The sequence below is a fragment of the Leptidea sinapis genome, chromosome 17 (genome assembly GCF_905404315.1).
Source record: "Leptidea sinapis chromosome 17, ilLepSina1.1, whole genome shotgun sequence".
In the NCBI taxonomy this organism is placed as follows: domain Eukaryota; kingdom Metazoa; phylum Arthropoda; class Insecta; order Lepidoptera; family Pieridae; genus Leptidea; species Leptidea sinapis.
In genome coordinates this window covers 13,737,604-13,807,631 of record NC_066281.1, presented here as the reverse complement: position 1 = coordinate 13,807,631, position 70,028 = coordinate 13,737,604, and the positions used below count along the sequence as shown (strand labels likewise).

Sequence of the window (70,028 nt, the reverse complement as noted above, 5' to 3'; positions counted from 1 at the left end):
TGACTGCCAGTGTAGGTTGTAATATAAAACCACTATCGGATTTGTTTTTTTTTCATTATACGCCGAACAAAAATATTTTTTTTTGTACTTGACAAAGATTTGAAAATTTTTTTGTTGGACATATCAATGGGTACGGAGGAAATTACTCCAGACAATTCAGTGGCACCAGCTGGGATGGACGCCTTAATATTTTGTTCCCTTAAAAATGTCGTGTTGTCTAGGAATGTATTAGCCAAATTGGGTCGTTCAAACACTACTCCTATCTTATATTTGTAGAGTTTCTTAAGATATTTAATGCCTTTAATGAAGCGCGATAAGTAGCTACTAAGAGTTAGCATGTCACGACTACCAAGTGGCTGTTCAGTGACACTCTCTATGAAGACTAAATTCATGACCGGCACCTGCGTCTTCCGGATATCGGCGACAATAGTCGGCCACCCTATATGGCAAATAAAAGTCCTCGTGGTCTTCCAAAACTGTACGCGAATCTGAGTATTCGCTACTTTATCTCGCTCCGGCTTGGTTTTTTTCCGCCTTTTCGACATCTAAATTAGCACAAACCTAAATCACTAAATATATACTTTTACTTATACTAAACAAATTAAATGATATAAGTATTTGTATATGACAAATATATACTTTTCAAAAATATGAGGATTATATACAATATAATAGAAATATTTAATTTTATAGTTAAAAAGACCGCCCTAAGCAATCAAGAGTTCCCGCGCTTTTTTTTCTGTCAATTGTCACTTAACACTGTCAGTTTATTTTGTTTTTTTTTTAGAGCATTGGTAACCAAATACAATAAAAGAAGAATATTTATTACTCTTGTTTCTTAATATTTTTATATTTTAAACAGTATAATTGAATTTTTTTTAGATTATTTTTGAATAAATTCTATGAATTTATTGTTTTATTGTAAAACTAACATTCACTGTTTTTTATCATTTATATTTTTTTTTACATTAAATAAACATCCTTTTTGTAAGTAGCGCATTTCTACATGCTAGCAATACAGATACTGTGCAATACACTATTGGTGCTGTGTTAATATTCTGAGATACAATCACAGATTTTTATTTCCAAAGCATTATCTTTCAAGTGTCAGTCAAAAGTGTTAAATTGAGAGTAGGTCTCTTTCACAACCGTAGATAGAAGATGAACTCTCTTCTATAAATTAAGCTTTTTGCTACACATACATTTTGTTGCTGACATAAATACCACGTTGAGATAAGACTAGTATTAGTAGTTAGGTAGTATAATATTCTATTCTATTCTTTCTAGTGGCTTCTGTGGAAGGGGCACCACAACTCGCCAATGTCACGTTTCAGTAGACCAACAAGCTTAGAGTGTGTCATTTGATCGGTGTAAACGAATTTATAAGTGATTATAGTAATGACCGGTGCCCAGAATCAAAACAGATTTATTTTCTTATTATACCTGAAACAAATATACATGCTGTTAGATTATAATGGACAAACACTGATAATATTACTTATATAAAACATTTATTGTGTTAGTTATAACTTAATATTATTCTGTTTAATATATTTACATAAAGTATTTACAAAAGGAGTGAAAACAAAGGTGAGGAGGCGTTTCATGGAGGTGGGGCGGGGGATTTCAGAAGGTATAAAGTTGTACAAGGAAGACTTCATTAAAGGGCAATTAAAGAATAAATGGTCTACATTTCCCTCATCAAGTCCACATTCACATAAAGAATGGTCTCTAATTCTTAATTTGGCTAGGAATACTGGAGTGCAAGAGTGGTTTAAGCGTAACCGGCAAACTGTTGATATTATTGATTTATTGGGGAATCTAAATTTCGAGAACCACGGTTTTAAAGGGATTACAGGTTGTATATCACCATAAAAGACGCCTTTAGCAGTTTTGGAAACCTGCCAGATGTTTGACCACCTCTCAAACATATTTATTTTCAAAGTGGAGCACAAGTCATGAGAGAAGATTTGAGAATGTTGTTGGGAACCTGTATGAGCAGCTGACCTGGCACAAGCATCAGCATTTTCATTGCCGATTATACCTGCATGGCCTGGTATCCATGCTAGAACTATGTTGATGTTGAGATCATAGCACTCTTTCAAGTTTTCTCTTATCTTAAGTATAATTGGAAACCTACTTTTTGAGCGAAATGGATTTGAGAGGATGGATTGAAGACAGCTTTTGGAGTCTGATAATATAATAGAATTGTTTAGGCCATGGGACTTAATAAATAAAATAGCTTCAAGTATAGCAATTGCTTCCCCTGTGAATACCGAAGTGACAGTTGGGCAGCTATAACTTAATACAATTCTTGTGGAGGGGATCCATACTGCAACACCAACTGGGCTCATGTGTATTTTAGAAGCATCAGTGAAAATCTTATGCCAATTTTGGAAATCTGAATGCATAACATGAGAAAATGTTTTGTTAGCTTCTATGGTGAACTTATTAATGCCCAGATCTAAAATTATTAAGGGTTGGAAGGTGAGTGCATTGAAAGGCATTGAGAATAGCGGTAATTTCGGAAGTTGAAAAAAGGGGTTAGGGAGTTGAGAGTACAATAGGTAACTATGGGCAAGACATGATCTCTTATCTTGAGAAATTTGGTTATTGTTGTATAGGCCAACTAATTGATCTAATTTATGCAGCAAAGGGTGATCCCGGAATTCCGCAAATTTAAAAAACAGTTTATTAGCGAGGAACTGTCGACGAAGCGAGAGGGGAGGTTCTACACACTCGACCTGCATAGCATTAATAGGACTAGATTTCATAGCTCCTAATATAATGCGCAAACATTTTGCCTGTAATTTGTCTAACTTATCTAAACCTGCCTTATTGCCTGGAACCAAAAGTAACGTGCCATAATCCATGTGGCTACGAATTATGGCATTGTATAGCAATCTTTGGGTGAAGGGGTGAGCCCCCCACCAAACGCCAGATAATGAGCGAAGGATATTAATATTTTTTTCACACTTTTGGGAGATGTAGTTAAAGTGCTTTACACCTGTCAATTTTTGATCCAACCATACACCCAAGAACTTAACATTATCGACAAAAGGAACTTCAATATTGTAAATTTTGACTTTGATTACAGGGAGACGTCTTTTGTTGGTGAATAAAACTACCCTACTTTTGGAAGGTGATAGTGTTAGCCCATGTTGCAAGAGGTATGATGAGAGATATTCTAGAGCATGACTCAAACGATTAGAAGAAGCCTGTATAGACTTATCAGAAGTATATAGAACAATATCATCTGCATATTGCAAGCTTTGGCAAAAGGGGGTAACTGTGCTAGAAATATCAGAGGTATACAGGTTGTATAGTAAAGGACTGAGAACAGAACCTTGAGGTAAACCTTTCCAAACTGTTTTAGGAGGTAGGTATGAGGATGGGCCTTTAATGGTAATTGTTCGCTCCATTAGCATATTGCATATGAATCGAGTTAACTTCGCTGGAATACTCAGCTGAATGAGTTTACTCCTGAGCAGAGGAAGAGACACGTTATCATATGCGGATTCTATATCTAGAAAAACTGCCAAAAGAGGTTCTTTTTGGAAAAGGGCTATTCTTATATCAGTGGTAAGGATACCCAAGCTATCTAATGAGCTCTTCCCCTTTCTGAATCCAAACTGGGAATCGGAAATGAGGTTATTGTATTCAACAAACCACTCAAGTCGATGTTTGATCATATGTTCACATATTTTTGCAAGAGCAGATGATAGGGCAATAGGTCTATAACTGGTGGCTTTAGATGGACTCTGACCTGGTTTGAGTATAGGAATGATCACTTGATTTTTCCAAGATGGAGGTATGGCACCGACATCAAATAGGTTATTGATAATCTTGAGATAATATTCTTGGGATCTGATTGAAGATTGTTTAAGGAAAGAATAGGGGATGCCATCGGCCCCGGGAGAAGTGTCAACTAAGCCATCCAATGCCAGAAGGAGTTCTGAAAAAGAGAAAGGGGAGTCTAAACTATGAGTTGATGAGAGAGGGATTGGAGGTGAAGGAAGATAGTCTTCATTAGGAACTGAAGGGGGTGACAACCTATCTGCAAAGGATTCAAGCCATACAGATGGATCTACACTTGAGTCATGCTCCGAAGGATTGTAAGAACCCCTAAATTTTTTAACTTGTTTCCATACAATTGTAGATGGAGTACAGGGAGATAAGCTCTGGCAAAAATTGATCCAACCTTGTTTTTTCTTTTTGGCAAATAAATTAGTGGCCTTGGCAGCAGCTTTTTTATAATTAATGAAGTTGGTCAAAGTCATGCTCCTATTATATGTTTCTTCGGCTAATTTTCTATCCTTAGCAGCCTTGGTGCAATCTGAATCCCACCAAGGAGTTGAAATTTTACTATTGGATGGTTTTTTTATGGGAAAATTTTGGTCAGCACAATATCATGGCCTCTGCTAATTTATTATAATTTTCAACAGCATTTGAATGGTTAGGATTGGGAAAGCTTAAAATTTTTTCATCAAGGCAAGTGGAAAATTGCTGCCAATTAGCATTTGTTAATCTGTATTTGAGAGAAGGGGAAAAAATTTGAGCAGGGATTACTTTATCAGGTAATGAAATGATAATAGGATAGTGATCACTGCCATTGGAATTTTGAAGGATGTTCCAAGAAATAAGAGAAGCAAGACAAGGAGAACATAGGGTCAGGTCAACTGCACTTTTTGGATTTTGAGAAGGAGCAACCCTGCGGGTTGGAGAGCCATCATTTATTATGCAGAGATTACATTCATCAAAAATATCAAGAAGGGAAAGAGAAAAATAATCAGTAGTGCTAGAGCCCCAAGACATGTGATGTGCATTAAAATCTCCCATTAGAATCATAGGAGAGGGAATAGACGAGATTAAATGGAGGATGTCTGCAATCATAGTTGAATGAGGTTGAGGGATGTATATAGAGACCATGGAGATGTTCAAAACTTTTGCAGCAACAATATTTATACCAGGATGTTGGTTTGGAAGGATTATTGGGGAAAAGGGAAGGGTGCGTCTTATAAATAAGGCACAGCCTGCACCAACACCATCTGCTCGATCATCCCTGAGGCATGCATAGCCCGGGACCCTGAAGTGTGATCCAGGGGCCAGCCATGTCTCAGATATGGCGATGGCAGAGGGAAGGTATTTATTTATAAGATGAATAAGGCTTGGTTTCCTAGGACGTAGGCTTCTGGTGTTCCATTGAAGGATGGTCACTGGGGCCATGATTGTTACAAAGGGATAAGATGTGAGATAGTTTATGGGCAACGTTGGACGGTATGTTAAGAGTGTTACTTGATATGAGACTTAGAATGAGTGAAAGTAGAACCTCCAGGAGGTTTTCATTCTGTACTGTAGAGGAGGGAATAGACTGATGCATTAATGCTGAGCCATTGGGGAACACTGAAGGTACCTCAGCAATAATGGCCTGATGAGCAGCTTTATCATAGGACTTGCTTAATGGGGCTCTAGAGTGTGGAAGAGAAGTAACAGTTTTCCTATATGAGGTAGTTGGAGCAGAAGGAATACTAGTCTGGCTCGTGTGGGTTGTAGGGGCATTATGGGATGAGGAAGGATTACTTAGAATTTCTGTGAATGGCCTTGTAGATTTTGGGCAACGCTTTGCTGCCTCTACATAAGAGATGTTCTCTTGTGACATTATTATTTTAATTGTTCTTTGCCTACCATGTTCAGGACAACCTCTATTGGTGGAAAAATATTGTCCAGAACAATTAATACAATTTGCATCTTTTTCTAGTATATTACATGAGTCACCAGAGTGGGATTGGGCACATTTATAACACCTTGAGTTGGATCTGCATGTAGTTTTAATGTGTCCAAATCTGCTGCAGTTCTGACATTGAATGGTGGGGAAGAGGTAAGTTTCTACTGGAAGGGAGTTATGGAATAGGAATATTCTGGTAGGGAGTGATTGTCCTTGGAAAGTAATAACTATAGTTTGGGTTGGGATCCAAGAAACTTTATTATCCTCAATAACTTTTCTATTGAGTCTGCGAGCTTTTAAAATCTTTCCACAACCTGTGGGAAGATCAACTGACTCGACAAACTCATTCATGGATAAGTCCACCGGAACCTGGCGGACAATACCCATCTTTAAAATATTATAATTAGGTATATTTGCTTCATATTTGTTTGCAGTTAAAAGTGGGTTATCTAAAAATTTGTTGGCATCTGAAGCTGATTTGAAGGTTACTGCTATTTTATTCCTACCAACTTTTTGAATACCATCCGGGCATATATTGGCAACTTTATGTCTGTGTAAAAGTTGACCAAATTTTATAGGTCTTATTGTTAAACCTGAAGAGGGATCTTCTTCAGTGCGGGAAACATGAATAATAAATGGACCTTTATCTAATGAGGTGTATTCTTTAATCCCCACAACTAAAGTTGGGTGATTATATATATTCTGTATGGATGCAGAAGCCATATCGGTATCAATAATTGTCTTTTTAGAGACTGCATTTGCGTTATGTGTTGCGCTGTCCTGTAAACGACGTTTCGATCCAGGTAATGGAATATCCGGAGGATCCGGAGGTTCTGGGGGGGTTATATCCATAATGGATAAGTTGGTAGTAAGTCTAAGTTAGTAAGCACGCAATTAGATATCTATGTTAAATTGTTTATAAATACTTACTAGTAAAAATACTCCACCACCAATAAGATAATAAAAACTGCTATACACAAGTTATTAATAGGCACTGTGAGAAAATGTAATTATAAACTGTAATAACACTCGACTCACGCGTGTTAGCTACCGAAATTTTCCAAAGACCGTAGTATAATATATTTTGAAGTGAAAACTTCTTTAGCATCGTTGTGATTTGAAAGTCGATGAAACGAAAAAGAGATAGACACATAAATTCATAAGATAACGTGGGAGAAAATGTGATAGTAAGCGTTATACAGTGTTTTGGTACCAGGCAATAATAGTTGAAAAAGACATATGACGCGAGTATACCTTAATATATACTGACGTCATGCTCATTACGTATTACTACATAGACACCAGGAGAACATAAATATGGTAGCCGTGATAATAAAGGTGATGGACCTGATCAAATATCATCTGTGTACCTAATCAACTGTGCTGAGACACGTGCTCTACCACTACAAGTATTATTTAATAATTCATTAAAAACGGGAGTATTTCCTAAAAAGTGGAAAATTGCCAAGCTGGTACCAGTATACAAAAGTGGCGATAAAAAAAGTGTTACGAATTACAGACCAATTTCCATACTTTCTTTGCTTGGTAAGGTATTTGAGGCCTTAATTTATTTACGACTTTATGGCTACTTGAAAAATACGTTTAGTGTTTACCAGCATGGCTTTATAAATGGAAGGTCGACTTGCACAAACTTGGTAAATTTTTCAGAATTATTAATAGACGCGGTTGATAAGAGGAAAAGAGTAGATGTTATCTACACTGATCTAACTAAAGCATTCGATCTAGTGCCAATTTCCATCTTACTCTTGAAGTTATCTGTATATGGCATTGCTGGATCAATTTTAAATTTGTTAAATTCATACCTTACTGACAGATGTTTTTACGTAGTGGCTAATGGATTTGAATCTGTAAAATACGAAATAACATCAGGAGTACCACAAGGATCGCATTTAGGTCCTCTCCTATTTAACATATTTATCAACGACCTTCCAAACTGCTTTAAACACTGCACACCATTTATGTTTGCTGATGACCTAAAAATTCTTAGGATAATCAATGGTCCCGATGACGTTAGCGCATTGCAGTCAGACCTAAATAGTTTATTTAGATGGTCCGAGCTTAATGGTGTGATACTGAATAAAAATAAATGCTTTCATATAACGTTTACAAAATGCAAAAATAATATTACAACTAAATACTATTTAGTTAATATGCCTCTCAGTACAGTAGATACTATTAAGGATTTGGGTGTTATATTTGATAGCAAACTTACGTTTATACCACTTATAGACTCTATTGTAAGCAGAGCCTCTAAAATGCTGGGATTTGTAGTTCGCAATGGCAAAGTTTTTAGGAACTGGCGCACGAAGATGATCCTATATAAAAGTCTCGTTGTGAGTATTTTGGAATACGGTAGTACCGTCTGGAGACCACACTACGCTTGCCATTGTCTCAGAATCGAAAGAATTCAGAAGCGTTTTCTTTATCACTTGGCTTTCTCAATTGGGAAATCTAGATCACTCGCAACATACTCTGAAAGATTTACATATTTTAATATACTAACTCTGAAACAACTTAGGGACATATTGGATTTACTTTTCTTATACAAAAGTATTAACAATATTTATGACAACTCCTTTCTGGTGTCTATGTTTAATTTTAGAGTGCCTAGATGCCCACGTAAACCTGTGAACTTATTTGAAAAACCATCTCGCAGAACTATTTTGGGGATCAATTCACCTGTGTCGCGATTATGCAAAATTATAAACGATTATAAATGCTTGGACCCATTCAGTGATTCATTGCCAAGATTTCGCGAAAATGTAAAAAAATGTATTGTAAATAAATAATTTATAAGTATTCTTGATTTGTTTAATACGTTTATCTTGGCTTATTTAGTAGATTTTGTTAATTTCTTAATTTCATTACATTATAGAATGGTTGTTTTATAACTTATATTTATTTTATGTAACTATTTCACACAATATAATTTAGCATGCGGTATTCACCTTAAAAGGTAATGCATTTAGTAATAAGACCCTTGTAAATTAGCATAATAATAATAATTATAAATGTATTATTGTAATTACCACTGGTGAATCTAAATAAATAAATAAAGAGGTTGAAATCATGTGTCATTCCAGAAACATGTATTAGGACGTCATATGCAATTTAGAGGTTCATGCTCAATGCACGTTGCTTTGCCCTAATATAAATTAAGTAATTTGTAATGTTTTCAAGTGATAACCCTCACTTCTGGGATTGATTACACAAATAAAACTGAAAACAAAATTTATGAACGACGCGGGATCCACGAACTCTCGCGTTCCGTGCGAGCGCTCTTGCCAACCGTTCGAGTGACGTATCGTTTATAAAATCTTGTATGCTTTGTTCAACGCAAAGGTTGTGGCTTAATATACAGGATCTACCTTATAGTTGGTAACCGATGATGATAATATAATTTAGTAATTATTTTGTCCAATTAAAGCATAGTTACATTTTATATCATACACAAGCGATCTCGCACTTTAAAGTCGATCAAGGTCCAGGGATTCTTCTTAGTTTCATTTTATTACTGAAATTATGAATGAAAGCACATATACTTTAGTTTTGTTTTAGAAAGAGCATATAAAGTTGTTTATATAACCATAAGCACTAATTATAAAAACCAATTGTTTTCATTTTCATTTATTCTAGATTATAACGATTTTTTCAAGTTTGTGTCGTAAATAATTATTCTATAGCATTCAGATATATTTACTGAAATTTTCCTAACTTAAAGCATTCTTTTGCTCCACGTAAAATAATCCGCAAAGATACACTTTCACGCCCCAAAATCTCTCGGTAATCAACGGAGTTGAAGCTTAGAGGATCGGATCGCGATCTATTTAGTTTAGTATTTACTTTACCTTTGCTAACGTTTGGTACGTAACTTCAAGAATATACTACTCTCTAACCAGCGCTCATTATAGTCTCTTTGGTACGTAGGTACATAATTGTTTTGAAGTACCTACCTACTACCTAGTACCGTGCTAGTACCTACCTACCTATTCAATGATGCGCAATTGTGCATATTTTGTTTATCTATTAGTCATTAGTTATAACTAAGTAATGGTATAACAATTTTAATGTATAGTGAATTTGATTATGGACGATTTAAGGTTGCTAAGCATCATTATCGTGTAAGACTTAGTGTTTGAGTTCGATGTTGTCGACTGTCGAGTGACGTGATTGTTTACGGCGGCAACGCCTCTTTAGACCCTAAGAAAGCTGAAAGACTTAAAATTAACAGTTAACTCGTGAGCGGTGAGACCGACACATAGTTTCTCGTGGCCGCGCATTCTCTTTCGGTTCTCACACATCTAAACTAGGTAAGCTCTTTTACTCTGACCTGGTTGACGTAAAAAAACCAGTCGTGTCGACATAGTTTAGCCAACATATTGTTGTGGTACAAGTAATGAATCATATGTGATACAACTGATTCGCTGATTTCTAAGTGGTGACAAAATAATATTTGAAAACTCAGGAATTTATCTTGTAAGTGAGACCTTTAAGAATAGCCACATTAAGTAATGTTCTCGACCGTTGCGTATCAGTTGTCGACTAAGTTTATGGAAATTAAAACGGTAGGTAATGTTTGATGTGCTTAGCAAGGAATTGGTTTAATATGCATGATCATTTTTACTTCTCTGCTAATACGACACAATTTTTAGAATTAGTTATGAGGCTATTGAAGCAGTACCTCTTTTTTTACCTATGACACATATTTTCTCTATACTTTATTGTTTTACTTTAATTGATAGTTAATATCCTTAAAACTTTGTTGTTAAACACATTATTTTGAGAATAATTAAACTAACTTAAAGTTAGTTGAAATTTATTTTAAACACACAGAAGTTAGACAATTGGTTTTGGTTTGAAGTTAACTTTCCAAGTTTTTTTACTGTAGGCAAGAACATATTTTGATTGATATGTAGCCATTGTTCATTATATCACATGTTGAACTATGGGAATTGATGATTATCACTCCATTCACTCTAGTGTTTCTGTGTTTGCTGAAACAAAAGTTTATTTTTAATCTATTCATATTATTCTCTTCTGCTATTCATATTGAAAAGAATGCTGGGAGAGTTTCTTCTGCCGCTTCTTCTTGCTCAGAGTGCTATTTGTTTCCGAAGCAGTGGTAGTGTTAGAAATGATGTTAAAAAGAATTCTAAACAAATTGATTTTGATTAATTTCTATTTATGTAAAACTATCAATGACTATAAATAACTACCAAAGATTTAGCCTTTTTTCACAGATTTTTCTATTCATAATGGATTAATTGTATTATATTTTAAAAATAACATTATGACTTAGTGACACATTGAAGTACACCTCCTTATATTTTATGTTAGAAATTAGTCTAAATTAATTTGAAAACATTGGGACAGTATAGTCTTTGTCTAAGTTGTTAGAATAAAATATATGAACATGCCGACAAAAGTATTATAAATTCATTAATATTATTTATATGTGTTTATTTCAACACATTCATAATTGTTTAGTTTTACAAATTCCTATCATATTCAAAATAGGATATTACTTATTGAAAGCCAAAAACTACCACTTTTTCAAAAAAGTATGACTTAGATCTAAGAAATTCAGTGGTTATTTATATCAAAACATGGTTTTATTGTAATATTGTACAATAAAGTTTATTATTTAATAGCCAGTCACTCCATTCCCACCATGTGATATCATTAAGAACATCATTTCTATTATATTTGTGTTAGTGTTAAAGGTACACACAAATATTTCTTAACAATTTTTTGAATTTCATAATACATTTGTTTATAATATTTTCTGGGATCTTATTGTAAAAGCATATACATCATTACATATACCCCACAAAAGACTTACTAACTCAACTTAGCACAGTAGTAGGCATAATAAGTTTGTGTGTGGTGAAGGCTGGTGTTAACATTATGTTTATGACAGTTGCTAGCAAATTCACTTAATATGTACATACATTATATTATCAAGAATATATTGAGAGGCAATAGTTAAGATGTTTATTTCTTTAAAATTTGCTCTCAATGATTCTTTAGGACCTAGATTTTAAATAGTATGAATAGTCTTCACTTAGAAGCAGCTATGTTACTGTCATTTGTTAGGCTAATATTAGCCTATCATATGTTTCTAATGCAAATGTGATTCATGATCTGTCAAATTCTAGGATCATAAGTAAATGATGCTGTTCATCATTTTAAGATAGTACACATTTATATCTGCACATTGCTAATCTGATCGAAACTGTAAAAAAGTTACCCTATATTTGTTAGTGTCGGACATTTATTTTTATAAGTAGAATGAAAAAAAAATGTATGGTCCCAATTTAAGTCTTTCTACTCCCTCGCAAAATGATTGACATAAAGAGACCTTTATAGATGTTAGATACCATCATTGCCTGATCTGGAATCTTAGCTCTGTTGGCCAGAATGTGGCTTCTCCCCAAGCATTCATCTTAATTTAGCTGTTTCATTGCCTTATGCAATTGGGACGCTAATGTAACAAAATTTTCGACATCTAACAATAGCAGGTAGTCTTTACTTCACCTACTGACCCTACTTTTGTGTAAGTTACAAGCATGAACATCTGTTGCCGCAAATCTCCAAAATGGAATGCTTGAAACTCTACTATGTATCTACATAAGTAGTTCTCACTGACATCATTTTCTGTTGAGATTGTCTTCTTAATTTAAATAACTTGCAGATAAATCTGAATCGTCTTCATCCTATTGTTGTGAGTTTTCTTGAGTGTCAATTCCGCCCCTATTTGTCTTCAAACAATTCAACACGTGTTTCGCCTCTACACAAGGCATCCACAGGAAATGTTGACTCGCCAAACTCTAGCACGAGACTCGAATGAATCGTCTTTTACAAATATTTACCCAGACACCTTTCTTGTCTTAAACATTTTTGATTAGTTATATTGGTAGAGACGGATTCCCACTTTCTGTAGAAAATTTGAGTACAATTTTTTTAAGTTGCCCATTCTCGGGAAAGACACTATTCGTCATATCTATTGCAACATTAATAAAATCGATAAGCGAGTAGGCTTATTAGACCTATTCTGCATGTGTAGCATTGGCTAGACACATGTTGAGTAACGAATTCTTTCATTGAATTGTTAGAGCATAAGTTTAAGTATGTTATTTATTATATAAGTATATCTATCACTATCGTTGACAGTATTAACTGAAGTGTTTGTAACTATTATAAACTAATATGTTGCTATCCGTGAGGACCTTTAATTGGCTTTTTGTCACTATTAGATTTTATTTAAAACTATTGTACACTGTTGGTCTTCCTATATGAAAAAAATAAAATAAAAAAATAAACAAATTGTATGAATCAGATATTGATTGGAATAGAGCTGTTAGATTCAGATCCATATTAGTATGTATAATGCACCAACACATCTCGTGATTGTCACAAAAAGATTATACAATCCAAAATAGGTTTCGGCGACAAAATATGACGACCCCTATAGCTCAGTGGTTAGTGACCCTTTCTACTGAGCTGTCCGTCCATATGTCACAGCCACTTTTTTCCAAAACTATAAGAACTATACTGTTGAAACTTGATAAGTAGATGTATTCTGTAAACTACATTCAGTTTCACACAAAAATAGAAAAATAACAAAAAATTTTGGGGGTTTTAGAACTGAAACTCAAAATTTTTTTTTCATCAAACCCATACGTGGAAGGTATCTATGGTTAGGTCCGGTAGTAAGGTAATGATATTGAGGTTTCTAATATCATATTTTTCTAAACTGAATAGTTTACGCGGAAGACACTTCGAAAGTGGTAAAATGTGTGGCCATCTCCCTGTAACTTCTAATAAAAGACAATGTTAGAACTAAAAAAATACATGATGTACATTACTACACAAACTTCCACCGATAATTGGTTTGAACGAGATCTAGTAAGTAGTTATTTTAATACGTCATAAATCGTAAACCGCAATTTTGCTGCTACGGAACTCTTCATAGACGAGTCCGACTCGCACTTGGCCGTTTATTCTTCTTAATTTTTATTCAAATCTTCATTTCTTTAAGTGCACGTTATTCCAAACCACAATCATGTCGAAATTTAGTTAAGAACACAAATCTGGTGAAGTGATTCATATTAACAGACTGACAAAAAATGGCAGCCCTACTGTCACCCTTTAAATGATATCATGACTTAGTAGCCCAACCCACATGTATGGAATACACTAATATTTATTAAACTTTAAACATTAATTCCTTAAAATGTGATGTTTGTGGCTTGAAACATTTTTCAGGAACTACATCCAATTGATTATGAATAAACTGTTCACCATTATTATGCTTATCAGACTAATTATAAATGCTGCTTACACCTGTAATGACATAACATCTTATTGTACTTATTATCTCGTGTACTTGCTAAAATATAATTGTATAATGAAGTGTTGTTGGTGTAACTATCGAAATAAATAAATAAAATAAAGATTCTAATAATCTAATATGTGGTTTTGTGCCAGCAAGAGATAATGTGACAAAGAAACGAAACCTCAAAAAATCTTCACGAATCTTTTATGAAGAAGTACAATATCAAGATTGCATATTGACACACTCTCATACACATATTGCCTCAAATTAGGCATAGCCTGTACTATGGGTACAAGACAACGATATATTTAATACAATATGCTTACTTACACATACATAAATACAAATAAACATCCATGACTCGGAAACAAACATTTCACATTCATCAAATAAATTGTTTGCACCTACCGGGATTCAAACCCGAGACCTCTAGCTCAGTAGGCAGGGTCACTAACCACTGGGCTATAGCGGTCGTCGTGGGTATATAATAACACCTCCATTTGCTTTAGATGAACTACTAGAACTACGATCTCTCCTGTATACAATATATTTATCTCCAAATAGCTCACTATCGTGCATTCTGTTATCTAGACAAGTTTCTGTTCCAACAACCATATCATAGTTTTATGTCAAGATCTGTTACTTTGGACTTGTCGTCGTCCTCTGAAGTTTTGATAGTAGATGTTGAATTTTGTATTTTAGTCTACGGATTATTATTGTAATTGACTGACAGTGGCGTGCATTGGTTTTCTAGCAAGGTAGGCACTGTATATCTAACTAGTCGTAGTTGAGCTTTGGAGTATAGCAATCTGTATATTGCTTATCGTCGGTATTTAGTATCTAGCGTAAGGAAAATTTTATGAGTAGGTGTTCAAAAGAACTTTGGTTATAAAATAGAGGAACATAATTAAACTAAACTAACTTTAACACTATATTTATTTAAGTTCATAACGAGGCAGGCACTGCCTAATTGCCTATATGATATGCACGCCCCTGTTGACTGATAACCGGATCACAATTTATTATCGAAATTATATAAGTGAATAATCTCAAATTTGTTTTACGCCATTCCGAGAGTCTTGTAAGTGATTTCTTCTTCCTTTCATAGCTTTTGTTAGCCATCATTTGTTTTTTGTTGATTCCCCTTAATACATTCATATAGTCAATACTAAAATTTCAGGATAAAACGATATCCTTTTACGTACCCCGGACGTGTGTGCAACATTTAATGGCGATTCGTTGAGTAGTCGTGAAAGCGTGACAAACAACTAAACAATGTCACATTCGCATTTGACTCGGAAACGATATTTAAATATCAAATGAATTATTAAATAGGTTGATGCACAGTTAATAGAATACAATACAAATAACTTTATTACCAACGAAAAAAACACACATTTACAATATGTATATATTTATTCAATCAAAACAAATCTTATATGAAACTATCATTACGGTTCCCCGTACCAAGAATACTGGCAGCATTTCCGCGTTGGATAGCTAGGCTGATCGGTTGACCGAAATAGCTGCCAGCACTTGGGTTGCCAGTAGCCCTATTGAGGCGAGAAGATAGTATTTTGTACATTCTCCGCGCCTCTGGGCCACACGGGCCAAGTGTCTCTACACCACACGGCACAAAGATGCATAGATGTACTCACTGAGACCGACGTATTTGCGACGCTTGCTGTCATTTTTATTTACAATATTAATTACAATTTTAAAATACTAAATGTAGTAAGAGTAACAAAAATTATTAAAATATAAAAATAAAAAGGAACTGTGCCGCACGTGATTCCCTGCTGTAAGGAGCTGACTCAGTACATTGATAAGTTAGTGCAGAAGACACCAACACAACACTGGTTTTCAGCAGCCCCATGATAATTAATTTGTGTATTAAAGGTAATGAATTAATGTTATATGTTGATTTTATCATATGTTCTTAATATATAGTGTTATAAAATATAAATAATTGTGCTAATATTTTTTTTAATTTGAACGTTTAAATTAAAAAAATTGTACGTAAATGTATATAGATATAATAGATGGCGTTAGCACCACTATTGTATATAACTGAGATATATTGGTAAACATTAACGGACTCACAAATAAACTTGGTATAAGTTATACCTAAGAATAATCCAAGAATATGCTATATATATCTTTTATAGTTCTACAGAAAAGTCTATGATAGCATGTCTATCTCATATCGATAACATACTATATCCATTTTATTACTGTAACAAATTTGCGATTATAAAGCGGTAATGTAAAAGATGTTTACACAAATACGATATCAATCCTTGTCATTTTATTACTTTTATATTACTATAAAATCATTCAAAAACACGTTTTTGTTTCATTTTTAACTCAACTTTGATTTCACATATCCGATGGCCCTAGACCACATTATTCCCGAATATCATCTATCATATTATATCTCATTTTTTCTATTGACGGAGTAAATCTTAATATATTAAAATAACGTGACATCGTGATTTCGTATAAAATGCTCCCTGTTGTTATAATGAAATTGTTTCACAGCAGAACGGTCAAACCGTGCGTCAATAAATTCTCTCATAGAAAATATGTCCATACAAAACAAATATTGAAAATAAAAATAATTAGGGTCAAATAAAAACTATCTCTCAAGTTGGACTAAACTGCACTCCATGAAGTAATCCCCATTTAAATCCGTTCATTAGTTTAGGAGTCAGTCGCGTACAAACAGCGTGTCACGTAATTTATATATATTAAGATATATAATTTTGATTTTTACCCCGCAGCGGCTTGCGAACGAGAGCGCCGCGACTGTTGAATAACCTGGGGTGTGACGTCATCGGCTAGTGAGCGCACGCCCGTGTTTTTAAAAACTTCGGCCGAACATACGCATTTTGATCGTAAATATCTCAGCCATTTTTTAAGATATGAAAAAAGTAAAAAGACAGTTTTTCTCGTAATTTTTTGTAGATTTATTTGCCATAAAGTAAAAAACGATTGTTATACCCATTGGATAATTTATAATATATAATTTGCATACCAATGCTAATTATTATAAACTGAATCTAAAATATTTTTTTGTACTGTTTCCTGAACTCTGTTAAATGCTGCCGGGGCACTGCTAATATCTGCGAGGCAGATTTAGTTTTATATTATTAGCACTGCGTTTCCCTAGCCATTAAAGTTTATTACACAAGTAAAGAGGTGTTTTATTATGTACGATACCGAAATATAACGTTGCTAAATGCATATGCTTCCGACCTTCTAGATTAAGAATATTGGCGTCTTTCAAGTATGGAGTAATGTGCGGCCTGTGCGGAATATTCCAACAGGATCGAGCGCATTTTGCACTCGTTGGATGGAACATTTTGTCTTGTACAGTAACCTTTGACAATACACCGCGTCAGAGTATTTAGGCTTTGATAGGACGAGTGCTCCACATAATCTAACTCGAAGTTCTGTACTTAGATATTTTCGAATGCGAATAGATTAGTTTAAGTCTATAAAAACAATTTGATAATACTAGGCTTGTATTCATTGCTATTTGGCGTTTGAGTATATTTGTTGCATCACTTTACATATTATATTGTAAATGAAATGATTTGTAAAACGATGAAAATGTAAATCTCGATTTAAAAAAGGGGCAACGAGTTTCTTGCTACTTGTAATTAGCATCAATATGAAAAAAAAAATTATTTGACATTCATAAGTATCATTTCCTTGACTTACATGATTTTTTTTTTATGGAATAGGAAGGCAAACGAGCGTACCTGGTGTTAAGTGATCACCGCCACCCATATTATCTTGCAACACCAGAGGAATCAAAAGAGCGTTGCCGGCCTTTAAGGAAGGTGTACGCGCTTTTTTTGAAGGTACCCAAGTCAAGAAACACCGCACAAGGAAGCTCATTCCACAGCTTTGTAGTACGAGGCAGAAAGCTTCTTGAAAACCGCACTGTGGAGGACCGCCACACATTCAGATGGTGGGGATGATATCCTAACTTGGGGCGTGTGACGTGTCGTGCGAAGGTGAAATTCGGCGGCAGGAATCAAGTTAAACAGTTCTTCTGAACACTCCCCGTGATAAATGCGGTAGAAGACACACAATGAAGCGACGTCTCTACGCAACGCCAAGTGATCCAGCCGTTCACAGAGCACTGAGTCCCCGACTCTTCGAGCTGCTCTACGTTGCACGCGGTCAAATGGATAGAGCAGATACTGGGGTGCACCAGACCAGAGATGACAGCAATACTCCATGTGTGGCCGGACCTGCGCTTTGTAGAGCGCTAGAATGTGGGCCGGCTTGAAGTATTGCCGTGCTCTATTGATGACGCACAGCTTCTTCGAAGCCAATTTGGCTTTGCCCTCCAGATGGCCACGGAATTGGCAATCGCTCGAGATTTCGAGACCCAGTATTCCGATACTAGGCGCGGCTTTAAGAGAAGTGTTCTCGAAGAGCGGTGATACGACAAATGGGGTTTTTTTAGTGGTAAACGCGCAAACTTGAGTCTTCTGGGGGTTTCGACAAGGTTCAATTTACCCCATTCCGCGACCTTCTCGAAAGAGGACTCGATAGAAGACACAAGTTTCTCCCGGCACTGGTCGACGATTTCCCGAGAGAGACCTGCATGGCCCGTGTATACGGCATCACCAGTGCTGTCGTCCGCATAGCAATGTATGTTGGAGGTGTCCACGTACGTGATCCAAGCCATTCGGCATTGTGCCCGTTGAAATCACCCAAGACTACGATTTCAGCGGAGGGGATCTGTGCAAGCACGTCGGCGCTCACGCTGCAGTTCATGTACGACGAGTTCGTGGAGGACATAGCGGCACTAGGCCGCTACTTCACGCCGGTATTCTGTGCGAGTGTGGTAATTAACCCGGACGAGTCTGGCCCGATTGTGTTGACGTCATAAGACGGCAGCGTGACTCTCCCACTTCTAAAAAGCCCTTAGTCGCCTCTTACGACACCCATAGGCCTGGGACTCCCCCTATTCTTTTTACGCCCCGGGGAAAGTACAGGGCAGCCCCGGGGAAAGTACAGGTTGATTAAATTGATTTTGATTTGATTTGATTTTATTTTGATTTATATTGTTGGCAGGTGGGCAGCGGGCGGCGGGCAGCCATGTCGCGGAAGGCGGGCGCGCAGGGCACGCTGCACAAGGTGATCATGGTGGGGTCGGGAGGGGTGGGCAAGTCGGCGCTCACGCTGCAGTTCATGTACGACGAGTTCGTGGAGGACTACGAGCCCACCAAGGCTGACAGCTACAGGAAGAAGGTGCGTATATATATACCAGTGGGAGGCTCCTTGGAACAGGGTGCCGGCTAGGTTATGGGTGCCACAACGGTGCCTATTTCTGTCTTGAAGCAGTAATGTGTAAACATTACTGTGTTTCGGTCTGGAGGATGCCGTAGCTAGTGCAATTACTATGCAAATGAGATTTAACCTCTAATGTCTCAAGATGACGAGCGCAAGAGTAGTGCCGCTCAGATTTTTTGGGGTTTTCAAGAATCCTGAGCGGCACTGCATTATAATGTGCAATGCGTATCACTTACCATCAGCATAATAATCCTGCTCGTCTCGTCCCTTATTTTCATAAAAAATACCTCGATCAAACTAGTATGTACCCGAATTAGGTCCAAGCACAAAACGAATAATTAATTATAGGAAGTATCAAGAAAATTATCGGGGCTGCCAAACTATGGAATGAGTTTGCGCAGTGTTTCCAGAACGATACGTCATATTGTGATTCCTCTGGTATTGTGGAGAATTACAAGTACGCTCGTTTGTCCTCTTCCATAAAAAAGCATTAAAATATTAAATTATAGACGGTTCCCAGGCGGGTATTAGACAAATATCGGTTTGTGTAGATTTAAGGAATGACGTTTTTAAATTGCATTTTTAGTAAAATCATATAAAGAGTATAGTCGTTTATTAATAATGTTATATCAAGATGAGGATTAATTATTAATATAAAAAATATGGCTAAAAATAAACTAAAAAAGAAAAGATTAACGACCGACAGTAAGGCTTTCGCCATGGTCGGTCGGCAGGCGATCTTCTGGTATTCCTAACACATAGATGGGTGGCGGCTATTTTCGATAGGCAAGGGAGAAGGCCTGGTAATAAGCCTGGATAATGCGAAGGCTTTTGAAGGCCTCGTGTATGGCACAAGGCGCTTATCTTAAAACTTCCATCATTTGGGCTCCCCGAGAGTTTATACAAGTGGAATTGAACAGTGGAACAGCTTCTGGAGCAGCATACAGGTCGTTGTCGACGGTTATTGCTCAAACCCGAAGCCCGTGACCGCTGCAGTGCCCCAAGGCTGTGTGCCACTTCCTACACTGTATCTCATTCATATCAGTGATACCTTGGAAACCTCTAACATACAATACTATGCAGACGACAGTACTGGTTCTGCCGTATACACGAGCCATGCAGGTCTCTCTTGGTAAATCGTCTACCATTGCCGGAAAAAACTTTTATCTTCTATCGAGTCCTCGCAGGAGGTCGCAGAATGGGGTAAAATAAACCTTGTATAATTTAACCCCCTGAAGACTAAGTTTACTAACACTCTTCGACAACAGCTCCCGTAAAGCCTCGCCTAGTATCGGAATACTGGGTCTCGAAATATCGAGCGATTGCTAATCCCGTGGTCATGTGGAGGGCAAAGCCAAATTGGCTTCGAAGAAGCTGGGCGTCATAAATATCGGCAATACTTCAAGCCGATCCAAATGCTAGCGCTCTACAAAGCGAAGGTCCTTCCACATATGGAGTATTGCTGTCATCTTTGGTCTGGCGTAGCCAGGATTAGCTTGAACCATTTGACCGCGTGCAACGCAGAGCAGCTCGAATTAGCGAGGATCCAGTGCTCTGTGAACGGCTCGATCACCTGGCGTAGCGTAGCGACGTGGCTTCATTGTGTGTCTTGGGAGTGCTCTGAAGAGCACTTTATTGTTGCACTTTATTCCTGCCGCTGAATTCGCACGACACGCCACAACTTCGGATATCATCCCCACCATATCAGTCTCGCGTGAACACTCGCTAAGCTTACACATACCGCCTGTTACCGTCCTTCCAACATACCGGCGGAATAACATATATTTTCAACCTTTGGTTCAAAATTTTGCAACTGCAATATGTCTGAGTGTGCAATTTGCAATGAAAAGTTTAATGATGGGGTACAGTGTTCTCTTTGCCATAACCTACTATGCTTTGGGTGTGCTAACATATCAGAAACCACATGGAGGCGCTATGGATCAGAAAAAAGATCGCAATGGAAATGTGCAACGTGTCGCGGGCTATCATCCACCACGCCGATGCCCACCGAACCTGCTTCTCTTGAAACTATCATGAAGGAGCTCCGTGATATGAAGCGCCAGCTGTCCAGCGTGCTTGCGTTGAGAGAAGATATACGAACCATCAAAAAGGAACTGTCCGATCTTAATGACACGTGTGTGTACACGAGCCAAATAGTAGACGACCTGAGTGGTAGAATAACGAGCTTTGAATCCAGAGTCAGTAGTGTTGAAAAATTACAGGATACGGTAATATGCCTTCAGAGTGAGTTGTCTAAGACGAAGCTCGCACTATCTTCGATGGAACAAAGATCGCGTCTTAATAATGTGGAAATCAAGGGTATCCCTATCAAAAAAGATGAAAATTTATTCACAATCCTAGACAAAGTCAGCACGAAGATCAATCATGTTGTGCCAAGGGCTCAAATCAACTATATATCTAGGGTTCCTATGCACAATTCAAAGGAAAAGCTGATAATCGTCAGCTTTTTAAACAGATATGTAAAAGAAGGCATTTATTACACCAGTACATAAGAAAGGGTCTCGATCTGAAATTACGAATTATAGACCAATTTCAAAACTTTGCATTATTGCTAAAGTCTTTGAGAGGGTCATATATAAGGAATTGTATGCTAACTTAAAAAACACCTTTAGTCCCTGAAAGGTAGATCTACTGTTTCTAATCTTTTACTTCTCAACAATTTTATTACTGACGCTATGGATAATGGTATGCAAGTCGATGTAATCTACACCGACTATAGTAAGGCGTTTGATAAAATCGACCACAATACATTAATATGTAAGCTATCTCAGTCGGGAATACGGGGTGACTTGTTACGGTGGTTCTCGTCATACATAGATAATCGTTCACAAGCTGTTGTACTAAATAACTACATTTCTAGTTGGGTTCCAGTTCCTAGTGGTGTTCCCCAGGGATCACTACTTGGTCCACTTCTTTTTATTATCTATGTAGGTGATATAGATTCCTGTTTTAAGTCTTCCAATTTACTTTCCTTCGCTGATGATATGAAAATATTCTCTTCAATAACATCAATCCTTGACATGATTGCCCTTCAAGAGGATCTCAACCGCCTAGAGGAGTATTGTCTTACTAATAAACTAGAACTTAATACATCAAAATGTTCAGTAGTCACATATACCCGTAAGATTAACATCCTACAAACAAATTACACATTAAGAGGTCAGGTGCTCTCTAGATGCAATGGTACGAGGGAACTCGGCGTTTACCATGACTCTAAGTTGCTATTCAATGATCACATTGATAAGATAGTTAACAAGGCTTCAAAGGCATTAGGTTTTATTAAGCGAATTTCAAAGAATTTTAATAATATTAAGACTATTAAGATACTATATTGTACTTTTGTTAGAAGTCATCTGGAATATGCTTCACAAATTTGGAATCCTACATATAGTACGTATGTTGACCGTCTAGAAAGTGTTCAGAGGCGATTTTTAAGATATCTTTGTTTTAGATTTAAGGTACCTTACGATTCTAATAGCTATGTTGATTTGTGTAAAAAGTTTCACTTCTTACCACTGAAAGAACGGCGAAATATAACTGACTTTTTATTTATGTTAAAAATTATAAGCAATCATGTCGGTTGCCCAGATCTGCTGCATAAAGTAAATTTTAATGTACCTCAAAAAACTCTTAGATATAGCCCTCCACTTTGTGTTCCTGCTAGTAGTTAGTAGTAAATATAGGCAAAACTCATATATGGTGCGAGCGTGTAGAACAGTGTATCAATGTGTGTATCAATGAAATGTCAATATCTAATAATCTACTAACATCATTGTTAGTAGATTATTAGATATTGACATATTTGCTACAAGCATTTCCAAGGCAAAGCAGTGCATAACCCTCAACTTTTTTAATTAAGTATTGTTTTTTGTTATCGGTTTAAAAGAATCTTTATTGTCATGAATTTGAGCCGAAAAATAGTGTTCACGTACATATTTTATATTACTTCTATTAGTGAAAACCTGTAATTGGCTATCTGTTACTATTTAAGTTTCTAAAAAAATTGTATTAGCTGTTGGTTTTCCTTAAATAAATAAATAAAAAAAAAAAATATGGATGTGCGCTCTTTTTTTTTTATAAAAAAACACCTCGTTAAAAACACTTATTCGTTTATTGAAATCAGGGCAACCTGTGCTTGCGGCCATTTTTAACTGTTAACCATGGTTTATCGTAAATATTAAAACTTCAATTTTATATTATAATTATAAAAAAAGCATATGACTACAAAGTATCAACAAAAATGTAACTGTTTTACATCTGGCCATCTTAAGGTTTTAGTATACACTCTAAAAGGCTTACTTTTTCAATTATTTACTTAATAGGTTTATAATTATTTCTAGTATTTCGCCGCTTTCTCTTAATAGTATTCACAATTAAGAAATATGATTGTTGTCTATTTAGTTGATGACAGCTATGGTAGGTTCATGACAAGTGATCAGTAGACATTCCAAGGTGGCGGGAGTCTTATGTCCCTGTTGCAACTGGCGTTCCCCAGGGTTCTCACCTCGGACAATTGCTGTTTATAACATGTTTATTAGTTTCATGTGTCGCCACGCAGGTCGTGCTGGATGGCGAGGAGGTTCAGATCGACATCTTGGACACAGCGGGCCAGGAGGACTACGCCGCCATCCGGGACAACTACTTCCGCTCTGGAGAGGGCTTCCTGTGCGTCTTCTCCATCACTGAGCCCGAGAGCTTCGACGCCACGCAAGACTTCCGGTATGCACTCTGTGGTGAGATCGTGTCGATGTGGCAAACGCCCGGGCCCCTAACCTCGTTACTTGTACTTGTACTTAATCGAGATCTGTCTCAAATCCTTTTGCACAAGCGAGCGGACGGGCTCCTTATGAATTCATTTCATGCCACTTATTGCACCGCGAGTACAACAATCTTAAACCGTAAATCGCGCGCACCATTTGCCATCCTTCCATCGTTGGTGCTGATGTCCACGGGCGGCCTCTTACTTTACTTTCCTCCGGGTGAGCCACTTGTGCGTTTCCCCCCAACTGATAGGATGATTATCACCGGGAACTCTGTTTCACGTTGTTAAAATAACGTTATATCGTTATACTTTTATAAATCTCTATTATAGTTCATAGCTGCAAATATTGATTTAAAGGAGTAATGAGTTAATTCAAATCAAAATAACTTTATTCGTTAAGCTCAAACTCAAACGTTACACGAGTAAATCGAAGAAATAAATGTAAATCAATAAATAAAAACAAGAGTATATATAGGTATAGTATATGCATCAAACCGCACACACTGTAAATATTATATTAAATAACTTTCATTAAAAAAAAAACAGACTTTCCTATAAGAGGATCATCCAGCTACCACTAGTAACGCTTGTTCACGAGTATGATGCATGGGCAAGCTATCGCCCCCCTCGACCATATTTTAGGGAAGGGCCCGCCCCACGACGCTGCTACTATAATTATATTATTTAAATAATAGTTTGTAATAAGCAGAGGCGTGCATTAGTTTTCTATAGATCTAACTAGTCGTATTTGTGCTTTAGTCCGACACTGTACCACATAAGTTGTATTAAACGCGTCTTGCTTCGTATATTATGCAATCTGTAGACTGCCTACCGTAGGCAGTAAATTAACTTTAACACTAGTGCTATATTTACCAGGCTCAGAGAAACGGGCTATATTATGGATACCACAACGGTGCCTTTTTCTACCGTGAAGCAGTAATGTGTAAACATTACTGTGTTTCCGTCTGAAGGGCGCCGTAGCTAGTGAAATTACTGGGCAAATGAGACTTAACATCTTATGTCTCAAGGTGACGAGCGTAATTGTAGTGCCACTCTGAATTGAAAGAGAAATGGATGTTTCATGAATCCTGAGCTGCACTGCATTGTAATGGGTAGGGCATATCAATTACATTCATTCAGTTCATTCAGCTGAACGTCCTGCTCGTCTCGTCCCTTATTTTCATAAAAAAATATTTAGGTTCATAACGATGTAAGCACTGCCTAATTGCTTATATGATATGCACTCCCTTGGTATTAAGATGGAGGTTGTGTTTCTCAGTGAGCAGATCCTGCGCGTGAAGAACGACGAGAACATTCCGTTCCTGCTGGTGGGGAACAAGTCGGACCTCGCGGACAAGCGGCGCGTGCCTCTGGACGCGTGTCGCGAGCGGGCCGCCGCCTGGCGCGTGCCCTACGTCGAGACCTCGGCTAAGACGCGCGACAATGTCGACAAGGTGACCTTTATCATCCCCACCATGTGCTATTCAAAGATTACTTAACATCCGGTGACCAGTACACTCAACTGAGAGATATACGATTAACCGTTGTGGGGCGAGTTGTTTGCTCGATTTGAATAAAACTGCAATGCAATCTATTTTTTAATCATAACTATCTAATATCTTTCTTAATAGTCCCTAAATTTATTAAAAACCAAAAAGCAGATATGTGTATATCGCCGCAACAGCTGACAGCATTAGAAACGTTGTACAAGGGCTATTGACCCTTCTTACCGATATTGGTACTGTTCATTGCATTACAATACTGGCTAAAAAGTCTACAAAAGTGGTTCGTTCTTCAAATCAAAGTTTCCATCACGAAAGCGTTTAAGCTAAAATCGCACGGTGCGTTGATTAAATAACTTTAACTTAATTTAATTAAATACCTTTTATAGGGCCCTCTGGTTTTGCAAGAGAATGTAGGTGGCGGGGATCACTTAACATCTGGTGACCCGTACTCTATTCCATAAAAAAACAACTACTTAGTCTGGCCACAAATACTGTTACAATTTAAAATAAACAAAATATTACATTTTAATTTGGAATCTGTCATTTTTATATGATGGTTCATTGAGTTCTCATTTTGGCGCGGATACATTGTTACAATATTTTGCGATATTAAAATGGAATGGGGTGATAGAGAACAAAATCGCTGTCATTGCATTACACAAAGTTAGGCTAGCTAAGTTTAAAATTGCATTTGGCTCCACAGAGCCAAATTTTTAAAGCTCTCCGCTTGGTATTAGTAAAATGTTTGTGTACCGGGCTATTAATAGGTACAATGAGACCTCTGTTTGTGACAGAAAAAGATCTGGCCGTCCACGTAGTGTTTGTACCATAAAGGTGGTCAAAGCAGCAAGGGAAAGAATTTGAATGGGAAGAAATCCTGTCCGAAAGCAAAAGATCTTATCTCGGTAGACGAAGATAGAGCCTAGAACCATGTCGCGTATTTTAAAAGATGACTTGGGACTTGCAGCCTATAAGAGACATACTGGTCATTTCTTAACTGACAATTTAAAAAAGAATAGGGTGGTAAAATCGAAACAACTACTGAAGCGGTACGTAAGGGTACGTACAGAAAAATTTTCATTACGGATGAGATTTTTTTACAGTTGAGCAACATTTTAACAAACAAAATGACCGTATCTCAAAGCTCTAAGGAAGCTTCCCAATTAGAAGAAAAGGTGCAACGTGTTCACTATCCGACTTAAGTGATGGTTTGGTGGGGTAGGTAGCTATGAAGGAATGACTGAGCCATACTTTTGTGACAAAGGTACCAAAACATCGGCACAAGTGTATCAAGATACCATTCTTAAGAAGTTAGTGAAGTCCCTTAACAACATCATGTTCAATAACCAAGAATGGTCCTTAAACAATCCGTACGATTGGCAGTGAAGAAGTTTCCCATTGAAAGAGTGCGTGCTTCTATAGATATCTGGCCTCAACGTTTAAAGGACTGTATTGCAGCCAATGGAGACCACTAAGCAACTGTTCTCTTTCAAACTTAGCTGGATTTTACTTTGTCGCCATATTGTAATTACTATTTCAAACTTATATATTATATTATATATTATCTTACTGCACGTTTCATACTAAACTAAATTTCAATTTTTACTGAGGCAGTCCCGCCTCTTATTACGTAGTATTAACATCTTCGTTTGCCGTTGTGCGTTAGACCTGGACTAGGTCTAAGAGTGACAGTTTCCAAATTTCAAATTATTGTTTTTTTATGTTGTAACTATTTATGGCCAGAATTTAACTGTGGCGGATGTTTAACACGAGGACGGGTTGTCGGCAGGTGTTCTTCGACCTGATGCGGGAGATCCGCTCGCGCAAGTCGGACGACAGCCGCGCGCTCAACGGCGACGTGCGTGCCAAGAAGCGCAGAAGGATTAAGTGCGCCATCTTGTAGACGCCGTGCGACGCGCCCTCGTCGCCGAATGAGGAAGGGAGAGAGACTGTGCACGTCCGCCGACCGCTCCTGGTGTTGTGTCCGTTGCAACTGCTTTCGATATTGTATAGTAGTTATATTATATAATCTGTATAATGTTAGCTATTGAGCTTTTTACTATTGTATCCTAGATTTTATAATGGTTAGGCCATGGAAGCTTCGGCTACACTGGCAACCCCTCGACCGGTCGCTCCTTGAACGACCTTGAACCTTGATATCGCTATCCAATGTGGCCGGCGTGCGTGCGGTGTTGCCGCTCCGTGCACGCTACATCTGAACCCTGAAGCGATGGTGCGTATATTCCAGACCAAACACAATTTATCGATATATTGTCGATATATATTGTTCACGAACTTCCCGCGGTGATCACACTCCTGCCAGTTGCCGCGGGCAGCTAGTGCTTGACATAATATGTACGTGACGGTGCGAGGGCCGCCCTTGGTTGCGAGTCACGTCGAGCGCCACATTCTGAATGTCTGTTGTAATATTATTGTAATTTATCAATATAGTTAATGTAATTGAGGGAAATAACTTTGTGGCAAAAATTTTATTTCCAAAAAAAAGTGTATTGCGAATGTAATTCAAGGTTTGTTTGTATGTCGTCCGCGTCGCCCCGGGCGAGATATACAGGAGCACGTGAATCTTTTACATAAAAATCAAAATTATTGAATAATTTATAAAAATTTAAATAAGTGAAATCTTAAAAATGTTGCGTTATTTCTGCTCAATTTTTAGAATTGAGCTTGAAAAACATTAGAAAGTATAATTTTATTTTCAGTTGATCTTTGAACAATTTTGATTCTTAAACAAAAAGCATAAAATAAGTATGTGTGTGTGTTGGGTGGCGCTCGGGCATGAGCGAGGCAGTATGTCGTGTCGTGTATATGTGTGTATAATGAATGTAATTTATTAATTTATGGTCAACGAGTACGCAATGTATATCGAACACGTTTTGAATGTTTATAATGAAACCAGATAATTACAACAAGCAACAATATAATTATTTGCAACAAAAACTACGTCTTTTATTTATTTTTTACACTTAGCCAACTAGAATGCGCCAGGACTTTTGTTCTCGGACCTCGCTCTGAGCCGGCCGATGGCGCGCCACACGGTTCGCCCCGCAATCACCAATTTAACAGAAAATTATGACAAATAACAAATTACAGGACGACAAATATTTAAATCTCATTCCTAATTCGTGGCAGTTGTGAAACCATCCGCGGGAACCATCTGCTTCCACCTTTTCAAACGATTTGGAATTCGAAATAAGGCAGCTTTATTCAGATCATGTCATAAATAAGTTGAACGGACCCATTCTAGAAATGGAGTCATAGTCAATTGAGGGCACAAACGTATATTACATTGCAGATTACTCCAATCTACTGACTAAACGGCTAACTTTCTGTATATAATTTCAGCTTCTTCCATTTTACCGCATACAAACAAAGAACGGCTCGAATCACCGACGATCAAGTCATCTCCGATCGGCTTGATTCTGTGGCATTGCGTAATATGGTTTCTCTCTGCATCTTCTACCGCATTTATAACGGCCAGTGCTCAGAGAAGTTGTTCGGGTTGATACCAGCGGCCGAATTCCACCAACGGAGACATTATGTCAAAACCCGCATCACGTTGACGTCTGGCATTGCAAACCCGCTCGTTTTGAAACAAATTTCTTGCCTCGTCCAGCCATTTTGTGGAATCAATTACCGGCTGCTGATTTCTCGAACCCATACGACTTAGGGATCTTCAAGAAAAGAGCATAGTCCAACCTTAAAGGCCTATCTTGGTCCATGGTTTTACGAACATCCATGGACAGCTGTCTCACCGCTCCCTGTCACGCGAGGCTCTTGCCCGTTGGGGGCACCACTTATATAAAAAAAATGTGTGCGTCTCGGGACGCCCAACAGAAGTGATAACTTAAAATAATCTAAGTCGAACTATTTAATATTGAAATTGTTTGAGACAAGTTTAGGTTATTGCTTAAATTTCATCTATATTGATATGATAATGTAAGGACAGGTTATTTATTAATAAAAAAAATTATTGATTATAAAAAATTATTTATCTTTTATTTACCATTCTTGATTGAATGTACATAACATTAGAATTGTGTGTATGTATGTTATTAGTATCATTTGTTAATCCTTTATTAGCTTATGGTAGCTATAATAGACAACGAAATTTTTACACTGTATGTCATAAAAAAACCTTACAAAGACGGCTTTGACAATTAATTATTGAATATTAACGAATATGGCTGTATGAGCTTGAACCCTTTGCCTGTCCTAATATTGGAAGAGTAAACCAAAAAATAAAAATTAACAAATGTAAACGTCAGAGAGACATTTCTTTTTGGGCCCACTGGATATGGTGATGTTTATTGATCGTATTATGCTAGTAAAATTGTAATTAATTTATAGGCCATATTTTGTTGTAAAATCTAACCGGGTTCATGAAATTATAATAAAAAGGCAAACGCTTGATACATTTCCTGTATACAGTTATGGTCACCATGGCAATAAAATACGTACAATGAAACATTTGTGACATTCATGTGAGAAAATAAAAATATTACTGTAAAATGTGGTGGTAACAGTGATTTTTCGGCTTTTGAAAAGTAACAAATATCTACTGGATCCATGAACCTCATTTGAATTATTATTTTGAGACTAAACTAATTAAGCATTAAGTACATAGACAACGTCTATATCTGTGAACATTTGTCATTTTGATTTTTATGTTGTCAAAACAGAATTCCGTATTTTTCGTTTATTTCGAGTTGCGTGAAAGTTTATTTTGCATTAGTATAATTATTTAGTTTATTTTATAGATTTTAATATCGCATTTACAGCATATTATACTCCAGAGAGTCGTTGTGTAAATTGTGCAGTACGTTCATCGTAATGTGCGAAAATATTAATTAGTGTCTGAAATACCTGGAGACTTGAACTGGGCCTCCGGAGAATACAAAATTTTGTTCAAAATAAGTACCTTCTTTGGGGTAGGATTGATTGTAATCAAGGCACACAAGTAGAAAAACTTATCTGGTTGACCCATCAATTTCTAATACTCGACCTGATTTTGCCGGTTACTGTTGCAATGGTTTGGTGGGTAGACATTCTGTTGGTTGCTGTGAACATGAAATGTCTTGTTGGGTGGTTTTTAGGTCAGGGCATCAAGATGAGACTGAGCCACCTGCATCATTTCTGGATGAGATTCTAATTATAAAAGATGATTTTAAAAATGATGATGACTAATAAATATTTATACTATATAAACAATGTGTTATTTCTTCCTATGATAAACAGTGTACAAAACCTTACCCCAATAGTATTTACTTATTTTTATTAAGACACGACTTTGAAATTACAATGATGGCTGTTAAGTATTTTTGGCAAGATTTCTGGTATAGTGGTTATGGTTATTGCCCTGACTGCTAAACTGAAGTATTGTGGTGTCGGTGTACACACGCCTGGGACTATTAATATACTAGTGTGATGAACATTTTTGTTCTGTGCATCATTGTAAACCATCTTTAATCAGCTGTATCCTTACTCTTCCTACAGGCTCTGTTTATTTTGATATCAGATAGTACTACTTAATTTTGGCCGTTTCTGTTTTATGTTAAGATATTACATGATTACAAGATTTATATATGATTTTAAGGTTATTTTGACGTTCACATTTTGTCGAATTTATCAGTATTCCGGTTAGACGATTTCTAACTAAATATACCATTGTAATCTAGAGATTATAAGGAATAAATCAATATATGTTTCATTACTATACATCACATTTCGTGGTGGGCCTATTCCTCGAACAAAAAAAAAAATGTCTCCTTTCGGAAAACTTTTACATATTACAAAAAAAATAAATAAACAAAGTCACTTGGGTATATATTTATATATATATATTTTTTTTAAATATTACTGAGCAATTTGAAACATTTTTTTTTCAAACCATTTCAATGTCGTTAAATTATAAGGGTTAAAATTATTTCAATTGATTTTTTCTGATGGAAGTAATGTAACAAAAGTCATAAAATTTCTGAAAACTTTATTATTTATTACAAAAGTAGTAAAAAAAACGAATAAATACCTAAACCTGGAGATATTAAAAAATATTACTGAGTAATTAGAAACAATTTTTTTAAAGCCATTAAATTTTTTATTTATATATTTCAAGGTATATCAACAGCTATTTACAAAATAAAAATACAATTAACAACTTAGAACTACTTACATATAATCACATTAATAGAGAACAGAAGTAGTAAGAAGGGAAATTATAAAGAGTAAACATGTAATATAATCTAATAATAAGCACACTTAATATTTACAGGTTAGTCAACCGATTCAAAAAATGATTTCATGATACATTGTTTTATTGCGTTAACAGTTGTATTTAAAATATCTGAATTAATTTTTTCACAGCTTAGTTTATTATAGGTGGAGCTAGCCCGAAATATATAACGATTGCTTCGGTAGTTAGGAGGTACATACAATAAATGACTGTGGTGTAGTGCAGTAAACGAAGCTCTCAATGAAATTATTTAGAGAAGTTCTGGACAATCAACCTTATTTCAAAATCGGCGAGCAGCTTTCCAGTTACCCGACCGGAACACGCAAGTTCTGGTCGTTGTCGAAAGCTGCTCTTGGTAACTTCAACCAGCCGTCCATGCCGCCGTTGCACATGAGGAATGACACCCTGGCCCATACGGCAAAAGAGAAAGCCAAGCTCCTGTGCGCTCTTTTCGCCTCCAACTCGACTCTTGACGACAACGGAAAAACACCGCCGACCATCCCGCGGTGTCAGAGCTCTATGCCTGAAGTACAGTTCAGACAGAAAACTGTTAGGCGAGCTCTGTTTTCGTTGGACGTCAGGAAGTCGAGCGGGCCGGATGGCATTTCTCCAATCGTGCTTAGAACGTGTGCCCCTGAGTTGACGCCGGTGCTAACGCGTTTATTCCGGCACTCTTATTCCAAAGGCGTAGTCCCTGACTCATGGAAGTCAGCCCTTGTCCATCCGATCCTAAAAAAGGAGACAGTTCGGATCCGAAAATACAGGCCTATAGCGATTACCTACCTACCTGAAGCCCGTGAATGCTGGAGTGCCCCAAGGCTGTGTACTATCTCCTATGCTGTTTCTTCTGCATATCAATGATATGTTGGACACCTCCAACATATATTGCTATGCGGACGACAGCACTGGTGATGCCGTATACACGGGCCATGCAGGTCTCTCTCGGGAAATCGTCGACCAGTGCCGGGAGAAACTTGTGTCTTCTATCGAGTCCTCGAGAAGGTCGCGGAATGGGGTAAATTGAACCTTGTCCAATTTAACCCCCAGAAGACTCAAGTTTGCGCGTTTACCACTAAAAAAACCCCATTTGTCGTATCACCGCTCTTCGAGAACACTTCTCTTAAAGCCGCGCCTAGTATCGGAATACTGGGTCTCGAAATCTCGAGCGATTGCCAATTCCGTGGCCATCTGGAGGGCAAAGCCAAATTGGCTTCGAAGAAGCTGGGCGTCATCAATAGAGCAATACTTCAAGCCGGCCCACATTCTAGCGCTCTACAAAGCGCAGTTCCGGCCACACATGGAGTATTGCTGTCATCTCTGGTTTGGCGCACCACAGTATCTGCTCGATCCATTTGACCGCGTGCAACGTAGAGCAGCTCGAATTGTCGGGGACTCAGTGCTCTGTGCACGGCTGGATCTCTTGGCGTTGCGTAGAGACGTCGCTTCATTGTGTGTCTTCTACCGCATTTATCACGGGGAGTGTTCCGAAGAGCTGTTTAACCTGATTCCTGCCGCCGAATTCCACCTTCGCACGACACGCCACAAGTTAGGATTTCATCCCCACCATCTGGATGTGTGGCGGTCCTCCACAGTGCGGTTTTCAAGGAGCTTTCTCCCTCGTAATACAAAGCGATAGAATGAGCTTCCTTGTGCGCTGTTTCCGGGACAATACGACATGGGTACCTTCAAAAAAAGCGCGTACACCTTCCTTAAAGGCCGGCAACGCTCTTGTGATTCCTCTGGTGTTGCAAGAGAATGTGGGCGGCGGTGATCACTTAATACCAGGTGACCCGTACGCTCGTTTGTCCTCCTATTCCATAAAAAAAAATATTTTGAGCCATTTTTAAGAAGAAGGCAATGTCAGAGATCATACTTCGTTTCTCAAGGGCTAGTAAATGTTGCTTTTTACAATGTTGGACTTTGAATTGTATCTGTCGTTACTACGGTAGCATAAAAAGAGTAAGAACTTTTTTGAACATTTTTTATTCGAGAATTATATGTAGCATACAGGGGATTCCAGATTTGAGAGGCATATTCTAAGTGACCACGAAGGAAGGTGCAGTACAATATCTTCAGTGTCTTGACTTGATGGAAATCACGTGAGCTTCTTATAATAAAGCCAGCGGCTTTTATAGCTTTTGATATAATTGATTTTATATGTTGGTCGAATAATAGTTTCGAATCAAGTTAAACACCAAGGTCTTGTATTGCACTACTCCTCTTTCGCCTGAATGTCATTACGCTACATTTCGATGGGTTGAGGTCTAGGCTATGATCATCACAATAATTTTGCAAACGGTGTAAATCTTCTATTGCATCATTTAGTGACGATAACTTGTTGTAGGTTTTGATATCCTACAACACAATATTTTGGCGGTACGTAAGCAAGTATCGACACCATATAAAAATAACGAATAATAATATACGAACAATAAAGGGCTAAGCAAGGAACCCTGAGGAACGCCACTCGGGGATCCACCCTGAGATATAATTACTGGCAACAACAGCTTGAGTACGATTATGAACATAGGAGGAAACCACCTTAACAAATCACCCCTGATACCAATATTATGAAGCTTATTGAGAGGGACGTCAACGTATTAGGTCGAATGCTTAACTGAAATCGGTGTAAATTACATCAGATTGGACTCCTTGCTGCATGTTTTCAGTTAAATAATTATTAAGAAGTGCAAGATTAGAGACAGACACCCTCAGGCTCTTTAACTATAAATTTATATTGTACAATAAAACATTGTAATTCATATTTTAATAAAAATTAAAGCTTTTAGAGTTTCTCTCGCCCGTTCTTCTCAAGTCAGAGGTTCTGCACTATTTTGAAATGTGTGGTAGTTTTTGACGTTCAATAAGTGATTTTAAATCCTTTTTTGTATAACAATATTTGAATTTTAATTCTATTATTAATAATTAATAAGTGATCACTTAACACCAGGGACCCGTACGCTTGTTTGTCCTCCTTTGCCATAAAAAAATACGCGACATATATCCAAATTTAGAAACATTTTATTATCAATACAATACATTTCAACTGCTTTTTTAGTGATTCGCAATCTTGAACATATTGAATTATTTTAAAGATTTTAGTATCATCCGTGTAAAGTAATAATATTAGATTTATGGATTAAAGAACTATATCATTTATATAGAGATTAAATAATAACGGCCCAAGGTTCCTTGAGGAACACCAGAACATATTTCTTTATATTGTGATGAGATTCCTTTTTGATGTAAGTTGAAACAATTCGCCACCGCTTTGAAAACAAATGGCGCTCTGAGAGAGAAGAAATGGTAAAGCTCATGTTTTGATTGAGCAGATTATCAGTGAATCTAACAAAGGAATAGAAAAATAGACAAAACAAGGAAAAAACAGTGACTAATAAATATAGGTCTAAAGAAGGGGTACTTTCCGCGGCACGCGGTTCAGTTGAGCTCGCAGAGGTGACCGCAGCCGGCAGGGCACACCTGGTGCTGCTGCATCCAGCGCCGCATGTGGTGGAGGTGTCCTCCGTGAGAGCAGCCCTGGCACCAGGCGTACAGGCCGCGAACCGCCTGCACACAGATACACGCAGGTCAACTTGGAAGTGCTGGGCTGCTGTGACACTCACCTGGCGGCACACGGCACACAGGTCAGGCGCCAGGCGCGGCGCACAGCGGTCGCAGGGCGCGCGAGGCCGGGTGCGGCGCCCGCAGCGGCCGCAACACGCCACCACACTGGTGGGCTGCTGTGACACTCACCTGGCGGCACACGGCACACAGGTCAGGCGCCAGGCGCGGCGCACAGCGGTCGCAGGGCGCGCGAGGCCGGGTGCGGCGCCCGCAGCGGCCGCAACACGCCACCACACTGGTGGGCTGCTGTGACACTCACCTGGCGGCACACGGCACACAGGTCAGGCGCCAGGCGCGGCGCACAGCGGTCGCAGGGCGCGCGAGGCCGGGTGCGGCGCCCGCAGCGGCCGCAACACGCCACCACACTGGTGGGCTGCTGTGACACTCACCTGGCGGCACACGGCACACAGGTCAGGCGCCAGGCGCGGCGCACAGCGGTCGCAGGGCGCGCGAGGCCGGGTGCGGCGCCCGCAGCGGCCGCAACACGCCACCATACTGGTGGGCTGCTGTGACACTCACCTGGCGGCACACGGCACACAGGTCAGGCGCCAGGCGCGGCGCACAGCGGTCGCAGGGCGCGCGAGGCCGGGTGCGGCGCCCGCAGCGGCCGCAACACGCCACCACACTGGTGGGCTGCTGTGACACTCACCTGGCGGCACACGGCACACAGGTCAGGCGCCAGGCGCGGCGCACAGCGGTCGCAGGGCGCGCGAGGCCGGGTGCGGCGCCCGCAGCGGCCGCAACACGCCACCACACTGGTGGGCTGCTGTGACACTCACCTGGCGGCACACGGCACACAGGTCAGGCGCCAGGCGCGGCGCACAGCGGTCGCAGGGCGCGCGAGGCCGGGTGCGGCGCCCGCAGCGGCCGCAACACGCCACCACACTGGTGGGCTGCTGTGACACTCACCTGGCGGCACACGGCACACAGGTCAGGCGCCAGGCGCGGCGCACAGCGGTCGCAGGGCGCGCGAGGCCGGGTGCGGCGCCCGCAGCGGCCGCAACACGCCACCATACTGGTGGGCTGCTGTGACACTCACCTGGCGGCACACGGCACACAGGTCAGGCGCCAGGCGCGGCGCACAGCGGTCGCAGGGCGCGCGAGGCCGGGTGCGGCGCCCGCAGCGGCCGCAACACGCCACCACACTGGTGGGCTGCTGTGACACTCACCTGGCGGCACACGGCACACAGGTCAGGCGCCAGGCGCGGCGCACAGCGGTCGCAGGGCGCGCGAGGCCGGGTGCGGCGCCCGCAGCGGCCGCAACACGCCACCACACTGGTGGGCTGCTGTGACACTCACCTGGCGGCACACGGCACACAGGTCAGGCGCCAGGCGCGGCGCACAGCGGTCGCAGGGCGCGCGAGGCCGGGTGCGGCGCCCGCAGCGGCCGCAACACGCCACCACACTGGTGGGCTGCTGTGACACTCACCTGGCGGCACACGGCACACAGGTCAGTCGCCAGGCGCGGCGCACAGCGGTCGCAGGGCGCGCGAGGCCGGGTGCGGCGCCCGCAGCGGCCGCAACACGCCACCACACTGGTGGGCTGCTGTGACACTCACCTGGCGGCACACGGCACACAGGTCAGGCGCCAGGCGCGGCGCACAGCGGTCGCAGGGCGCGCGAGGCCGGGTGCGGCGCCCGCAGCGGCCGCAACACGCCACCACACTGGTGGGCTGCTGTGACACTCACCTGGCGGCACACGGCACACAGGTCAGTCGCCAGGCGCGGCGCACAGCGGTCGCAGGGCGCGCGAGTCCGGGTGCGGCGCCCGCAGCGGCCGCAACACGCCACCACACTGGTGGGCTGCTGTGACACTCACCTGGCGGCACACGGCACACAGGTCAGTCGCCAGGCGCGGCGCACAGCGGTCGCAGGGCGCGCGAGGCCGGGTGCGGCGCCCGCAGCGGCCGCAACACGCCACCACACTGGTGGGCTGCTGTGACACTCACCTGGCGGCACACGGCACACAGGTCAGTCGCCAGGCGCGGCGCACAGCGGTCGCAGGGCGCGCGAGGCCGGGTGCGGCGCCCGCAGCGGCCGCAACACGCCACTACACTGGTGGACTGCTGTGACAGCGCCCACACAGAGCTGAGCCACGCACACCGGATCACCTCCGTCGCCACGTTCCACAGCTTGTTGCGCTGCAACAGCTCGATGTAGCCCAGCAGCCACTGCTCCTGCGTCGCCTCGTCAATATATGCGAACAGATCGCTCCTGGAAACCACCGCATTACTACAGCACCATCTGACTTCTGATATTGACATGTAAATACTATGCATTTAGCGTGATGCCTATAACAATTGAAAGCGTCGATATAAAATATTTAAACTATTTAACACATTATTTTCATTCAGGCTCATCTTCAACGCGTGATAAACTTTTTAGTGCAGTCAATTTCTAAGGTAAAAAAAATCTTACATTAATAATCGAAGTCAAGCGGTTGCTTTTAGGAGCAACATTTCAAATTCTGTTAATGTTACCTCCGGAGTTTTTGAGGGTTCGTATTACCAGACTTTACATTTTTATCTATATAAAACTACATTCATAACGTTTTTAATGGGACCTAGTTATGCAGAAAGCAGCCATTACACATTTATTCAAAAATTGAGTTATAAAAACAGCCATGTTAATTTAGACATGGCGATATTTTTTTACAAAAATACCCGTTTTGATATCTTTGTTCGGTAATTTCAAAAAAATATGAATTTCGTAAAAAAAAAACAGTCAGCTTGGAGTAAAATGGAGAATTTTGACACTTTCTAAAATACTTTTATCGCAGAAGTCAGCCAACCTGTATGGCTGTTTTTTACAAATTTCATAATGTTAGGAGGTAGTAGGTTTAGTTTCCAAGTTACGTGAGAAGCAGCCAGTCTATAATTGCTGTTTTCTGTCAAATAGATACGTATTATTAATGGTTGTTGTTTGCTTCTTCTTCTTTTTTCTGGCTATTTTGTGAAATATTATTTATTTTATAATAGGATCTTTACAAATGATTAATAGAACTACTACGCATTCTACATTATCGTTATTAGTAAAGCGAAACAACTTCGAACGTCACAAAATTGAATTACCTGTGCTCGTGCAGCGCAATGCACACCACGGCGGCCGTCTGCACGTCCCCCAGGTCGGCGTGCTGCTGCAGCGCGGCCGCCAGCAGCGGCGCCGCGTCGTACTGCGGCCCCGCCCCCGCGGCCCCCGCCAGCCCCTCGCCCGCGGCCCCGCCGTCGCCCGGGCCGCTCTGTTAACACATTCACATACAATGTACTGCAAAATGAGTTGAATCTATAATTACTGTCGATGTCGTTGATTTATCCTTATTTCTCGTAAATAGGAACACCGCATTCTTTCGGAAAAGCACTGATTTCATGAGGCTATTTCATAAACATTACAATCATAAAGATAAGTGTTGAATTAATAGACTTTTTAAATCTGCCCAGGAATTAATTTCGTCTCTTTCACCTACTAAATTCGCAGCATTACCCGTTAATCTACCGGTAATCACATGATATAAATATTCATTTTGTATCTGGCTTCTTCTATACATATTAAGAATATACTCACAATTTTTTAAGAATAAGGACAATAGCCTTGCATCACCATCGAAAATTGGAATGATGTTAATTAGTTCTACTGGTATTCTAACAATATTTTCCATTTTAAAAGAAATAATAAGTTATTATTATGCAAAAAAAAATCTATAAAATGTTTTTAAAATTTTGTTGAAAAATTATAATAGAGTTTAATTTTAAAAATTTTGATTTAAAACTAAACAAGCATTATCAAGGCGTTTTCCCTATAAATAATCCCTAATAACACAAAATACACATAAGTTAAGAAAAATTGCAGGAAATAGACAGGATTGGTGAAAAGTTTTACTCACAGTACCGTCGTTCCGTCCATGGATCTTGTAGTATTATTGTATGTCTTGCTGATACCCTTGGCTCTACTTAATAAATTTATTTGTTCGGAGGTCCCCGTTTAAACGTTGAAACGTACGTTGTTAGTAGGTCCCACAAGATGAACCGACGATCTGGTCAAGATCGCCGGAATATGTTGGATGAGGGCAGCGCAGGACAAATCTTCGAGGGAGACCTTTTCCCAGCAGTAGACGTCTTCCGGGTGATGATGATGATGATCAGGTACCTACCGGCGCGGAGAAGGCAGCGCGCGGCGGAGGCGGCGACGCCTCGGGTCCGGCCGGAGCTGCTCCGGAGCCGCTGGAGTCGCCGGGGGAGGCGGGGGCGGCCCCCGCGTGGCTACTGGCGTTGCTCGACTCTGTGCACATAATATTTTATAAATTAGAAATATTATATTTGCATTTGGAATCGATCATTTTTATATGGTTGTTCATTGAGTTTTCTCATTTTGGCGCCAATAGATTGTACAATATATTGCGATATTAAAATGGAGTGGGGTGATAAAGAGAACAAAGTCGCTGTGATTCCACTACACAAAGTAGGTATGGAGCCAAATGCAATTTTTAAAACTCTCCATACGCTTGGTATTAGTAAAATTTTTGTGTACAGGGCTATGAATACGTACAATGACATGGTCGTGTTTGTGACAGAAAACGATCTGGCCGTCCACTTAGTGTTCTTACGAAAAAGGTGGTCAAAGCAGTAAGGAAAATAATTCGAAGAAAGGCTGTCCGAAAGCAAAAGATTTTATCTCGGGAGATGAAGATAGCTACCTACCTACCTACATGTCGCCAAGGGCATGCATTTCATATATGCCAATAGGCATAGGCTACCTACCATAATATTTAGAGTCTAAATAATATACCTACACTAGATTCCATGTTAATTCAGTTAAATTTGGTTCTTTTATTCTATAATCGAATGTCTATTGAACACCCAACCAGTAAGTTTTTTGTTATGCGATATACTAAATACTTACCAGTAGGCAGTTCCGATATTGCCTACTCAAGGCTAGTAGAATACGTTCAATTTCTATAACAAAATTTATTTGTCAAGGTTATACGACCACAGCAAAAAATATACAATTACTATGTATATCGTTCTTAAATATGACCATCGCAATTTGACATCTTTGGCACGTCCTGGGTAGGATAGCTTATGACAGTTCGAACTGACAACTGCGGCTGTCACGGAATATACCAACTAAAGAAATTATACCCACAATATGATTTATGAGTAATTATTATGACGTGTGGTTCGCTTAGTGTCAGAGTTTCAACCTTATTGCGCTTCCATAAGAGTGTTGACTTCGCACATGAGATGATTCATGATTGTGAGATATAAAATATAACATTTTCGGAAATAAAAATATATTGTTCAGTGTCAACAATGACAGCGCCATTCCTTTAGTTGTTGTGTTTTCGTGTACTTTATATCACGGGCGTGATATTAGTCAATTGTTTTGCGTTGATTTGTTTATTGTTAATTATATGTAGTATTTTTATTGGGAAAAAAAGAAGTAGCTGTGTGTTTTGTGTTTAAAATAGGTAACCAGTAAGGAATTAAAATATAATGGAGAAATTCCAGTGTGGCAATTGTGGCGAAAATACGATTTGTTTACAGAAATTAGGTACGTATCCGTTTGCACAATTTTCGTTCGTAGATAAAATAAAAATTGTTTCTCTTATTAGAATAATGTTAAATATTAGTTTAACTCAACAAAAAGGTAAAACTACGAGATATTTCAATACCAAGTATTACGAAAAATACACTTGGCTAGCTGGATGCCGCCATTCCAATTTATTGTTCTGCTTTCCCTGCTGTTTATTTTCTACAATCTGACAGAACGTCAGATAAATGTTGGTAAGTGAACTTATATTTATCCTTATAAAAAGAACTAAATTTTAAATATTAATCGCAACTACGACTAGTTAGGCTTCCAGTGCCTACCGCGCTGGAAAACCAATGTACGCCCCAGCATGTCGCGTATTATAAAAGATGCCTTAGGACTTGCAGCTTATAAGAGACGTACTGATCATTTGTTGACTGATAATTTAAAAAAGAATAGGGTTTTTAAATCGAAACAACTACTGAAGTATTACGCAAAGGGAGGTCACAGAAAAATTTTGTTAACGGTTGAGAAAATATTTACATTTGAGCAACATTTTAACAAACAAAATGACTGTATTTATACCTTTGAGCATAAGCTCTAAGGAAGCTACCTAACTAGTCGACAGAATGCGACGTGGGCACTATCCAACGTCAGTGATGGTTTTGTGGGGTATTATCTATGAAGGACACTGACTGAGCAATACTTTTGTGAAGAAGGTATCAAAACATCAGCACAAATGTATCAAGATACTATTCTAGAGAAGGTAAACCATAAAACCTTAAAAACACCATATTCAATAACCAAGAATGGTTCTTCCAGCAAGACTTGGCACCGGGTCAAAAAGCTCGGTCTACGCACTCTTGGGTGGAAACGAACGTTTAGCACTCCATCAGAGCTGAAGACTGGCCGTCGTCTAGTCCCGATCTTTTATCTCTCTGGATTCAAATCAAAATCAGTTTATTCACATAGGTCACGGAAATGACACTTATGAATGTCAAAAAAAAATTTTTTTCTTATTGAATCTATGATTATGATTTAAGGTCAATTTTAGAGAGTTCGGCTTGCTCTAAACGCCGTGAAAATTTGGAATCCCTAAAACAATCCGTACGATTGGCAGTGAAGAATTTTCCCTTGGAAAGAGTGCACGCACACTTCTATTGAAAACTGGCCTCAACGTTTACGTTTAAAGGACCTGTATTGCAGTCAATGTAGACCACTTCGAATAAGTTTTTTATATTTTAAATTGTTTTATACATATGTATTAAACAAGTAAAAATAATTTTTTTCTTTATTTCAGTATATATGAAAAGACTAAGGTACACAAGTCCCAGGCTCATGGGTGTCGTAAGAGGTGGGTGTGGCGAACCGGCGCCAACATTTCAACGATCCTGGAACAGTTTTTATTCAAGAACGGTACCGATTCTGCCAGACTTGGAGTATCCCTCCGGACGGTGCAGCCGACCTTGTAATTCCTTATGGAGACTCATGCCGGGGTATCTGTGATTTGCCATTAGGGAGTAGACCGACCATTGTCTAGTCAGGAGTATAGTCCACGTTGCAGAACAATAGCGACACCACCGCGTATGGCGATACACGTTGGGATAGGACGCGTTCCTTTTTCAATCAATTTATAAACAGGAGTTTTTTTTTTCATCTCGGACATTCATCTTTGACAAAAAATATAGAGTAGAGCTCGAGGAAAGGAACGACAGTTTCCTTACACATCATGAGCTCGACCTCTACACAGATGGTTCGAAGACGTATTCAGGCACAGGTACGGGAGTCTTCTCGAAAGATCTAAATATCAGCAAATCCGAGTCCTTGGGTAAGCTTAACACTGTATACCAGGCTGAATGCATGGGGATTCTGCTAGCTGCCTATGCAATCTTGGCCAGAGATGTTCAAGATCACACCATTAGAATACACTCTGATGGCAAATCGGTATTACGAACCCTTCAAAGTAAGGTAATCAATTCCAGCCTATTACTTGAATGCCACTCAGCATTAAATAAGAGGCTGGCAAAAACAACATCTTAATTGAAGTGCAATGGATCAAAGGTCACGGTGGGGTCAGGGGGCAACGAGGCGGCAGACCAACTGGCTAGAAGGGGTTCTGAGACCCAACCGGTCGGACCAGAGTCTTTTCTGCCTTTGCCACATAGCTGGTTCAGGAACCACATAAATCAAAAGATAAAAGCATTACATCAACAATATTGAGATAGCCTTGAGGAGTGCAGGCACGCCAAAGCAGCTTTACCTTGCGCCGAGTTGCGTTTTACCAGGGAAATATTACAACTTAATCGGTGTCGACTAAGATTAATATTATGTACGGCCACAGGTCACGGCAATTTTAACAGGCATCTTTTTAATATAGGTGTCACAGACAGCTCCTATGCAGAGGCTGCAGAAGAAACAGCCGCTCACGTTCCGCTAGAGTGCAGAGAGGTGGCAAACTACAGGGCGAAGCACCTGGGGTCACCAGGCGCTCTTCGGGAAGTCTTCCGAATCGTTATAAAGTTGGTTGACTTCTTGGAGGAGCTTGGCTGGTTGGAGTAGCTTCTACCACCCTCGCACGCAAAATAGGCGCATATGACGTCTAGTTGCGGAAACAGCCCGTGTGAAGAAGAAGAAGAAACATGAGGAGGTTCTCAATTCAAATATGCGACTGGTCTAGGATTTGGGTGATGTCTGGTGTCTCAGAACACCATTTTTATGATTAAAGTTATTATATTGCTTTTTATATAATATTTGGGTTATGTGTGTGTGATGCGACTTACCGTGCGGGTCCGCCTCGTGGTCGTCGATCGTGTGCGCATGCGCGTGCGCCATGGCGTGCGGGTGAGGGTGCGCGCGCAGCGGGAACGCCTCGTCGGGCAGGGTCCACTCGATGGCCTCCACGTCCACGTAGTGCGCGCTGGCTGCCGACACCCAACCGCTGTCGGCGCCCTCCGCCCCGTACTCTGCAGATACAGATTGCAATACTATCTAGTAAACATTTATTTAATTTTTATTTATTTATTTTAGAGACTTAAAAAAATTAACACAATTCACACCATAATTTTTAGACCAAAGCATTAGACTTAAACTTAAAACAGACTAGGGCTGTCCAAATATGCCCGGCAAAATTGTAAAAAAAAATCTAATTAAATCTGAAATTTTAATTTAATGAATTATGTACCTAACTAAATTTAATTATTATTATTTTTCTTTGGATTATTATATTTATAAACATTAAAATATATGAAACAATAAATAAAGTTAAAAAAATATATAAGTAAAGTTTGTGTAACAGTGTTAGTTTATTATGTTAGAACACTAATGTGACTAACATTATTGTGACTTAATCGAAATATGCTCTGCAATCTATGTCAATTTATGTGAAACTATTGAATACGACGCAAACACCTTCTATGATACGGTTAATTGTATTGTTTCCGAATATGTTATATAATGGAAGAAAGGACAAACGAGTGTTCGGTTCACACGATGTTAAGTGATCACCGCCGTCCCACTTTCGTTTTTTCTTTTTTAAAAGACCCATTGCTTATGCAAGTAAGCCCGTACATAAAGCTGAAAATAATTATTTAAAAATTCAAAGAAAACTGTTAGCTAAAGTTTGGTCATCATTTAAACACTTTAGACCAAACCTTTATGGCAGAAAGTTTACCATCATGACGGATCACAAATCATTACTTTATGTCATCGGAATAAAACATTAAATTTGTTTTGTCTCGGAAAAATATAATTTTGATGTTGTGTTTGTCAAACACACTACAAGGCACCATCTTTGCTAGATGATTCATAAAAAATTTGCTGTTGTTATTTTAGGAACACAGTATTTAACTATTTATATTTTGTTTGCCACAGATTAATAAATTTAATCAGATGTAGTAATAAGAAGAAACAACGTGAGGACGTGTAATGTTAATATATGCGTAGTGACATTGTAGCGACACGTACATCTTTGTGTGTGTAATGTTGCTAGATCTTAGGAAAAATTTTTGAACTGTTTTCTCGCAATATTGGTACACAATAAGTATGTTATTATTTATAAATAGTGGTCATCAAACAAAATCATAATAATAATTCAAGTAAAATGTTATACTTATACCTGCAGATTATGTCTCTATTTAATTTAGGTCTATTAAAAAAAACAATAAGTAATTGCCATTGTTCGAAGTAAATCCATCGAACAGCATTATATTACAAGTATTGCTTAGTAGATAATATTAATTGTAATAAAACCATGTGTTGCTTTTAGTAAGGCAGTACGCGGGTGATCAATGATCGGGCCGGTCCTGGTTACCATCGACCATTACAGGACTGGTCCGAGTAACCATTTTAACCAATTAATAGTAGAGATCCGCGTACTCACCAGTAGAACCAATAATTACAGTAATTTAGCAAGTATCATAGATAAGTTTAGTACCTTAAGTAAATAAATACTTTTACCATAAAACCAATATATATATCTACCCCTAACTGCACCCCTTTTCATGGTCCTTCGAGAATAGTTCGGTTCGCGAGTGTTAAGAGCTGTTTTCGTGAATTCGAAGCAAACCAGTGACATAGTAAACAGTCTTGTGAGTGTGGCTGAAGTTGTGCAAGAGCTGTCGTAAAGAGTTTATAAGGTCAGATCAATACATTTTAATTGACTTTTGTTTATTTTAATTATGAACACCATGGAAAATCTTTTCTTGAACCAAACAGAGATATTTGACACTTTAACCAAATTATTAATTATCATTAAGAAAGATGGGTCCGGTAGAAAAAAACTTAAGACTACCTACTGTAAAAGGCGAAAAATTATTGGAGTGATCACCAGAATAACCACAGAAAAACAATAGCAGTCATCAAATGATAGTACAACCCCTATCACAAAATATCCATTTCCGATCATACAAAAAATTCTCAATTAGAAATAATAATGTTAAATCCAACGGCAATACTTTACACGTGTCGAGGTCATCGACTTGCATAGTGTGTAATGCTGAACATCGATTATGGCAATGCAATGCATTTCACAACATGCCTGACGACTAAAAGTTGGAATCAATTAGCAAACATCGGTATTGTTCAAATTGTTTAATTGACCATTTTTATAAACCATGTTATTCGGAAAAACAATGTCGCATATGTTTAAAGAAACAATAGTTTGTTGCACAATGCTATAATGAAACCGTGTCAAAATTTGGCAGCAAAACCAGTTCATCGACCAGGCTATAGTTCCAGAACAAATGACAAAGGTTCCGGATCTAACTCCACACACGTGACCAGAAATGATTGGTCAGAGATACTTTTGGCCACCGCCTTGGTAAAGGTTACAGGATACGATGGCAGGCAACTAATTATCTTTACCAAACCAGTACCGTTTCTAGCAATGATGTGCTTACAGAAGTTGGAAGATGATGAAAGCATGAATTAACCAAAGCATTGGGACTAGGGTAGAACCCTCAAAAGTATAGTTTTATTTTTGAATTTAAGATCAGTAAATACCAAAAAATCTAGATAGCTACGGCAATTCTATTTTTATGACGTTGTTTTCACCAACTTATGGGTTGTTTAAAACACAGGTCTAACAATATCTAAGTTACAGGTCATCAGAGATAAATGGACATTGATTGTATATTATGATATGGAACCATATTGGGCAGGTATAGAAACCTATAATAAAATTATGAATATTTAGATAAATTATGCAACTCCCTTAATAACACATACAGTAATTTTGACATAATTACTCACCAGTTACGTCATGATTACGAGGAACTTAATAACTACAATGAGCTTTTGAATACACAGCATTTTCAGTTTCACGCTAGACGGCGTTGGCGCCGTAGAATTGTCAACGGTGTCGGATATCTTGCAAATGAGTTGTTTGGCGTATTGGACTCCCGCTTCGCAGAACAGTATACGCAAGACATTGAAATAATTAAAAGTAATGAAAAGCATTTGGCTAAGTTATGGAAGAATCAAACTCCTGTTTTTGAAACCGAGTTTAATGTGCTTAAGAACTTACAAACTACAGTAGATAAACAACATAAGTTTATTAACAAGAAATTAAATGAATTTGAAGAAAGTACCAATGCCTTACAGCGTGATATTCATAATGTTTCCCACGTTCAGGACTTGTTGCTTACCTCTGTAATTGCCAACAGTTTGTTACATAGTTACACTTATATACCTCCAGAAATCGACCAAATAAACTAGATTTAGCCTTAATAATATATCTAATAAAAGATTATTTTACGATGACCTAAATGAGACCAATACATCATTAATTCCACTTCAAAAGAAAGAAAAAATCTTAAAAAACAGTAGAGCGGAAGTGAATATATCTTTGCATGAAATTCACCACTATAAGCTAATGTGATGATAATCGTCGGCTTATATGGAGTAACCGCATGGCTCTGGAGAAGAGGAAGGAGTTGCCGTGGGCGGACGACGGTTCGCGCTCGATCCTCGGCACAGCTGCTGGTGTCTAGTGACTTTACCAGTGAACCAGTGATAAGTGATAACGTGAAAACGCGAAAGCTGAGTACAGCTGACCGTCAGCTGAGTGTCACTGTATTACCATAAGTTATAGTTATCGTATGCCAAACGTCGCGAATAGATGGTCTTTACACTTTATAGTATGGCAATTGTATCTTTAAATTAATTGTAATATTGTAGTATTATCAGTTTTATTTAAGTATATTGTATACACATTGGTTTGTTCTTACATTATTACTATATTATTGTTAGATATTTTGTAGTTAGATAATAATAGTTTAGAGATATTTTGATAACCTGTTATTGTTACTTTTTCTTTGTTCTCGGGAGTATGTTCGAAGTAAATCCATCGAACAGCATTATATTACAAATATTGCTTAGTAGATAAAATTAATTGTAATAAAACCATGTGTTGCCTTTAGTAAAGCAGTACGCGGGTGATAATTGATCGGGCCGATCCTGGTTACTATTGACCATTACAGGACCGGCCCGAGTAACCCCTTTACCCAGTAAACCAATATACATATATCTACCCCTAAGTGCACACCTTTTCAGCCATTATTAATTTTTTAAATTTAAACTATCAATTCTTGTTTAAATATATACAGTATGGATCTTGCATATGTGAAATAAATGTAGGTATATATTTGTTAGCACATTTGCTGATTGTATACAAAATATTAACAAAATCCGTGTTGTTGTCAAAAAGTAAACTTTTTATTTTGAGCAAATTTTAACATACTGTAGAATTGGGTCACTACGTCAGTGATTCAATGAACTTGAATATTTGATCAAAACGTGGCATTGCCAGTTTTCAGCGCAAACGTTGAATAGCACCGCCATCAAATTTATATATAGAATCTTTGATTCTTTAGAATCGTCGTGATTTCAAACCGGATGCAACGGAAAAAACGACAGGTAAGAGACACAAATACAAAAATGTGTAGGATGAAGCCGGCAAAGAATGAGGCAGAAATATGCATACTATTGAAGTGAAAATTTCTTTATCATCGGTGTGATTTGAAAGTCGATGAAACGAAAAAGCGACAGTAAAAAGAGCAGTCACATCAATTCATAATATTTAACATGGGAGATAATGAGATAGGAAGCATAATACAATGTTTTGATACGAGGCTATCGTAGAAGAGATTGTCTTAAGTATGGCGCGAGTTTACCTTAATATATTCTGACTCCAAGCGCACGACATATTACTACATAGACACCAGGAGAACATAATATTATTATATATATTAGTGGTGGTAGGAATGTCTTTCATAGCGGTTGAAATCATGTGTCATCCTAGCAACACGTCCCAGGAATTCATATGCAGTTTAGAGGTTCATGCACCATGCAGGTTTCACTTCAGACATGCACTTTGTACGCACGCAATTTTTTTATTATTGTGAATTTTAAAGCCTAAACATATGGTCCGATTTGGTCCAGCCGAACCATCGGACGCGGTCCGGTACCGGATTTTATTCGATGGTATGTCGCATTGTCCATCGCACAAAATTACAATTTTTATTACCGTCCAGACTGTACTGAGGACGACGGCGGACCTATTGATGCACCCACCAATTCGGCCGGGCAAAATCCAACCATGTGTTTAGGTTATTACTACACGTGTCAGCGCAAAGCAGTGTTTTAATTAATACAATTACCAGTCCCACTGCAGGTTGACCTGCGTGAACAGAAACCTCCTTCTTTTTGGAATCAGTTAAAGGCGAGTTACCCGTGTCGCGCATGTTGGCGAGCTTGCTCGGTGGAACGTAGATGGTGTGCGTGGGCAGGCCGAGCACGCCGCTGTGTCGGTGCGTGCGGCTCTCCCACTCCTCCGTGTCCTCCTCGGGCGGCTCCTGCGGCGCCGCGCCGTAGCCCGCCAGCGCGGGCGCGGCCGACCGGGCCGGCGGCGGCGCGCGCGGCGGCGGCGGCCGCGCGCGGGCGCCGTACACGGCGCGGACCGTGTCCCACACGTGCGCCACCTGCGGGCACGAGCGGTCAGTGGGGCGGGCGGGGCGGGGCGGGGCGGTCGACGCCTCAGCGGCACGCACCAGGGGGCGGCGCAGGTCGCGGGCCACGCGCGCGTTGTGCTCGGCCAGCAGGTGCGGCGCGCGGCCCCGCAGCAGGTAGCGGCGCGCGCACGCCAGCACGGCCCGGTGCGGCGCGGCGCGGTGCCGGCTCAGCGCGGACGCGGCGCCCGCGGGGAAGGCGCGCTCGAGAGCCGCTTGCGCCGCGTCGCTCAGCGACCCCGCCGTCGGCTGCTTGCGGCTGCAATACAACAAACTTCACAATACAGCGCCATCTTGTCTCACACTCGTAGTGACTCACTATGTAGTTCATACGGTGAAGTTTACATAATACTGTAACGAGGAATTCTTATCCGCATATGAAAACTCACTGTTGTATGGTTGGCCGTCAAGCTAAAGTTAAAGAATAAATGATTCAAAGTATGAATATTGACGCGAATGAGAACATAATCGAATAGTAATGGAATAACAAGACAGATTAGAAATGAAGTAAAGTAAGAACGGTCGGCCTTCGGCCTAATATTTAATATACACAGTATGGAAACAGCTTTTATGAAATAAATGTAGGTACATACTTGTTAGCATATTAGCTGACGATATACCAAAAATTAACGAAGTGGTTTTGTCAAAAAGTAGACTTTTCATTTTGAACAAATTTAAACATCCTGTAAGATTTGGGTGACTGTGTCAATGATTCAATGAACTTGAATATTTCAATATCATAAGGCGTTGCCGCTTTGCCTAGCTGCCTTTGTATTGCGCCGCCCGCGGCGTAGTGAAGGACATCTTCTATCGATAATTAACTTTCTTTATTATATATTAGTTGTAATCGATAAATAATAAGCTGTTTAAGTCTATTTTGAAATTGTTCTGAAATAATTATTGTAAATATACTACACCTACCCACGTATTTAAAACTAAGCAGCTTCAGATTTTTTGAGCTATTGCATAGCATCTATCGCGGGCCTTGAGCGTGGAGACCAAATCCAGAAATTCCGTAACGAAAATAACCTAACACTTACGAGATGTATATAGATATTTCGGCACAGTCATTACAGTTGCCGTGGAATAGCGGTTATCAGGTATGCTTTTTGTGCAGAAGGTCCCAGGTTCGAGCCTGGGGTACATCTTGATTTCTTTATTTTTTTTTGTCACGTTTTTTTAATTTTTATTATTATGACAATTATTTTTATTTAGTTTCACCTATCCCGTTGTCTGTCTATATTCAAATCTTGCAAGTTAAATTTTACTCACTTCCCGTTGCTTTTTTTTTAATTAATTTTATCAAAAAAATACTGCATAAATAAAATAAATAAATAATTATAATTGCATACGTTGATAAAAAATGCTATGCAATAGCTTTACCGCGGCAGTCCCCGAGTGCCACACGTCTTTTTTTTTATAAATTATGAAGTAGTTTAGAGATAATGATCGTGAATAAGGAAATGAAATGAAATGAAATGATTTATTTGTATGAATCGTGGTAACATAGTTGTTAACAATTAATTGGTGTACAGCACAATTCGCCAATATATCGGCATACAAATATTTGATTGTCAATATTGGAATATCATATTTAATTTATACTTATACGTTCTTAATACACATTACATAGCTTTAATTCAGTGTTATAATATAAAATAAACATTAGTTTGTAGGTACCTCTCAAAAATTACATTTGAATACTATTCTTTTTGGCTAAAGAATTCTTTTAAACTATAAAAGCATTTATCTATTAGCCATAATTTTAATTTTTTATGCATTAATGTTTTAGGCATCTCTCTAATATTCTTTGGAAGGTGGTTAAATACCCTAATACACATAACATTTGCGTTATTTTGATGAAGCGCTGTTCTACAGTATGGCATCAGAAGGCGAGTTGGATCTCTTAATCCTAATATGGAATAGTCCTTTGCTGGTTTAAAAAGTTCACCATGTTTTTTAATGAACATACAAATTTCTAATATATATCGACCAGTAAGCGTTAACAGACGGTGCTTTTTGAATAATGGTCTACACGATTCTAGAGGACTGACATTGCATAAAGCTCTTATACATTTTTTTTGTGCCAAAAAAACATTTGAAATATTAGTTGGAGTTTCCCCATAGTATTAACCCGTACCGTAAAACTGACGCAATATAACTGTGGTATGCAGTAAGTGCAGCATTAAAGGATACAGTTTGTCTGAGCCTTAGTAAAGCGAAAACGAACTTATTTATTTTGCCTGCCACTGTATCACATTGAGCTTTCCAGTTACAATTGCAATCTAATATAAGGCCTAAAAATTTTATTGTGTTTGTTTCTTTAATCGTTTGGTTACTGTGTGTTATATTTAGAGATTTATGTATTGTTTTATAATTAGAAAATTGTATATATTTAGTTTTTGTCATATTAGCGAATAAATTATTCTCATTAAACTATGTCAATATAGTTTCTAAATTTTTATTAATAGTAATATTATAATTATTTATCGCTTTATGCTCGTCAGGAATAATTATGGATATGTCATCTGCAAATAATACACAGTTATAGTCAACCACATCGGGTAAATCATTCAAATAAATTAAAAACAGTAAGGGTCCCATAAGACTTCCTTGAGGAACTCCAAATTTACTAATTAAATAGGGTGACTTGTATGTAGTCATCTCCAGTTTCTCATTTATGTTATTTATTTCTACAATTTGTTGTCTATCGACTAAATAACTTTCAATCCATTTTAGAGCAGGGCCTCTTATACCATATTTTTCACATTTATATATTAAGATATGATGATCAACAAAATCGAATGCTTTTGACATATCAAAAAAGGTTGATATTACAGGTACTTTCTTGTAAATACATGTAGTTATTTCTTCTATTAAGTAATAAGCAGCCAAAGTAGTTGATTTGTTAGCTTGAAATCCAGTTTGTTCTTTTTTTATAATATTATGTTTATTTAGAAAATGCATTATTCTTACATACATTGCTTTTTCCATTATCTTTGAGAAAATAGATATAAGAGTAATTGGCCGATAATTATTGATATCGGTTTTAGTACCCTTTTTGAGTAAAGGCTTAATAACAGATAACTTTAAGCTTTGGAGCTAGGAAAGACACCCTGTGAAATGAAAGGATATATTAATTAAGTAAGTCAAAGTATGAGAGATATTGTGCTTTGCAGTGTTTGAGTATATGTGTAGATATGGAATCATAACCTGTTGCCTTTGTATTTTTAAGAGAATTTATTATCTTTATTACTTCGTTTTCGGAACATGGAGAGAGAAATATACTATTATTGATTGAATTTATTTTGTATTTATAGAGATTATTCCAATTATGATTACAATTTTTAGTCAAATCAAATTAAGGAATTATTAAATGTTTTTGCAATGTCTAATGGATTTGTTATATCAACGTCGTTATAATGAATTAGGTCAATACAATTTTTAGCTATCATATTATTATGACTACGTTTTTTCTTTATTATATCCCATGTAGCTTTAGTTTTATTTTTTGATTATTACTTTGCCTTCTGCTGTAGGAATATTTGTCGCTATTATATCTAGGCATGCTTGTTGTCGAGTTGGTTCCGTTATATTTATATTAATATTGAAATTACTTAATAGATTTTGAAATAATTTTGATATCTGATTTTCTTTTAATATATCAATGTTAAAGTCTCCGGCTAATATAATCTTTTTATTATTATTGATGGTTAATTTATGGAGAAGTAGTTCAAATTTTTCAAAAAATAAAGTAATATTTGAGATTGGTGTCCTGTATATACAAACAATGTAGCAATTTATCGCTCTTACTTCAACAGCACAACATTCAAATATTTTTTCGGTTGAGTATTCAGCACACTGATCGAGAATCTTATAATCTAGAGATTTCTCCAATAAAATACAACTACCTCCTCGTCTTTCATTCAATCTACAAAACGTCGAAACGACATCATAATTTTGCAGTATGAGATTAGATTCTTCTCCCCTTTTTATAAAAGTTTCAGTAAGACAAATGATACTTATATCTACTTCTATTTCAGACAACGCTAGCTCAATCCATTCTAGCTTATTTAAAACACCAGCAATGTTTTGGTGCAAGACATACATTTCCTTACATGGTTTATGGTCGAAAAAAATTAGCTTGTGTATTATTTTCTAGATTAATTGTTTGAGTCGCTTTATCACAATAGTTTTTAACTGACAATATCGTTTTATCAACTTGTGTAGACATTTCTTTTTGGTTTCTAACGCTTCTATTTTTGTATTTTAGTTTATTTAACCAATCCTTGCATACCAAAAATTCCTGTTTATAATGCTGACTTTCTAATTCGTAGCTGATGTTGTTGCAAACTTTATTAATACAATTATTTTTAGCATTATAGTATCCAGTATAATTTACATTTGAATTCAAATATTTACAATTTGGATATTGTTGACATATTTGTTTTAAATAGTTATTAATAAGAATTTCGTTAAGATGAGGATTTCTCACAATATTCAATATTATAATATCAGTACCTTTTAGGTAGCGTAGGAGGGCAGCAGTCTCAGACATAATAACGAACGGATTTCTATCGTGTTCGCCTAAACTAAGAATGAATTGGTCCGTTTGGCAAGTTTTTATTTTGTAACACGATTCGATTATATTTTCTGTACTAGCTGAAGGTTTTGTTTCTGCTGAGATTTCATATTTTGAAGTCAAATTAAACGTGGAGAGTCGAGAAGCCATACCCACACATTGTTTACCTCCAAAGATAAATAAACGTTTTTTCTTTTTGGGTTTATTTTCCTCATGTTGCATGGATGTCGACACACTTTTTTTAGGCTTGAAATGATTATCATAGGGATTTACAATATCAAAATCAATCCTACGTTTAGCTTTTAAAGTTCTAAGTGATGAGAACTTTTTGAATGTCTTATTAGTGCTATTTTGGTCGGTGTATATATTCAAAGTAGTTATTTTTCTTTCCAGTTCACTAATTGTCTTCTTTAAGAAATTGTTTTCTAAAATTAATTCTTCTATTTCTCTATTTGCCTTGTCTAATAAACATTGCAGCGTGAGAATTTTTTCTTTGAAATCATCTAATTCGCAATTAATTGTAGACAGGTCCGGTAAGCTTTTAATGTCTTCACTAGTGCTAGGTGATGTTTCTAAGTAAAGGTCATCCATACTCTGATTCTGTTTCCGTTTGCGTAAAGTGATGTATTCTTTTTCCATAATTACTGTTTATCCAATTTAGAACTACCTTCATGAATTCACTTTATTTATTATCACAAAACCAAAGCTAAATTTAGTTAAGTATTAAACCTCGTGAGTGTTAGTTTCGTGCTAAAGTGGTTTATGCAAAACACATATCGGTGATAATTCGTTCAAATACAAGTATAAATAATCAAAATATAATAATCTCACTATTGTCACACAGCCAATCCAAAATAATCTATGTGAACGTCGAAATCGTGTGTTGTTGCATTTATTCAATATTTAGTGTTAGAATCACTCGTAATGTATTTGTGATAACATTTATTGTTGAAGCACGGAGTACTTTTAAAAATCAAGGTAACACAGATTTATTTCATTAAAATTTTTACAAACTTTTCTTTACTCGGAGATCGGAGACACCAACACGATAGGAGTGTTTATATGTTTATTCACTGATTTTAAAGCTTTGTCCACAATATATGTTGTTAGTCGCGTATGTATTATTTCACTGCACTTATTTTTAATTGAGAAATTTATGTTATTTGATTTTTAATATACAATAAATACGGAGTCAATGTTTACAGTGGCTCGCTGGCGCCCTCTCTTTTTAAGAGGAAGAACTAAACAATAATAATTTAATTACCTGTTTGTAATTTGAAAGCAACCTATCAAAAATCGTACCAACTTACTTTTTTTTATTTTTATTTTTTATAAAAATAAAGGACGAGACGAGCAGGGCGCACAGCTGAAGGTAATGGATACTCCCTGCCCATTATAATGCAGTGCCGCTCAGGATTCTTGAAAAACCCCAAAAATTCTGAGCGGCACTACAACTGCGCTCGTCTCCTTGAGACATAAGATGTTAGGTCTCATTTGCCCAGTAATTTCATTAGCTACAGCGCCCGTCAGACCGAAACACGTTACTGCTTCACGGCAGAAATAGGCGCCGTTGTATCCATAATCTAGCCGGCATCCTGTGCAAAGGAGCCTCCCACTTGTTCGCTGCTCAGGAAATCACTCAAAAAAACAGTGGTTTCGTAAGTTTTCGTAATTGAACTTACAAAAATAAACTATTTTTTTACAAAGCTTATCCATTCATTAATTTAATAATTTTTAAAATAGTAAATTAGTAGTACATTCGAATAACACAAAACTACTAGTTTTTAATGTCTTGTTTAGATTGTTGGTTAGTAATTGTAAATAAAGTATCGATAAACTAGAATTGTGGGGTATGCCCTATTTACGCCTTTCTATTCTATTCTTCCTACTGTGGCTTCTGTGGAAGACACACCACAGATTTGCCAGTATCATGTTAAAGTAGACTACCAAGCTATGAGTATGTGTCTCCAAGTTTTTAACGGTAATGATCGGTGTTAAGATTACATAAAGTTTTATTTTCTTATAATATCTGAAACAAATAATATACATGCTATTACACTATAAAGAACATACACAGATAGAATTACTTAAATTATTAATTAATATAAGTACTTAATGATATTTACAACTTAATCTTATTTATTTTAATATATTTACACAAAATATTTACAAAAGGAGTGTAAACTAGGGAGAGGAGACGTTTAATGGAGGTTGGACGGGGGACTTCAGCGGGTATATAATTGTACAGAGAAGATTGCATTAAGGGACAACTGAAGAACAAATGATCCATGTTTCCCTCATCAAGGCCACAATCACATATGGAATGATCTCTTATTCTAAGTTTGGCTAGAAAAACTGGAGTGCAAGCGTGGTTTAAACGTAAGCGGCATATAGTCGAGATTATTGTTTTACTATGTATCCTACATTTTGAGAACCAAGGTTTTAGAGGAATTTCTGGTTGGAGTTCTCCATAAAATTTTCCTTTTGAAGTTTTAGAAACTTGCCAAATGTTTGACCAACTCTCATACATCTTGGGTTTCAGGGTAGAGCACAAGTCATGACTGAATATTTCAGAATACTGAAAGGAACCTGAATGAGCAGCTGATCTAGCACAGGCATCTGCATTTTCATTACCAGAGATGCCCATGTGACCTGGAATCCATGCTAAAACTATGTTAATTTTGAGTTCATAGCACTCTTTCAAAGTTTCTCTTATTTTGAGAATAATGGGAAACTGACTTTTTGACTTAAATGGATTTGAGAGAATTGATTGGAGGCAACTTTTAGAGTCTGAAAGGATAATAGAATTGTTCATGTTGTGAGACTTAACAAATATAATAGCTTCGAGTATGGCGATTGATTCCCCTGTAAACACAGAAGTGGTAGGTGGGCAGCTATAACTCAGTATAATTCTTGTTGAGGGAATCCATACTGCAGCCCCAACCGGACTCATGTCTGTTTTTGAAGCATCGAAAATGTCAAAAATCTGAGTCCATTATATGAGAAAAAGTTTTATTTGCTTCTATAGAAAACTTATCAACACCTAAGTCTAAAATTACTGAATGTTGGAAAGTAAGAGCATTGAAAGGCATAGAAAATAAAGGCAATTTAGAATATTGAAAGAGAGGGTTAGAGAGCTGAGAAAATAAAAGGTAACTATTTATAACACAAGGTCTTTTGTCTTCAGGTACATAATTATTATTGTATAAAAAAGCTAATTGTTCTAGTTTTTGGAGTAAGGGATGAGCTCGGCAGCCAGCTAGTTTAAAGAAAAATTTATTGGCAAGGAATTGTCTACGTAGTGAGAGGGGAGGATCCACACATTCTACTTGCATTGCATTTATAGGACTGGATTTCATAGCTCCCAATACTATGAGTAAACATTTAGCCTGAATTCTGTCCAATTTATTCAGACCTGCTTTGTTTCCTGGGATTAAAAAAATTGAGCCATAATCTAAATGTGTGCGAATTATGGCATTGTATAATAGTTTTTGAGTTAAGGGGTGAGCTCCCCACCAGACACCAGACAATGAGCGAAGAATATTAATATTTTTCTCACATTTCTGTGACACATAATCAAAATGCTTGATACCTGATAATTTGTGATCTAACCAAATACCTAGAAACTTAACATTATGAACAACTGGTAGTTCAACATTATAGATTTTAATTTTAATAGGAGGAAGAATTCTTTTATTTGTGAATAAAACTACTTTGCTTTTAGTTGTTGATAGAGATAGTCCATGTTGCATTAAGTATTCAGCAAGATAATCAAGGGCGTTATTTAAATGATTAGATGAATCTTGTATAGACTTGACAGAAGAATACAGGACAATGTCATCTGCATATTGCAATATCTGACAGAAAGGTGTTACGGTACTATTGAGGTCGTGGGTATACAGATTATATAGAAGAGGACTAAGGACTGAGCCTTGAGGTAAACCTTTCCAAACTGACTTAGGAGGGAGATAAGAGAATGGACCTTTAATAGTGATGGTTCTCTCCATTAACATGTTACATATGAAACGAGATAATTTCACGGGGATACTCAGCTGGTTGAGTTTACTCCTGAGTGAGGAATTGATCGTTATCATATGCAGATTCTATGTCAAGGAAAACTCCCAAAAGATGTTCTTTTCTGAGGAGTGCTATTCTAATGTCAGTTGTAAGGATACCTAGGCTATCTAGGGAACTCTTGCCCTTTCTGAAACCATACTGGGAGTTGGAAAGGAGATTATTGTTTTCAACAAACCACTCAAGTCTGTGTTTAATCATGATTTCAGAAACTTTTGCAAGAGCAGAAGACAGGGCAATTGGCCTATAGCTGGTGGCTTCAGATGGATTCTGACCAGGTTTAAGTAATGGAATGATTACCTGATTTTTCCAAGGTGGAGGGATGGAGCCAAGATCAAAAACGTTATTGATTATGCCAAGATAATATTCCTTGGATAAAGTTGATGAATTTTTAATGAAAGAATAGGGGATTCCATCTGCCCCAGGGGCAGAGTCAACTAGGCCATCCAGAGCAAGAAGAAGTTCAGAGAATGAGAAGGGAGACTCTAAACTGTGAGTTGAGGCAAGAGGGATGGGGGGGGGGGAAATAGTCGATATTTGGGACTGAAGGGGGGGACATCCATCTGAAAAGGAATCAAGCCATACAGAAGAATCCTCATTCAAATAATACAATTGATCACAAAATGAGCCTCTAAATTTTTTAATTTGTTTCCAGACATTTGAGGATGGAGTGCTAGGTTTTAAATTCTGGCAAAAATTAATGCAACCTTCTTTTTTCTTTTTTTTTTAATAAATGGGCAGCCTTGGCCGCCACTTTTTTATAATAAATAAAGTTCGACACAGACATGTTTCTAATGTAATTTTTTTCCGCTAATTTCCTTTCTTTAGCTGCAGCAGTGCACTCAGAGTCCCACCAAGGAGTTGAAATCTTATTTAAACCAGGTTTTTTTAAAGGGAAGTTGTTGTCAGCACAAGTAATCATGGCATTTGCTAATTTATTATAATTATCTACTGCATTAAAATGGTTAGTGACTGGAAACTCAGCAATTTAGAGCAAAATTTAGAGCAACTAAAGATTAGTAGCAGTATTATTAGTCAAGTTTTTAGTTGGAAATATTCATCTAATGAATATAAGCAGTTTTTACTAAGGTATTTTCAATTTAGATGAGAAATTCCTATTTGACGATACCTCTCTATTAATTATTTTCTTATTATTTTTGGGATGTGATTATAGATTTTTATGCACATACACAAACAGTTTCTCTGAAATAATGTAGTTCTACAGCAAGGTACTTGTAGTTTGGTGGGGTCCCTTGATGGGAAAAGAGAAGTATTTGTAATTTGTTATTCAGTTTAACGCGAGCTTTCGGAATGTGTGTCGGATGTCTGGAGTGTCCAAGCGAGTGCTTTACGCAGCCCGCGATTGTTTCCTGTTTTTGTTGAAAAAGTTAAAGTTGTATTTATTAATTTAACTTTCTTAAAGTTCAAGTGAAATGTTTTAATTAATTTTCATTTCTTCTTTAATAATTATGTTATTGTTAAGAGCTTGTTTACGAGAAGAGAAGTAACAGCCAATTCGCCGCCGTGAGCTACGTTGTCGCTCCTCGGGGTCAAAGTACGTAGTCTAAACAGATTGTTTTCTTTTTTCTAATTCAATTTTGATAATTAGTTTCTTTGAAAATTTCTTTTTTATAATTTAGGGATTTTAGTTTAATTATTAATTTTTTCTATACTTGTGTGGACCATTATGACTTGTATTTTGCATTTATTTCATATAAGCTGTTTCCATACTGTATAATTAATATGTTTAATAGAAAGTGAATGAATATAAGAATAACAGAATATATAAGTTCGTTTTAATTTTGAAACGACCCCGTGTGTGAGGGAGGATTCACGCGTTACAATGCTTAACACGCACTTTACTACACTTGTACTTCAAGCACAACGTATAACTTTTGAAGAGGATTAACACTATTTATTTAATTCATATAGGAAAACCAACAGCGTCTAAATGAAAGTGAAAGAAGAACTTATAATAACAAAAAGCCAATTAAAAGTCCTCACGGATAGCAAATAACTACTTTAAAATAGTTACGAAGACCTAATACTGTCAACCATAGTAGTAGAAATAAGTACCTTTGCTCTAACAATTTAGTCTAAGAATTCGTTACTCAACAACTGCCCGGTCGATGCTATGCTTGCGCAGAATAGGTTTAAACTTGCTTATCAATTTTATTAAGTTAATGCTCACTCGCCACCAGTAGGAATTTTTCTGTATTTGGATTTAAGGAATGGTGTATGTTGTGTAATAGTTTTGAAGAAATTTAGGCGCATATCACTTTTGAGCCATCTATATATAAGCTGTTTCCAAAGTCATGAATCGTCGAATAAAAACGTGTGGTGTTTAAAAATGGAGCAACTCGGCTCTTCCAGAACAATAATTGTGTTGCAACGCTAATCTTATTATTCATCTACCTATCTTTATCCCTACGGGGTACTCACGGGAAGGGGGCGGGCGGGGGCCGGGCCGCGGCGGTGCCGGCGGACGGCGTAGGCCGGGCGCGTGCGGCGGCCGGCAGCGGTCGCTCGGGCGCGGCGTGCGCCAGCTCCCCGCGCGGCGACACGCACACGCCGTGCGGGTTGGCCCACAGCACCGGGTGCGCCGCGGAGCTGAACCGGTGCCGGTACAGGCTGCAATCCTGCGGATGTTAATGTTTTGATGAAAATAAGGGACGAAACTAGCAGCACGTTCAGCTGATGGTTATTGATACGCCCTGCAATGCAATGCAGTGCCGCTCAGGATTCAAGAAAATTCTGAGCATTACTACGATTGCGCTCGTCACCTTGGAGATAAGATATTCAGTCTCATTTGCCCAGTAATTTCACTAGCTAGGGCACCCTTCGGACCGAAACACAGTAATGTTTATTCATTACTGCTTCACGGCAGAAATAGGCGCCGTTGTGGCACCCAAAATCTAGCCGACATCCTGTGCAAAGGAGCCTTCCATTGCGTGAGCGGCGGTCCCGCACCCGGCGGGACGGCGCGGCGACGCGGTACTCACGCGGCTGGTGGATAGGAAGGCGTCGGGCGCGGCGAGCCAGGCGATGGCAGTGGTGACGTCACGGTGCTCGGCGAAGGTGGCGAGCGGCACGTGCGGCCGGCGCACGTCCCACACGTGGACCGCGCAGTCCAGCACGAGGGCACACGACGCCACCTGGTGCCTGCCGAGTGCCGCACACGTCGTCACCGCAAATTGGCAATTAGTAAAAAGCTATATCTACTATCAGAAAAACAGGGAGTTGCGAGGAAGAAATAAAATATGGTATGCCATGACGAGATCGGCCATCGAAGGGCTCAGAAAAATTTGGAAAGATTGCCCAAGAACCAAAAGTACATTTTAGTCGATAGTGAGTTAAATTTGACCAGCTAAGACTGACGATAACAATCTGTAGAGCAAAACAGCGGTATTCAGTTTTTGTTGCAACAAACAAGGCGCACAGCAAATTAGTTACTCAGTACAACGGTCTCTATGGAAGGCTTCTAAAAGACAAACAACGCATTAACAAAGTTCCTCCTATAACAGATGCAAAGACGCGGATGGGATAGCGGCAGTGAACAATGAGCAAAAAGCTTAAATATTTGCCGAGAACTGTGATGGTGCCTATCCCTAAACATAAAACTGGCGATCTCTCCAGTCTCAAAAACTATAGGCCAATTTCGTTAGGTACAATTAAAGGAAAAATTCTGGAGAGATTAATTTACTCGGATGTAAACCGTAATTTAAAAATCGATGATGCGCAGTTTGGTTTTCGTCCCGGTTTCTCAACGGATTCTGCTACATTTGCTCTCAAATCGACAATTAGCTACTACACACGTAGGGACACCGTTGTATACGCATGCTTCTTAGATCTGAGCCGAGCTTTTGATCTGGTAAACTATCAATTACTGCGGCAAAAACTCACCTTGTCGAATGTACCGCAAAAAACTGTAGATCTGTTGAGATACTAGTACGAAAAACAAACAAATTATGTAAAATGGGGCGACGCCAACTCTAATGACTTTAGATTAGAGTGCGACGTGCATCAAGGAGGCCTAACCTCTCCAGACCTTTTTAGCCTTTATGTCAATGATCTGATTGTGGAACTTAGAGATGCCGGAATTGGTTGTCACATAGGGAAAACGTACGTGAATAACTTCAGCTACGCTGACGATATGGTGCTTCTAAGTCCCTCAATCAGGGGCAACAGGAAACTGCTGGCTATCTGTGAAAAATATGCAGGGCAGCATGGCCTCAAATATAATGTAAAAAAACACAAATGATGGTACTTCCGGCTAAGAAAGGTCTGGAGAGAATTCCGATGGCATTTTTAGACGGTGTATCCATAGATAGAGTGGACCGATTCAGGTACTTGGGACATATCCTAACTGAGAATTTGTGTGATAGCGAAGATATAGAACTCTGAGGGCTCTGGCTGTTCGATACAATATGCTCGCACGCTGGTTTGCACGGTGCAGTCCTGAGGCGAAGCTGACACTGTTTAGAGCATATTGTTAATGCTTCTACACGTCTCAGCTTGGGTCAACTGCACTAAAACTGCACGAAGCAGCATCAGAGTGCAGTATAATAATGCATACCGTATTCTGATGAGACTGCCCAAATATTGCAGTGCGTCAGGCATGTTCGCAGTGATAAGATCACGAGTTGCTGCTTTTTTGTCTCGCATTCGCGAATCCGAAAACGAAATTCTCAGTGTATGCTCTGAGCACCCAGAGAATCCTATACTATATCCTATTACTGGCTTTCGGTGCATCGTGACATTAACCGGAAAAAGTATTATCAGTACATTACTTTTTACCCTTTGGGGCAATTTTAGTTTTAAGTTATTTAATAAAGTACTGTGATGTATAAAATTTTGTTTTTAAGAACATCTTATTCTATTTTATTCAATTTACTGTAATGGGTTTAAAATGCCTGAAATAAATGACATATTATTATTATTATATATAAATTCTAATTTAACTTAATATGTTCTATAAATTTAGGCGTTGTTTTCGATATTATTCGAAAATTTCTTTGCTGAGCTGGTGTTTTAATTTCGTTACTGTTGTATTAAATAAATCTATATCTATGCTACAGTCTCTGATAATGTCATAACAATACCTACATGCCTTTAAATTTATAAGTAAATTGAACCGGTTTGGGTTTTCGAGTAAATGAGCATATGTAACACTTATTAACATTTAAATCTAGTTTATTATATGTACAGTAATCTTCAAATCTTATGAGATCGTATTGCAGCTTAATTGCATCTTCAATAGACACTATTTTAGAAATTATCTTCATATCGTTGGCGTATAAAAGTATCCTAGAATTTAGAAAGCATTGAGAGATATCATTAACAAAAATTGAGAACATCAAGGGAGCTAATAATGATCCTTGTGGGATTCCAGATGGTATTTCCATCATCAAAGATGTAAAGCCACCGAGCACTACTATTTGACACCTATTACTGACATAAGGGGAGAACCAACGAAACAAATTTCCTCTTATACCCACATACTTTAGTTTGTACAAAAGTATGGTCGATTCGATCAAATGCTTTAGTGTAGCCCAAAAAAAGTCACAGCTTAGATATAGGTCTAAAAATTTTTCTATTAGGTCCCTACGAACTTTTTTTATATATTGGAGTTATGTATGCTAACTTCCAGATGGTTGGAATGCAAGCTTCTTTGAAAGATCTCCTAAATAGGATTGTAAGAGGAGTACATAAACTTTTAGCACATTTAACTATAAAGATAGCAGGTATGTTGTCAGGGCCAGATGACTTCTTTAGGTCTAATGACTTCATTAGTTTGCTGATAATACTGCTCTAATGGGCGTATGTAGCAAATAGCGGTAAAGACATTAGTTAAGTGGACTAAACATGGAGAATTAAATTTAATGAAAGTAATTCTATTCATGTAAAATTATATTGATTATTGAAATTTTTCTGCCTCCACGACTTCGATTTTACTTATTCTTGCAGATATTTAAGATATTAAGATTTAATTTGGTGTTAATCGTAGGGGTTGGCGGAAGTGACTTGCTCGCGACAGACAGCACGATTGTCAGTTTTTTCATCGTCTCAAATCTTTTTTGTTCAAAATGTTTAACTATTCAAGTTTTGATTTCAAGTGACCAGGTACCCAATTAAATATCTATACCAGGAACGAAATTATTTCAAGAGTGCAGCCAAAATTCTAATTAAATTTTTACGGAAAATCATTTTGTAAAGGTATATCATTGATATAAATCTGGAAGTGGATAGTTTCTACAAGGGGAAGATTTTCAGAAAGCGATTTAAGTTTAGTTCGAAGACGAATTTCCGCCTGCATCCTTTGAGACACTGATCAGTGCAGTGTAGGTGTGTACTTCGCGGACTCACCTACGCTGCGGCCGCCATTTGACGTGGCCTACCGATGCGATGGTGTGAATTGTGTGCTCCAGGTTAGGCTTAGCCTGCATGTCCCACACCTGAAATGAATCATTAAGAAACATATATTATTCCAACAATCTAAGTCGTATAAAATTAAGCTTTTAAACTTATTGCATAAAGACATTATACTATTGATACGTTTTGCGCGCACCTCAGTCGAGCATGTCTCTCCGCGCGCAGGTAAACAAGAACCGGTAGGCGGTACTTTACCTAGTAATAGTGAAATTTTGCGTAACAAGCTCTCGCACCCAGCGTAAGGAATATTTATTTTATTTTATTTATTAAAGTCAGCAAACACTGATACTTTAGATTTTACTAGCTAACACAATCTTCTTTGTAAATCGTGTTTGTGAACCGCGACGTTCGCAGCATTTACGAAAAATCAATAATTTTGTATTATTAAAACTTTCGTGAGACATTATTTACTTATTTAGTAATACGGCTTTACTTACGTTTTATCGGTGTGGGTACCGACTAGTTTCGGACCATTCGGAGTTCCTTCATCAAGGTGAGTGTAGTGGGTTCGCGATAGCGTCCCGTCTGTTACTGAGGGCTCGTAGTGCGCGGGTTGACAGAGCTGGGGGCGCGGGATGCGGTGGTGATGACGAGCACGGTATCACTGACACAATGTCACTATTGGTGTCCACGGGTTCAGAAAATGTACTCACAAAGTCCACTACGTGATCATCGGATCTATGGGTCTTATTGCGATATGCGTTTTGTAACACTGGTTTCTAAGTTATTGGCAGAGCCCAACCCTTGTCTCTATTAAAATTAGGTCGACGGTCGATTTCTATGGCTCTCAGCAGCTTGCGAGACACAAAGTTTTTATCACGAGCCAATACTTTCACCCTATTGAACCTAATATAATGTAACGTGTTAGAGTTTAGGGCATGCTCTGCCACTGCTGAAGTGTTGCTGTCTAATTTTCGTACACTGCGGATGTGCTCGGTGAGACTGGTTTTTATGTTGCGTCCCGTTTCACCAATGTAGCTTACTCGCATGGAATTTCGTAGTCGCCAGGGCTCGCCAGGGGGTTCCGAACCCGATCCCGGAAAATTGTCCTAATGCTATATCTACGGCGTAACAGGTGTCCAATTTGATCTGTTACCCCTCTCATATGTAGAAGATTCTGAGGTCGCTGTTTGATGGTCGTGTTTGCCAGTCGGTAACACTGTCGCCAGTTGTAGCCATTGCCCTCCAACACTTGTCGCACGTGTGTCAACTCTGGGTCAATAAATTGCGAATCACACAAACGAAGAACACGAATTATGAGAGTGCGTGGTGCAGATAATTGCAACGGATGGTGATGGGAATCTGCCTTTAGGTACTGATCGGTATGTGTGGATTTTCTAAATACCGTACGCACCAGGCTACCACTGGATTTACGTTTCACCAGTACATCCAAAAATGGGAGCGTTCCATCAGGATGCTTTTTTCTTCAGGTGGTCCAGTAGTTTCCCTACTCCTTTTCGGGGAACTATGGCAAACACATCATCTACATATCTCCACCAGTACCTTGGTTTTCTATCTATAGGATATCTATAGTTTCTCCTACTGGTACATTAGTGAAAAGAGGTGCCACGTCGAAGCTGACCATTATCTCCTCGTTACAGATTTTAATGCCTTCCAAGTCCCATTGTGAGGCAAATCGTCGCACTTACATGTAAAAGTTGACGTCACATGGCAAGTATTTTGCAGACAGTGACCGGAATAGGCCGAGCTTTGTAAGGGACTCCACACATTTCATTCATCTTTTGGAATAAATTAAAATCTGTAACGATACCATCAACTTTCTGATGGGTGTCGCAGCAGGCCACTTCTAGTAGCTCGTCCGGAGCCAAGTACCTATGTGCAGAGTAAGTGAAGCAATGACCTTGATCGTCTTGTCGCGCGAGGCTGTGGCGAGGCAGGGCACGTCAGGGTGCCAGTCGCACGCGAACACGGGCCCGGAGTGCGCCGTGAAGTGGTGCAGCGCGCGGTCGTGGCGGCGCGCGTCCCACACCTGCACGGTGCCGTTCTCCGACACGGCCGCGAACCAGTGCGCCGCGTGTGGGCTGAACTGGACGTCGCGGATGGACTCCGTGTTGCTGCCGAGCACATGGCATAACTAAATACTGACTTACTTATCGTTATAGTTACACTTTTAAATTTTATAGTTTCTCTTTCTTCTCCATGATTTTAAACTCAAAGGCTAGATATTATGTTGCATAAATCATTAGATCAAATTGACGCGTCATTAAAGAAAGTTATATATGCAGTAACTTGTACAATCCCACTTTGCTGATAGTTTTTTTGTTTAATTAAAAAAAATGGTTAGGTTTTCTTTCGCTTTGTTATCAGTGCACTAGATATTATGTTGTTTTAAAGCTGTTATGATTTGAATTTTGTTCAAAATCCTAACTCTTTTCGTCATATATGTATATTTTTTTTATAGAGTGTAATTCAATACGTAAAAGTGAGTTTTCGCAGTGAATCTTATTTCGGAAAACAGAGCTACATTAGGGCTACATCGATCTGAAGGAATTCTTGAATCTCTTGACGACGCTCAGTCAGTCTGTTGACCTTCCAGGTGACTATTCTAAGTGTGTGGCTCATTTTGTGACATTTGGCGAACATTTGTTCTAGTATGTCTGAAGAGTTAATAAAATCCATTGGCTCTTCTTTTAAGGGTCTCTCTGTTGTTATACGTGGTTGCGCACTAAAAGTTTCGGGAATGAAAAGGAAAAAATACTATAACTCAAGGTCAAAAATTAATTTAATGTTTCTCAAACTATTCTCCCTTTGTGTTAATGCACAATTAAACAAATATTTAAAACATTTGTACCACTCCTCCGTGGTGACCTCATAATTGTGTTTTTCATACTCTTTGACAGCCTCTTCTGGTTATGAAAATCGTGGACCGCGTAATTGGTTTTTAATTTTTGGGAACAGAAAAAAGTCACAAGGTGCCAGATGGGGACTGTATGCAGGATGGCTGTTGACCAATATATTTTCCAACTTCCCGCTAAGAAAATTGAAAATTTTCAAAACTTCGGGTTTTGGTTTCTCCCAGTTTTTCCAAAATCGAGTTTTCATCAGATCTTGATGTTTTTAGGTCCTAGGAAGCTTCCCAGACTATTCCCGTGATGGTGTCCATATGTATGTATGTGTGTGTGTGTGTGTGCGCTATTGAAAAGGGCTTGACCAAACATAGATGTTGAATACAATTCGGACCGGTAGATTTTAGTAACTAGATTTTTAAAAGGCTTTGCAGATCGATTCCAATTGAAACTCAAAGATTCTAAATGAGGCCGAACTTCTTCGAATGCCGCCAACCGCGTAAAAAATCGGTTGTTCCATTAAAAATTTATTTCCATTTGAAAATTATAAACATATCCCCTTATTCATAATGGTCCTCTAACTTTAAACAGCTGCTTAGGAGTGTTTTTTCTCATTCTTACTTAGGTCAATAGAAGAAGACAGAGTGAGAATTAGCAATGCTTTGCAGACTATTATGACTAAGGGGGAGTGTTCTATTTAACTTTTATCAGATATGATTTCAGAATTATTTTTTCAAATTATTCCAAAATTTAATATCTGATGAAATGCATGTTCTGAGTTTTTTTTATAAAGAGCTCAAAAACATAGAACAGTTAACTCTTTCCTAATTTTTTAGTGGTGTCTCCACATTTTATTGCATATCCATATTAAATATTGTACAGGGGTTCTTTAACACAGTATATATGAGTAGGAAATGTTGGATGAGTAATTTCAATATTGTGATTCTGATCTAGTCAACAATTTATTTTACACATGAGTTATTCATACCTTATGAATGTTCTGGCAACTTCTTTTAAACGAAGATCAAAGCACTTCATCATTCCATCTTGAGAGCCGGATATGAGCAATGAAGGTTCAGTCAGATGAAAGCTGACCTATTATGTTAAGTTATAATTTAATAATATTGCATCATATTTAAAAGGAACAGAATAAAAATGAAGTCAAGTGTGATAGTTACCTTATTAACTGTTCTCTTGTGGTCGGAGAAAACATGTTCTTGTTTAGACCTACCAGACCTTCCCAGATTCCACACAACCACGGCTCCATTTGTTGCAGCTGTTGCTAAGGTGTTCTCTAAAACACCCCACAATAAATCAGTTCTGTAGATATTACTTATATTAATTTTATATGTGATGCCCCCACTACACTCACCTTCAATAGTACTCCATGCCACATCAATTGAGGAAAAATTTAGATTTAAGTTTTTACCAACTCGCAGGTTACATACTTCAGTAAATAAATCATCACCAATAGAGAACACTTTAAAAACTGCAAATATTATCAGACACAAATTTTATTATCATTCAAGCCAACAATTTTAGAATTTTTGTAAATTTGATGATTTAGGTGTTAATTACGTGTAACATTTAAATAAAATATTTTGTACTGAACAAGAATGGCTTAGCCACATTTTATTCCAACATTGTAAAGATCTTGAATACTAGTTACCGTTTCTACCAGCAATTACAACTTGAGTACAATCTTTGTTTAATGCCAAAGCATTTGCGGGTCCTTCTTGTGAAACACAAATTGTGTTTGATCCTGTCATTTTAATAAATTATCACTCTTGACTTCTAAAACAATATATTATATCATTTAGTTTCAACTTTTTAGTTATGAAATTAATATTCAAATATGCTATGTTGTTTTTATATTCATATGTTTTATCTATAAATATTTTTATATTAAATAAAAGTACCTTAGATTTTTGGAAAAAATTTATGCTGCACATAAAAATACATTATTGCACCAAGAATATTTGCCGAAAAAGCAATTAATATCATAAATTTAAAATTATATATTAATCAATCACTTTAATATTGATAAACCATAATATCTCCCCGAATCATTGAAATTTATAATACAAAATAAGTACTTTATACTCTGGTCCTTATAAAGTTTAGAAGTATTTTTTAAGTAGACCTACTTGATGTTTTGTATTTACAAATATTATATATTTTTTTTATAAAGATTGTATGGCCTGGTAGCCTTTAGGCCAGACTTATTTTCGGCCTTTTTTTTATTTATTTATTTAATTAAATTACGTTACATGCGACTTAGTTACTAAACAAAATTGTAGTACTAAATAATTATCACATGCACCTCGTATTTATTATGATTGATATGCTAAAAGCGTAAATCTATATATTAAAGAAAGTCGTGTTAGTTACACTATTTATAACTCAAGAACGGCTTTACCGATATGGCTGAAAATTGGTGAGGAGGTAGCTTAGAGCCAGGAGACGGACATTGGATATAATAAGTCATAAAATATCAAAAAAAATACGAAAAAATATTATTATAAAAAAACAATTTCTGAT

At 38.2% G+C, this 70,028-nt stretch overlaps 2 protein-coding genes across 3 annotated transcripts; one reads left to right on the top strand and one right to left on the bottom strand.

The window, feature by feature from the left end:
* Nucleotides 1-9,692: 9,692 nt before the first annotated feature.
* On the top strand, nt 9,693-28,646 carry LOC126969009 (ras-related protein Ral-a). 2 transcript variants are annotated; one of them, XM_050814275.1, is made up of 6 exons: nt 9,693-10,056; nt 16,868-16,981; nt 19,182-19,358; nt 23,980-24,140; nt 25,463-25,637; nt 27,478-28,646. In XM_050814275.1, exons 3-6 carry the CDS (start codon nt 19,206-19,208, stop codon nt 27,589-27,591), a joined length of 603 nt encoding a protein of 200 aa, XP_050670232.1. In that variant the 5' UTR covers nt 9,693-10,056; nt 16,868-16,981; nt 19,182-19,205; the 3' UTR covers nt 27,592-28,646. The 2 variants fall into 2 exon arrangements, with proteins under 2 accessions (XP_050670232.1, XP_050670231.1); XM_050814274.1 differs by lacking the exon at nt 16,868-16,981.
* Nucleotides 28,647-34,939: 6,293 nt separating this feature from the next.
* Nucleotides 34,940-49,453, bottom strand: LOC126968981 (GATOR complex protein WDR24). The gene is made up of 6 exons (XM_050814241.1): nt 49,316-49,453; nt 43,869-44,051; nt 39,710-39,837; nt 38,634-38,800; nt 37,512-37,776; nt 34,940-35,505 (listed from the first exon to the last, which is right to left on the bottom strand). The coding sequence occupies exons 1-6, from the start codon at nt 49,326-49,328 to the stop codon at nt 35,377-35,379; spliced, it is 885 nt and encodes a 294-aa protein (XP_050670198.1). The 5' UTR covers nt 49,329-49,453; the 3' UTR covers nt 34,940-35,376.
* Between the last annotated feature and the right edge of the window lie 20,575 nt (nt 49,454-70,028).

Excerpts from the sequence above, each read along its gene's own strand:
- LOC126969009 (XM_050814274.1), top strand. The coding sequence starts at position 19,206 with ATGTCGCGGAAGGCGGGCGCGCAGGGCACGCTGCACAAGGTGATCATG. Across the intron at positions 19,359-23,979 it reads CTGACAGCTACAGGAAGAAG|GTCGTGCTGGATGGCGAGGA; the intron begins GTGCGTATATAT and ends GTCGCCACGCAG. Across the intron at positions 24,141-25,462 it reads GACGCCACGCAAGACTTCCG|TGAGCAGATCCTGCGCGTGA; the intron begins GTATGCACTCTG and ends TGTGTTTCTCAG.
- LOC126968981 (XM_050814241.1), bottom strand. Across the intron at positions 39,838-43,868 it reads CCACGAGGCGGACCCGCACG|AGTCGAGCAACGCCAGTAGC; the intron begins GTAAGTCGCATC and ends TTATGTGCACAG. Across the intron at positions 35,506-37,511 it reads TGTGTGCCGTGTGCCGCCAG|GCGGTTCGCGGCCTGTACGC; the intron begins GTGAGTGTCACA and ends ATCTGTGTGCAG.